Here is a 57,500-nt window from a genome sequence, read left to right as displayed (position 1 = left end):
ACATCTCTCCACAACATCTGAATGTCGCTGTTTAGTAAAGTTAGGCTTTACGGATTGAATAGCCATTACAGAACCTCAATATTGCTACATAAGCTACAATCAGCTTGATTTCCATCATATCCGTCTTCCAATGTCTGATTTATATTATTTGATCAATGTTTGGGCTATTTATCCAATACAACATTAAAAATATAAAGCCCATTCACCTTGCTGAACAAATTGCCTAATTTCATTTTGTGATAGCCTGCTAGAGCTTCAATTACAGATTTTAAACTAAAGAACGTCTACAATCATACATTTGTGTATTATTAAATTAGTATTAACTTGTTCTTAACTTATATCATGTACTCCCACCTTCCATTATGTGGCAGGTTCACAGCTGCTTCCAGAACACCACCAGACAGACCCACCCCTCCACACACCCTCAGCCCATCATGACGTCCACAGAGGAGCCGTCCGGCACGGTCCTCCACCGGCTGATCCAGGAGCAGCTCCGCTACGGCAACCCCACAGACACACGCACCTTACTGGCCATCCAGCAGCAGGCTCTGCGCGGAGGCAGCGGCGGCGGCGGCGGCGGAAGCGCGCCCGGCAGCCGGCCCAGCAGCGGGGGGGACGCGGCCCGGAGCCCGCGCTCCTCCCTGGAGAGCCTGACCCAGGAGGACGGCGGTGGCGGCGGCGGCGGCGGCGGGCAGTACCCCCAGCTCTCCGCCCGGCAGGAGCCCCAGGGCCAGGAGCACCAGGGGGACTACCCGCACTCGGAGAGCAGCTACACGCTGTACCAGCTGCACGGCGAGGAGCTGCCCACCTACGAGCAGGCCAAGGCCCAGTCGCAGTACCTGGCCGCGCACCACTGGGCCCCGGCCGCCCAGCTGGCGGTGGCGGGCCCCCTGAAGGAGCTCCACGAGGGGGCCTACCTGCGCGAGGGGGACTTCCGCGCCGAGGCGGACCCGGCGGAGCTGAAGAGGGGCCACGCGCGGTCGCTGAGCGAGCGCCGCATGCAGATGAACCTGGCGAGGAGCCACGCCGAGGCCAAGGCGGACGCCATGAAGAGCTCCTCCCACAGCTACCCGGAGCTGTTCTACTACCACCAGCCCCAGGCGGCCCCCCAGCCGGGCGCCGGGCACGGCCAGGACCAGCGCAGCCCGCCCCCCGAGTACTGTGCCCCCCCGCAACAGCCCCAAGGATTTGTACCCCTGGAGCAAGAGCCCATGCACAGGTACACGGAGGACGCAGTGTGGGTTGCGTGTTATTTTTTTTTCTTTCTTCTCCACCCACCGTGAATGGGGGGGGGGGGGGTGGATCGCGTCATCTCCGGCGTTTTCCGTTGAATTTCTTTTCAATTTGGGGCGTCTGCTGGTGATTGTCTCCTCGAGAGGGGTCATTGTGTCTGGTAGCGTGTAAACACGCCGTTGGTTACCGCTCCTCCTCTTGATTCACACCCGGGCCTCCCAATTCCCCCCCCCGGGCTCAAATATCTCCTCCGCGGGGGAACGGTTGTAGCATACCTGAGCTCCGCCGCAGGAACACGGTGTAGGAGGTGTAGTTTAGGCCCAACATGGACACTGTCGTCAGGACGCCCAGCATAGAGCATTTGTTGCCTACAGGGAGGGTTTACTGCTTGAGGAATATTGAGAATTGTATCTCCCCGGCAAGAAAACTCTTAATGGGGGGCAAGAGGTTTTTAGTGTGTGTGTGTGTGTGTGTGTGTGTGTGTGTGTGTGCGCGTGCGTGCGTGTGCGTGTGTGTGGGGGGGGGGTGTCCCTCCTCCTCAAGGTGTTGACATTCTTCGGCCAGAGGAGTCGGCTCGTCTGCTTGCGGACGGTCTAAAATAGGGGATGGCTGGGGGTTCATGTGATATTTCAGATGCCTCGCTCCAATGCATTCCTTTCTCACATCCATGCTACTCAGTATAGCAAGCCAGGGGAGGGAGGGGGGGCCGGTTGGTGTTTATGATTAATGTAGGCAGATATAACTGCTGTTGTTAATGCCTTTCTATTTCCTCCCTCTTGGGTGACGTGAGGAATCCGATAGGCTAGTCTTTGACCGCATGTCATTTCATACGTGAATTTATTTGAGATGCAAAACTAAATATATCGTACTTATGTCGCCACCTACTTATGCTAACTGCTCCCGCATCAATTTGTCTTAATGTAGGTATGGCCAGAACTGTCCGCAGCGCGATATGCTGTGCTACAACACACTGCCCCCTGCTGGCCTGGAGGAGCCCAGCCAGGTAGAGCTGCTGCTGATGGAGAACGATAGGCTGAGGCAGGAGCTGGAGAGCCACCGGGAGAAGTCCGGCCGCATCCACAAGGTAAGAGACAACATGGCCGCCAATGGGGACAAATCTCAAAGTCGAAATTATTTTGGAAATATTGTTTACGGTGTACGACCCAACCAAGGGATGTCATCTTTTCATTTTGTATCAACAAGAACATTCGTCACAACCCGCGTTGATATTTTCCTGTAAACGTTAACACGTTGGACTTTTTAATGACGGTAAAAGTCGCCCACAACAGGCTTAGGGGGGGTAAAAAAACAAACACTTTCCAGTTGAATCACACCGGTTGCAGTGTTGTCACACCAAACAACGTGACCTCACTCCCTGCATTTACACCTCGAACCCAAGGCATGCCGCAGCATACCGCTCGCTAGCCATTGTCACCTGTCTAGGAGGAAACTGGAGCCTAGCAAACAGTTGTCAGCCAGACATCTGACCCCAGGCACACTCCCTCATCTGCCCTAGAGAAATGCACTCAACAGCTGCTCACTTCCCCCCCTCAAGACACACAATCCCCTCTCTTGTACAACCGGGACCCAGAGAAAGTGTGTTTTCTGCATTCATGCCATTTTTGTTTTGGTATTTGTGAGAGCTTCTTGGGCGGGAGAGAAAGCAAAAGAGAGACGGCTTCATAAAAGATGGACGTTCCACTGAAGTCGTGTCTCGACGGCCCTTTCACACACTTCCCTCGTTTATATATTAATTGTTTTACATTACCTCATTCAAATTCCTGGGAGTCAGATTCTTCTTCTAACGTAACACACCCACACACACACCCACACACACACACTCTCACACACTCTCACTCCGATTGTTCTCATTGTTCGCTCAGCCAACAAACCGGCCAAGCCCTCTCAATCGTTCACGATCACAACAAAGCCCGGCGCGCTGGGCTCGTTTCAGCACACCACAACACTTGACATGGACTGCAACCCGAGTCCCAATACGCTTACGTCACCCAAAAAACCTGTGCCTTGACTCAGCCCTTAAGAATGATAATTGCCACAGTTGGAAAGTTTTTCTTCTCCCTCTCTCTCTGCCTCTGCCGGGGCCACAGCCCTGGGTAAACATGCCAGTGTGACTGCCGTCATGGTGGGCGTCGCTGGAGCTGTTTCCGCAAACCCAGGCACAGGCATGCACACCTTTTCCCGCACTGGCAGCCTTCCCGAAAGAGCAAGAGCAAGAGCGGCCTTTGTGTGTTTATGTGTGTGTGTGTGTTTGTGTGTGTGTGTGTGTGTGGGTGTGTGTGTGCACGCCCGCACCTGGAACTAGGCCTGTTGCCCCAAAGGAATGCAGATACAGATCAGAGCTGGCAAGGAGGGGTGCGGACTGAAATTCCGCACTCGTGATTATATAAAGAAAATATTACAATTCGGTGTAATTATGTGTGGGGGCCACCTTTACTTCTTAAATCTCTGGAAGTGATAATCCTATCCGATTATTGTTTAAAACTAAACCTTCGCAATATGCTTGTTTTCATGGGTGTTGGTCTAACATTCATGCTGAACATGCTAGTGTTAATCCTTTAGAAGGAAAGGGGAGAAAAAAATTACATAAAATCCGTTAATACATCCGTCAAACATTGCGTCAATCAACATTCACACTAAATTCTTTATTCATCAAATTAATTTTGTTTCATAAATGAGGCAATTCACGTGAAATGGGAAAAACGGCAGAGTACAATGATGTACGTTCTTCAGTTGAATTTGAAGTCTCTCAGCCACCAGATCCCTATATTATGTATCCTTAATTTCTCTCTTGTCCGCCTCCAGTTGGAGCAGGAGATCCAGCGTATATCGGAGGCCTACGAGACCCTGATCCAGGGCAGCGGCAAGCGGGAGACCCTGGAGCAGACCCTCAGGAAGAGGCTGGTGGCCGAGATCCGGAGGCTGCAGGACTTCAACCGGGACCTGCGAGGTGAGCGCCCCGACACAAGCGCCCTGACGCTAGGAAGGAGACGCTCAATCGCGAGTGGTATTTTAAGGATTATAAAAAAAAATGACTCACGGTATTCCGGTGGAATCTCTTTTTCAGAAAACTTGGAGAATGCTCGAACGCACGTCGCTAAGGAAGTGGAGGCCGCGGACCACAACCAGCACATCATGGCCAAACTCCTCGAGCAGAGTGAGTTGTCCCGTCCGGTTTGATTCCTCTCTCTCTCTCTCTCTCTCTCTCTCTCTCTCTCTCTCTCCGTCTCTTGCTGGATATTCTCTCCCTGCTCCTCCTTCATGATGTACATTCACGATATGGATTCAGTGGTTGGAAGGCAACATGGGTGGGGGAATGGGGGGTAGGGGCATGGGGGGTGGGCATTAGGCACATCCCGCATGAAGGAATTTTTCACTTGCGTCAACTCCTCGGCTTGCTTGGTAAGTAGCCTTAATGGAGAGAGAGAGAAATTATAAATCATAATGGAAAAAAGTGCAGTGGAACCAAAATACTGGAAAAAGTAGTTCTAAATCAGTGGTTGTTGGTGTGGCCATTTTGAACAATGTGCTCGTGCTGTTATGTGGGTCAAAGGGATGCCCCCGCCACGACCTCCCCTGAACACCCTTCCTCTTCCCCTTCCCTTCCCCGTCCTCTCTCCGTGATCCACTGGCGCTCGGGTCCATAGCTGCATCCGAGCGGCCCCAGGAGAAGCAGCTTGTTTGCGCAACCTCAATGGGAGGAAGTGGGAGTGATGCATGCGGCCCACTTTCTCTATAACAGGAAATGCCTCAGATGCTCAACAATTGGATCCCAGTGTTTCCCCGGTCCGAACCTCCCTTCGCCCTTCTCGGCTTTCCCTCTCCTCCGACTCGGGATCTCGACAGGGTTATCTAAACACTGCGTTCACGACGACGTAAACACGTGCTGAATAATCACCCCTAACCCCTTCCTCCTCTTCCTCTCCCCCTCCAGACGAAGAGCAGAACTTTGAGCGGGAGCGCGTGGAACGCGAGCTGCAGCGGCTCCGGGCGGCGGCCGAGGAGCAGAGCGTGCGCTCGGAGCGGGTGGAGCAGGCGCTGGAGGCGTCGCGCGGGCGTGGCCACCAGCTGGAGGAGGAGCTGAGGAAGAAGAGGGCGTACGTGGAGAAGGTGGAGCGCCTGCAGGGCGCCCTGGCCCAGCTGCAGGCCACCTGCGAGAAGCGGGAGAACCTGGAGATGAGGCTGAGGACGCGGCTGGAGCAGGAGCTCCGGAGCCTGAGGGCCCAGCAGGTAAACAGTTGGATCTCAACGGAGGACACGCACTGGATCACGGGTAGCCGTCGGATCATTTACACTTCGGCTCCTTGTCAGAAGAAAGAGAGACAATAGATCACCGTGGTTACAGTAAGGATGTTCATAGAACCAAGTGCCAAGCACTCCCCATTGCTAGGTTAACCCATTCCCCGAATGCAACAATGCTAGCTAGGATAAGACGCTACACATTGATAAGTGCTATTTGTGTAGAAAATGCTTTCTACAAGTGCAAGGACATGCAACATACAATAAGAGGAGTAATGCATAGGGATTAAATGCAGTGTAGAAATCTTTGTGGCATGATGCGGCCATGTTGAACCGTAACTTTATGAACTGACCCAGCGATTTCTCTCCGTGTTTGACCTAACCCCCGTCTTTCTCTCTCTCTCTCTCTCTCTCTCTCTCTCTCTCCCCTCCCTACAGAGGCAGTCCCAGCCCCCCGGTGTGACGGTGGGATCGCTGCACGAGCGGCTGCGGGAGCGCGAGGAGCGTGTGCTGGCCCTGGAGGCCGACACGGTCCGCTGGGAGCAGAAGTACCTGGAGGAGAGCACCATGAGGCAGTTCGCCATGGAGGTGGCCGCCACCGCCGCCGCCCAGAGGTACGTCGCCCCCCCTCCCGGCCTGAGAGAGAGTCGAACACACTGGAACACATTGGTTCTGTGTTCATGGGGAAGGGTCCTCGTCGTACTGGAGGAACTTTGCGTTGCAAACCGCGCCGTCTATGCGGATCAAAACCGTACCAAACCCTAACGGCTGTGTGCGCCACACTGTGGATCTTTATGTTCATCCAAAATGTATCCAAACGGTTTGACAAGCGGACCCGATTTTTTATGCAGTTCTTTTTCTTTTTTTTTCTATTTCACAGAGACACCACCATCATCAACCATTCTCCCTGCCACTCCTCCAACAACAGCTTCAACGAGGACCTCCCAGCCACCGACTTCCGGAACCAGGAGATGGAGAACAGGTGAATGATTCATTAGAAAACAACCGACGATTCCATATAGTGTAGTGAAGCATGACAGGGAATGCTCTCTGCTGTTAATGTTCACGCGGAAGCTGGTCAACGTTAACGTTCCTCGTCTCTCTGGATGTGCTCCCGCCAGGATCCGAGCTCTGTACGCTGAGATCCTGGAGAAAGACGCGGTGATCAAGATCTTCCGTCAACGGCTGCATCAGGACCAGGGCAGGAAGGACGGGCCGTGCCCGCGATACGGTCTCCCCAAGGGGGGCGGGTTGGGGGCACCTCTGAGACCCGCCTCCTCCACGCCTGCTATAAGCATCGCTACGTGTACGTCCAAGAGCAGAGGTAAGGGCCCTGTTTTTTTTCGTTTCTTTCTTTTTTCGGTTCCTTTAACCAAAGCCCCTGTTCATAATCTGACCTCCTGTAAATTATCAGACAGTTGGTTGTTGACACACACTCACTCACTCACTCCCTAACTCTCTCAAGTAAACACCCCACTCTCTCAAGAAAACACACACACACACGCACGCACGCACACACACACACACACACACACTACAGGTCACACACACAATTCAACTATGTAGACATTAGTATTCACTCTGAAAGCTTTAATCCTCCCTTAATCTCACTTTTGTTAAGCAAAGAAAGTCGTGTCTCAAAAAGAAAGAATTCAATTTATTGACGGATATTTACTGTTTGGCCCTCCAGGTAAAAGTCTATCGGACGACCAGACCTCGTCTCCCCGGCTGTTCTCTGCACAATCTGAACCTGGTTCGTTGTCTCTCCACGAGGAGGGGGTCAAACCCAGCCTTCCCCTGGCTGACAGTCGGCTCCACAGTGGTGAGTACCGTGTTCTCTCCCACACACAACCACAAAAGGCTAATAATGGTGTGATTGAAGATTTGCCCAAGAACATAATGCGATTTCAGATTTCCACATGCTTATTTATTTTTGTTTGTAAGCTCATTGCTGGATTGTAGTCCTCATTGATTAACCCACACTGGGCCTTGGCCAGCCAATCAAATACCAGCACTGTAGGTCAGGGTTCAGAATGTGGACCTCGAGGAATGTGCACGAAATGATACAGATCGACTGGGCATATAAACCACTGTAGATCACCTCAACCCCATTTGTCCTATTATTAATCATGCCATGGCTGTTAACACCGTTTGAGGAGTTACTGCTGTTTGTACAAACCTTTATCTCATTATCATTATTATTTTCTCCCCAACAGACAATGACGTGCCAAATAAGTTGCCATTAAACCCGTTCAGGGGATTGGAAGAATTGGATTCGGAGGCGGTGGAAATCTTTATTTAAAGACTGAATGTGGACGACAAAGACAAAGACAAAGAAAGAAGACGAAGCCTACGAAACACTTCAGACACTATGCGGAGCACAAGTTGATTTCATTGATTATTGTCGTTGTTGGGGCACAAACGGAGGTTGTTTAAGACAGTAATGGCATAATGAAAACAAGCCGAGGGGTCAATGAATGATAGAATGGATGGTTTCACATGCAGGGGACATAGCTGTGCTGTGTCTCTGACTCTCTCTCCCCCAGGCGGGCTGCTGCAGGCCGGCTGTCCGGCCACGGGGAGCTGAAATGTGAATTGTTTGAGGTACTCAAGACAGTATTGTGGATTGTAATAGGGGAAAATGTTCTCAAGAGAGTGTAGGCCAAAATATTTATATAATTGCTGCTTTTTCTAACCCCTCTCCCCCGTCCACGTTCCGCCCTCCTTTCTCAACCCAGGGAGTTTAGACGCTTCATTTTATTTAATCTGGTTTCCACATTCCCCAAATATTATCTAGAGCCACTGGCTTTCTCAGATGCGCCTTTTTTAAGACAAGGTTATCTTTGTGGATTCACGACCCGCATTCTGTTACTCCCTAAATGCATGTGACTTAAGTTCATTCCTGCCACTTTTGCGGTTCAGAAAAGAGAAACAAACAAAGATGTCATAAGCTATTTAAACTCGCCAAACTCAAAACAAAGATATCAGAAACTGCGCTGCCTCGCCCGGGTCTTACGGTCTAGGCCGGCCAAAATGCAGGCGTAGAATATTGGAATGGTTGCGTTAAACAAGGACACAGAGGAAACAACTGTTTTGTTACATACCTGGTGTCTTTTCAAACTCGGAGGCGCGAGGGAGGGAGGTGGTGGTCAGCGTGGGGCTGAACCATCATCTGTTCCCCTAACTTTATTTGACTTTGTGTGTGCGTGTGTGGTTGTACGTGGTGTGTTTGTGTGCGAGCGCGTGTGTCTGAGTGTTCGATCCCTGATTCGGTGTACCTGCTGGTTCAGGCACCTTTCAGGGATTAAATCTGAAAACCATACTGTTTGGGTTTTGTTTACTGTGAGCTTTGAACTAACAAACAGGACAATTAATATCATATATTTTATACAGATATTTGTATTATTTTAGATATTATAGTGCGATGCCAAAGAGTTTATGTTTGTTTTTTAAATTATGTGCAGACAATCACGGTGATGTCAAATTGTACACCAACCCAAGCAAGTGTTGACTTCAAAACATTCAAGACATTTCTGTGAACTTAACAATAATATGAAGGTTTTAAAATGGAATTCATGCATTTCATTTCAAAAGAAATAAAATATTCTAATATATGAAAAATTCATACTTGTGCTTTGCTTTCCTTTATTTCTATCTTCTTTCCAATGATCAGTTAAAATACACAGAGACTTGTGCGCGGTCTCATCCGCTTGGTTTCTTGTTGCGTCTCACTATAACCTGATACTGTTCCTCATGTCTCCAGGCTTCCAAGATGGCCCCCGCTGGGGAGAGGACTCATGGTTAATGAATGCCAGACCCACATTCTTCTGGGTTCAGATTTCTCGGGTGGCCCGCTCTCTTGTTCTCTCTCCTGGCTTTGGAGAGCATACTGGACATAGATCACATTCTCATGCTGACATGTTACCGTAGACGTGACAAAGGCAGGTTCCTCCCTGGGCTTAAAGGGCGATGCCATTTGAAATTCAAAACAACTTTACTAGCATGTGTGGCATTCTTTATTGTTTTTTTCCCATCGCCCCAGACAGTGAACCGTTGCAAAACACACGCACTTCCAAAGCATTTTCTATTGGAATTATATTTAACAAAAGTAAGGTGTGGGCTGATGGATTTCTGTTTTTGAGGTGATGTTTGATTCTGAACCTTCTCTGTATCATACACCGTCCCCCCCTCTCTGTCAAACAGATAAATGCTGACACACGACAGAGAGCCACGTTCTGTGACCATTGCCAGTTTGGGCCAGTTTCACACCACTGACAATGAGACTTCAAAGTGCAGTAGTGACACTGACAATGACATAGAATGTGCTGGAGTAATCAGCACCAGCAGCTGACAACATCAGTAGAATACTCCCATGCCCTGCCACTCATTCCAATGCAAATATGTACATAGGTGTGTGTGTGTGTGTGTGTGTGTGTGTGTGTGTGTGTGTGTGTGTGTGTGTGTGTGTGTGTGCATATGCCTGCATGGGTATATTTGTGTGCTTTAAATAGTAATGTAATGAGGAAATTAATACATATGATATATGTGTCCGGTGCCTTTCAAAGCTCTGCTTGAGCGGGAACATGATACACACAGGGGCACTTTCCAAAGAGATCAGTGACACAATCATTACTACTACTGCTACTACTAGCGTTTGAAAGAAGTGGTGAGGGTGTCAAGATAAAAATGTTTTCACGCAACAATAACATAAAATTAACATGCATAATATGTATATGTAAAATAACACATAACTCCAATTATAGTTCCAATTATAGTTCATTCATAGGAATGGTGTTGGTGGCACTGCGTGCACTGAAATAGCCAGATCTGAAAGTCATTGGTTATGGTAACCTCTCACTAACTAAATGATTTTCTTCTTCTTCTTCTTCTTCTTCTTCTTCTTCTTCTGTGTCAGCGCTCTTCTTCTTCTTCTTCTTCTTCTTCTTCTTCTTCTTCTGTGTCAGCGCTCTTCTTCTTCTTCTTTTTCTTCTGTGTCAGCGCTGCATTCATTCGCCTTACCATACTATTCCTAGTGTCGGCGTATAGCCTCTAACCTATATAATCCTAGAGGCTCAGGGGGAAACGTGTACAGCCTGGTGTTGCTGAATAATTACATCGGGGTATGTATGAAATCCATCCCGGCAGGCCTGGACTTGGGGGCAAATTCGGGCCTTATGGAGACAGGAAATTATGGTTGGCAAGATAGCAGGGATGCTTTTGACAGGAGAACTAGTCTGTGAAAACAAAGAACAGGAACTGGCGGTATGCGGTGCCATCAATCTTATTTATGAACTGAAAGAGCTAAATCTTGTGTAATGACTGACAACATTTTGACGAGCAGCCAACATTCCTCCGGGAATATGAAAGGCAGTCGACATGTTTAGACTTTGGCTCTCCTTGCCGGAATTAAAAAGGATGAAAAAGGAAGGAGCATAAATCAGGTGCAGAGGTAAAATTCCGTTGTACCCGCACATTTTACTGGGAGGGAAACATGTCCATGAGAATTTACCGTGTTTTAGTCTTAATCACAAATAAAATGTTTTCACCAGTCTTTTTTGTTTTCCTGAGAGCCGTGTTCCAATGCCAAGCGGAACTCTGTCATCATGAAGGGAGATGACGGGCTTGTGTGTATACTCAATAAATATTTGTGCTCTCTCAAGCATTTATTACCCCCTTTATAGCCTACAGTTTAGCGACACATTCCTATTTTGCTTCAGGCTTTGAAGTTTCGGCACATTCAGCAATCAGTGATCTCGAATACTGATATCACTGCCAAAGAAAGCCTGAATGCTAAGGCAAAATACCCCATCGTATGGTCATGCTTCTGTCCATTGAATTCAAAGTGAAAAGGAAATGCAAATCAAATAATCATCACATTTATTATTAATTGGGAGTGTATCTATTTCTTAAAACGAAAAAACATATAGTGTAAATTGGTATAGGCCCTGTCATGGGGAAAGCGACTTCTCACCACCTGTACACATCCCTGCTTTTGATGTATGAGGATATCATTATTTTCAGGCTTAATTGAACTATTCAATATCTTTGAATACTGACATGATATTATACTGGGACTTCACCATAGAGCATGCCTGGTCCTACCTCTAAATCATTTGTAAATATCCTATTGAAATGTCAATTCATTTTTTTTTTTTTAATATTTTACACTTATGTATCGATGACAGTTTTGGGCATATTGAAGCCATTCAGTTTTTTTAAATTGGATTTTCAGTAGATCATCTAAAAGGAGTAGATTGAAGATAGTTAGATGACATTAGGTCGACAGTGTGTTATTATCTCAATCTGAACACAGAGACACATGGCTCAGTCTATGCTCAGTCTGCAGCCCCAAAGGCTGCACCAGCGACTGCACCGGAAGACCACCAAAATGAAGAAGCGGAAGTGGTTGAATGAATGCATGCCGTGGCTGGCTTAATATTGCGTTAGAAGTTTTGGACAAATGGACGATCATAGGTATTATTTAGCAAGAGAAAAAATAAAGGAGCGTGAATACTCGTCGTCCAAGAAACGAAAACATGAAGAGGCTAAACGAAATCGGGACAAGCGACGGCAGGGAACCAGGATAAACATTGGTGTGGCCTTTCCCAAGTGGAAATTACTGATGAGGGAAAATGTTTTCAGACTGACGCCGAAGTGGCCTGTTTTCTGCTGGACAGGTAATGGAGGCTACAAATAGAAACGCTATTCGGGGGATCTCACCGCTAGATGGCGCTAAATCCCGCGCTGATAAAAACGCTGCACCGTCGCTGAGTGTCAAACCCCATCGGCCTATCGAATAATGGGTCACTTTATTCCTCCACTTCCTTTCCCTAATCTTTAATTTAATTTCATGTTTCATGCAATCTATTTTAATATTTATAATAGTCATATGCTTTGCTATATAGAGTATATCGCGATACTTTCAAGGTTGCCTCTCCAAACACCACTCCAAAGCCAAATGGCTCCATCTTGTGGACTTTATTTTGAAGATCATGATGGCTACCCAGTTAGTGGAGGCTCACACAATAGTCCACATCAACAAGGTCTACATAACATATATGTTACATCTGTCGAAATTATCCATTTGTATTAAAGGCATATTGTACGGGATCCAGTGATATGCACTTTTTAATATGTTGTTGAAATTGGTTTTTACATCCTGAAAGCAATAAATAACTTATGGGCAATGAAAAAGAAGCGAAAAAAAACCTAATTCTGTATCTGCTATAAACCTGTTAAAATGCTTACCAATCGGAGACACTGTGCCCGAATCTAAAGAACCAATCACAAGCCTGCGCGTTCTCTCCCCTCTGTGTACGAGCCTGAGCCGGCCTGAGCGCGTTCACGGAGGGCAAAGAAAGCGTTGTTGTCATAGTAGTTCATGGCAGTGGACTAGACGTCTGGCTGTTTCCCAATGTCAAGGAACCATGCTCAACGGCCGCCCTTTTAAGGACGCTACGTCATAGAACGCCGACAAGCACTGTTCCAATGTTGAGGACACTCGAAAGCCGCGCCATTTTTGCGTCCTTTGTTTTTGAGAATTCCGAGATTTTTCAAGGATGCATCGCTGCATCCTAGACGAGCCAAAACGACCCACAATCCTCTGCGTTCACTGGGCGGGTTCTTGCAAATGGCAGAGCAGTAGGCCTACACGTTCAAACGAAGTGAAGTTATATTAGTTTTCAGAAATATTTTGTGCCCTATTGCTTTTTATAGATTCATCATGTTAATGCAAATAATCAAGCCTAAAGACCTGTGCCACTTTTCAAACGTTTTTGCAACTTAATGATACGTTGCTATATTTTGCATGGACGTAGCTGGTGTTAAACACCACTGTCACCAATGTCAATTTACTCGCTCACAAGATTACATTATTTATGTATACCTATTTATGGTTGTGTTGAATCGTTTTTTTTAGGGTCAGCCCAGCAAACTGAGGCTTTTGTGCGCCTTAGGGTGGCGCACAAACATTTGTTTACCGGTGGAAGGGATAGTGCCACTATCCAATGTTGTACAATTAATGCACAACCGATCATTTGCAATGTTTGTAATTTTTAATGAACGTATATAATTGTATTTTATATGATATACGTATGTGTTCAAAGCACTGGTAGATTGTAGGCATATATGAATGAATGAATCAGATCAGTTAAATAATATATCCAAATAAATACACATTTATCATCTCTTTCTTTGTCTTTTTCCCCCTGCATAATAGTAATCAACCGTACTGTAAATGTGATGCATGAATTAAGTTCTCAGACAATTTCACTTAGTTTTATAAAAATTGAATGGATTTTCCTTTTAATAAAGACAATTCGATCAACCACAACAAAGCTTTTGTGACTTCCCTAAAGAGGCTCCATGCGAAGGAGACATGACCGCATTCATAACAGACAAAAGTCAAATAAATATCGATCAGCTTGATTGCTGCCATGTTTTATTCATAAGCGCACATGTGTTTACAAGCGGACACGCAGTATTAAAAAGCGGAAGCGGAAGCGCTTCTACACTACCAAGTCGTTCCCAAACTCCCAAAGTCCGACGTTACAAACGCTAGGAAGCACTTGAGCTAGCGCTCTAGTCTCATCTCCATAGGACGCGACTAGCAAGGACGCGTCCTAGCAAGGCTGCAGCCTTCACTTTGGGAAAAGTGAGCCTACAACGTTAACACGATGGAAGAAAAAAAACAGAAGTTACCACTGCCACCGTTACTTGCCCCGGTTCATCCTTTTAAAAAGGCAAGAAAAAGAAAGACAGAAAATGAAAAGGCAGCAACAAAAAAAAAGTTGGAGAATGCTCGAGGAAAAACGAGAATAAATATTGGATTCGCTTTTCAGCGATGGCGACAGCTGAGGGAGTTGAATGGCCTGAAAAGTGACGCAATGGTTGCCGTTTTTCTCTTGGACAGGTAAGCTTTCGTCTTGTTTCCTGTTTATTTTATGTTTGTGTTCAGAAGAAGTCCTGCCAACGAAGCTATTTATGTGGCGTTAGGGGACGTTGTATGGTTCAGTTTCTCAAATGCACAGGGTTATGGAGAATTTAAATTCACAATCCGGCCCAGTAGATGGCAGTATATGCACTTTTTATGTTGTTATGAAATAATGAAGAAGAGGTGTAAGAGGCATAAAAAGAAGACGCAACAAAAACAAAATATGCAACATGGCCGGGCTAAATACTACACCTGTCTCTACGGTTGTGATATGTCGCTATTTTAAAGATGGTGTAGATAAGATTCAAGTTTAGTGTAATCCGTTAGAAATGTCCGAGCCATCCGTTATCTATTAGTGAGAAAAATGCTCTGTGAGAATATCAGTTCTGTTTAATTGCGTCTGGCTCTGTATGACACCATTTAGATGTTGACAGCTCCCGGCTCAATTCTGACGTTAGGCTTCAGGGAAGAGTATCACTTATTGGTTTGGGGACTCTGTTTACCCTGTCAATCACAAGCGCGGCATTACCACAGAACTGCCATAGCTCCACCACAACTGCTTGAATGCAGAACATCCCAATGGCAGAGGAACGTGCAAATAAAATTCCAATTGCACCTTTACAAACTACAGCTTACACAGCAAAGCAACCGAAGAAAAGAAGGGCAAAAAACGAAAAACACATTGGGAAGAAAAGGGAATCTGATAGAGCCAGGAATAAAACGAGGGTCAACATTGGTATCGCTTTTCAGCCATGGCGAGAGCTTATGGAGTTGAAGGGGATGAAGAGTGATTCCCAAATGGCTCTTTTTCTTCTCGACAGGTACATTTATCTTTTTAAAATAATAAAAATTCAATAAATGTTTCAATAAACGAGACAGTTTTTGTGTTGCAACCTGTGTAAAATGCTGCAAGTGGTTATGCTTGGAACGGTGTGTAGAATCAGGCACCAACATCAAGGCACGTTGTATTGTTTATATTTCCAACAAACAAAAATACAAAAATGTAAAAAGCAATAGCAACGAAAGATAAACAGAGAATAGCCAAGAAAACATGTGATGGACAATATGTGGGGCTTTTGCGAAGGGCCGCCAAGATAACATAGTGACATCAGAATGATATCTGTGGTACTGTGGTTCCATCTTGGATGTGGTGGGCCCACTTATGCCCCTGCTGCAATTGACACCCTGGTTTATCACTCATGCTCACAAAGCAGTAGAACAGAACTGTAACAGACTGGCCTATAGAAATGCAAAACATTTTAGTTCATATTTTTGTCCCTGTCCAAGTAAGATGGCATGGAACAGATGACAAAGCAGTGTGGCTTCAGGAACGGCACATAGCAAATTGCAATCAAAGTTGTCTTAAAAATCCTTGCATACAACCTGTCTATACCCTTCCTGTAGAAACCTTTTTCTAAATGTAACAATGCTTGTTTTGCAGCTACGAGCAAAAGCAGACGTTCACATCTTACAAACGGGGACCGGGAAAACGAGGTCCCCCGGTTTCTCCCATCGGTGAAGAGTCTCTTTCAGACGGGTGAGAATAATTGACCAGCCGGCTGTTCTTTGCAGGACATGTTTGTTACTTCATCATTACTACATTTTACTACAGGATTTAACTGCGAATCAGACATAGTTCAGCCAAAGAGAAGGTAAGTTCCTCAGTTGAGCCGTCCCGATGAGACAAAATCTTCCTCTGTTTTGCCATTCTCAAATCTGAGATACAGCAGGTTTTGATTATGTCGTGCAGAATATCACACTTTACGATCACTGGAAACCAATGTAACTCACAAAGTTAGGAAAATACCATTTTGAAACGATCGGCAAGCAAATATTAATTGATAAACAGCAACCGGAGGCGTGCAACGAAAAACAAAAACAAATTACGTCCAAATGTAACTTCTGTCTTATTTCTTTCTTGGGTTAATCTATTTTCATTGGTCTCATATCAGCTTGTATCATATCTATCTGATCTGATTGACGGCATTACTAGACCAGCCTAGTCGTGGTCCGCAAATTACTTAACATTTGTATTCATCTACCTATTTTTAATCCCAATCTTAATTTGTGATGCCTCCTCATAGGTTACTGTGTTAGTGTTAAAAATGATAGGTCCTTGTAGCGTTTTCACAAGAACATAATTTTAAAAGCACAAATAGAAAAAACCTCATAGAAATAACAAAACTATTAGCCTGATCTACACACGAATGACCTTTATTGAATAATGTAGACTATCATCAGAGAATGGAGCACAATACAGAGAATCCTACGTATGTTAAATTTGCATTTCCAGCAATGGGAATTCGCCATTTGCTGAGGTCAAAAGTATGTTTTATATTTAAAATTTGTTTGTCTGTGAGTCTAATTTGTTGTAGCACCGTTTCGTTTAATGTATAATCAGAATGGTCTGGTCTTCTACTTGAGAGTCGGTACGTTCTTCCTCTTTGCTAGCCATCCAAAGATATTCTTATTCCATAGGACTATTCTTATTCCATGTGGTCCTACAAGTAGGTCCACAACGTACCACCATCTGCTGGCCAAACGACCACATTGCACCCAAAATCAACTGATTCTGAGATGTTTTCTCCATTAACTCCCTCTAGACGATTATGTTGTTACCTCTATACCTCATATTTAACTTGCAACATGCGTTTACATACAGTGTTCTGTTTTCTCGAAACCGCTTGTGTTTGCAGCTCTAAGTTGGGGAAGCTCTCTGATGGTTCGCGCTATACGGTGAAACGACGTGACCGTCTTTGTGACCAGGAGACCCAGGCTGAAGACCTGACCCTGACGACCACCAACATGGTAAGCACCAGGTGTATCAGCAAGCTAATGACCATTGACTATTCCAGAATGCGTACCTTATCAGCCTTTAATCAGAGTTCTGAAATAGGCAGCTGATACATTTGGTTTTCTTTCCTTTGAAATTCAAAATAGAGCAGTGATCAGTAAATTAAAACAGAAATGACCAATAGGCATGGGACAGAATACAGTAGGACAGTATCAAGCAGTGCTAAACCTTCGCAAAATGCACCATAACAAGAGAAAAGTGCCACGGTCTGTGGTCGATAATTATTATTTGTATGATAAAGTATCTTGCAATTTGATGTTCGTCTGTTCACTGCCTCAGGAACTGTCAAAAGTTACTTGCTAAAATATTTGTTTCATGGCTTATAAACAAAAAAAAAACGATTTTCACAGTCAATCATACTCTTGTCTTTTACTTTTTTATACTGTACCTTGGTTGTACTCTACCGTGAGAAAATGGTTCTGTCCAAACCCTATCGCTATCTGGTCTAGCTGACTGTGCCAGCCTGGACCATTTAAATCATTGACCGCTCTTGGCTCTTTAGCGACAAATAAGGGACCTCGTCTCGATTACATGTACACACATTATCATAGCTCTATTAACTCTTTGACTCCATTGCTTCCTTCTTTGATTGTCATTCTTATCTTTGTGATGGTTTCATACAATAAGAAAATTGCCGTACAGCCATTGGTCTCTGCAATTTTGTGTATCTGCAAGATACAGTGTTTTCATTTTGGTAGTGGCAGGTCATGTGGTGAAATCTACAAATTGAATAAACCTTTCCCTGTGTGTGTTCATTGTGTGTGAGAGAATTGCTAACATCCTTAATCTATATCTTGCAGACTGGCGAAGAGGGATGCACCGAAATAACCTTTGATGTATCAGAGATTAACTTCGCTACTGATGAAGATAGCAGTTGTACAAATGCAGATGAGCAGGAAGAGGGGGAGGAAGAAGAAGCAGAGGAAGAGGAAGAGGAGGAGGAGGAGGAGAGTGATGGCTCAGATCCGGAATGGTGTACAGAGATGTCTGAAACTAATCTGCTGGAGAAAAATGTCTCTGAGTTCAAGGAACTGAACTCAGATTCTAAAGTGCCCAGAAAGGTCCGTGAACTTTGTCCAGAATGTGGTGTGCACTTTAATGTGGCCAAGACTCACACATGCGAGTACAAAATCAAGAAGTTCCCCTGCAATATTTGTGGCAAGAGGTGCAAGGATGTGGGGGCCCTAAAAAGTCATAGCAGAGTCCATGAGGAAGGCTACGAGCACCTCTGCAAGTTCTGCATGGCACCCTTTAATACAAGGCTTGATAAATTAGCCCATCAGAGAGCCCACGTCCCCAGTTCAAGGCCCTATAAATGCCCTGATTGTGCGATGACGTTTGCCAAGCTCCGCGAGCGCAATTTCCATTTGAAAGAACACCGGGACCAGAATGTTTCATGCCCCCTTTGTCCTTTGGTCTTCCCGACTCCCCACTGTATAAAGAGACACATGGTGGTGCACACTGGTGTGAAGCCATTTGTGTGCGAGTTCTGCTTTCGTTCCTTTAACCAGCCGGGCCACCTCACATCCCACCTGCGCCTGCACACCGGGGTGAAGCCCTACCAGTGCAAGCATTGTGACAAGAGCTTCAATCACAACGTGAGCCTGAAGAGTCACGTTACGCGGTACCACAAAGGAGCCTCTGACTCGGAGCCTATGGGGGACACACCGGAGAAGATGGAACCACCAGGAACCGGTATAGAGGAGGTGAATGAGGAGCTTGTCATCGGAGACACAGAGGATACAGGTGGAGATGTTATTGAAGGAGACCCTAAGCTCAAAGAAGAACAAAAGCATTTTAAGAAGACGTATTATAGGTCCATGGGTAGACCCAAAGGAAGGCCCAAAAGAGACTCTGCTACGACGGAGAAAGACTTGATTTCGGCTCTGCGAGGGGAGGGCCCGGACCCAACCACGGCAGCTGATACCTCAGAGGAGGGGCATTTGAGGAGAGCCACATCCAAAAACATTGAAAGTGATGGCAGTGACAGGGATCGAACCTCTGAATTTACCGAAGAGGATGAGAAGGAGGAAGCCAAGGTACTGAGGAAGGGCAAGTCGAAAGCCAGCCAGAGACCAAAGTCCTTTGAACATGCAGAGGATGTTTTTGAGAGTGACGCGGACAATGACCCCACAGAGGAGGCTAAAGCGACACAGACGAGGCCTCAAACGGCAGGGAAAGCAGGACGACGAAGAGGAAGGCCAAGGAAAAACCCAGTTGTCTGAGAGTCATGATTCTGAAGTATTACATTTTTTAATGTCTACGGAAAAACTAGATTCGCCAGAACTGATTGGGTATAATTAAGTTGGTAATTGTCTTTACTCTAAGATAACTGGATTGAAAAGAATATTGCAATTTTATATAGAATATAAATATTTGATGGGAGCCGAGATTGTATTGTTGAAGCCAAAGAAGAAAATATTATTTGACGATGACTGTGTCTTTGATTCGAGATAATCAAGTTTATCAAACAATTTGCCTTTTAGAATTTTTGTTGAGCTGTGTTCCTGGGACTACCCTAGCAAATATAAAAAAATATTATTTAATTAGAAATTGTTTTCATTTGGTTCGATGCTCTCGACATTTGTGTTTGTCTTACATTCTGTAACATCACATCCAAGTGCATTTTTGATCTGCACTAACTTAACATCAACTTTACTCATAAACAAGTCTAGCAGTAATTGAAAAGTCTAAAAATATATAATTATTTGAACTATTCGCTATACTATTCCCTCAGATGGATTTGCTTGGGGATCCTACCTGCACATTGCTCTTTAACAATACAATGCTATGATATAGAATAACATTATTTTACACACTTATTCCCATGCTTACAGTATAATATTGTGAACTGTTACTTGTTACCGAAAGTATAAACCGTAAAATCTGTAACATTGGTTACTGTCTTCCTTCTGTAAATTCTGTATTTTTTACTTGTAGTGATATGTGATGTTAAATTGAGATACCCTCGTTGCTGCTAAGGACTGGGAATTAATTGTCCAGTATGAATTAACCCTAACCCTTCATTGTTAAAAATTGTAATTGTCATACAACTTTTCCTACAGTGTTTATTTTCCAAAGACTAAAACCATGAATAAGGTACATCAGTAATCCTAAATAGTCCTATGCGTGCTTTCTCCCGTACTATACTTCTATCCGAACATTGCTACTAATCAGTGCAATTTAGAGAGTTTCTAATCAAATCTGATCTAAAGATTTGTGCTACTAATGTACTCGAACAGGATAAAGCCATCTGATGTGTAATGCTGTTCAGTCCAAGGATGCAAAGTGGGGAAAGCGGGTCTACACAGACTGCTGGTGAAAGACTCCCAGAGGGGCCAAACGTGGCTGACCGCGAAACCCAAACTACGACGAGAGCACCGAGGTGGAGCAGTGGAAGAACATCTACGTGTGTTAAAAACACTTCAAGTCCGAAGACTTCAAGGCGGCCTTCAGGTATAAAATCATGGGTATCAGATCCCGGACCGAACTCACAGAAGAAGTGAGGACCTTAAATGGTCAGAGTTTACCCACGGACACGTCCCCCCCTGACCGTAAACTGATCGAGCTAATCCTAGTAAATAGACAACCACCAACTAAGAAGTATATAAGGAAATGGTCTGATGAGGCAAGCATGGCTCTCAAGGACTGTTTTGACAGTACGGATTGGGAAGTACTGTACAGTGCTCACGGGGAAGATGTAGCTACTATGACTACTTGTGTCACAGATCACATTAATTTCTGTGTGAATAACACTACCTGTAAAGAGGGTACGATGTTTTCCGAATAATAAACCCTGGTCAGGGTGACCCCTGACCTGAAAAACTTGCTGAATCTGAAAAAAAGGGCTATTGCATCTGGGGATAAAGAGGAGTTGAGGAGAGTGCAAAATGATGTGAAGAGGGAAATAAGAAGGGGAAAGGACACCTACAGGAGGAAATTGGAGGTGCGCCTTCAGAGTAACAATGTCAGGGAGGTCTGGAGGGGTTTGACAAATATCTCGGGCCATAGCAAAGTAGTAGGTAGTGGACCTGAAGATGGGGACAGGGAGTGGGCTAATAAGTTAAATCTATTTTTTAACCGATTTGATACGGAGGCCTCCGGTACCACTCAAGACCCCGTCCACCGGAGCCCAGTCCAATCGGCACCACCAGCCTGTTCCTCTCTGGGGTAACCCCCCACTTCCCTCCCCCCACTTGTCCATCTCCTCCTCCAGTAGTGCTCTTCACTTCACGTAACCCCTCCCCCACTCACTCAGGGCGTGTCTCCCCAGCCTGCGGGGGTCTCACCTCTCCCCCCGGCCTACCCAGAACTACAGATCAGGTGAGAGATGTGTTTAGGAGGATGAAGGTGAGGAAGGCTACGGGTCCTGACGGGATTAGCCCCAGACTGCTTAGGGACTGTGCTGATGAACTCTGTGGGGTCTTTCAGTACATTTTGAACATCAACCTGGGTCTGGGGAGAGTCCCAATCCTGTGGAAGGCTTCCTGTGTTGTCCCTGTCCCCAAGACGGCGCACTCCAGGGAGCCAAACCACTTCAGGCCAGTGGCTCTGACATCACATCTAATGAAGGCCTTGGAGAGGATTGTGCTGAAGCACCTTCGCTGCCTGGCGGGCAGTGAGCGGGACCCCCTCCAGTTCGCGTACCGACCAGGAGTCGGTGTGGAGGATGCAATAATCCTCCTCCTCCACCGTTTGCTCTCTCACCTGGAGAAAAATGGGGGCTCTGTTAGAGTCATGTTTTTTGATTTTTTCCAGCGCCTTCAATACAATCCAGCCAGCACTTCTGAGGGTGAAGTTGGAAGGAGCGGGGGTCGACCCATCATCTTGCCGCCTGGATCATTGACTACCTCACCAACAGACCACAGTACGTGAGGCTGCGTGGCTGTGAGTCGGATGTGGTACTCTGCAGCACGGGGACCCCACAAGGAACGGTGCTCTTCCCCTTTCTCTTCACGCTGTACACTTCGGAACTTCAGATACATTACGGACAGTTGTCATCTCCAGAAGTTCTCCGATGACGCAGCAATTGTTGGCTGTGTTACAAAGGGGAATGAGCTGGAGTACAGGGGGGGTCATCATCACCAGCTTTGTTGAATGGTGTGAAAAAAAACGTCTTCAGATGAACACCAGTAAGACAAAGGAGATGGTGATTGACTTCAGCCGTAAGGCACCACCAATTGCACCAGTGAACATCCAGGGAGGCGACGTTGAGGTGGTATCAGTCTACAAATACCCGGGTGTTCACCTCAACAATAAACTGGACTGGTCACATAACAGATGCGTTGTACAAGAAGGGCCAAAGTCGTCTACACTTGCTGAGAAGATGGAGGTCTCTTGGGGTGTGCAGGCCGCTGTTAAGGACTTTTTATGACACTTGTTGCATCTGTCATTTTTTATGCAGTGGTCTGTTGGGGTTGTGGGTTCACTGAGAGGGACAGGAGAAGACTTCATAAGCTGGTGAAGAGGGCTGGCTCTGTCCAGGGCTGTTCACTGGAGCCTGTTGAGGTGGTAGGGGAGAGGAGGATGTTGGACAAATTGGAATCCATTAGGTCCAATTCCTCTCATCCTCTCCATGAGACAGTGGCAGTGCAAAACAGTTCCTTTGGTAAAAGATTATTACACCCAGCATGTAAGAAGGAACGTTTCCCGAAGGTCTTTTATTCCATCTGTCATAAGACTCTATAACACATTGGTTATGAAACGTTGTGCTACCAAATCACTTCAACAAAATTAATAATGCAATACTTGAATTTAATAATGTGCATTTTCCACTGTACATTTGTGACAAAGTGTTTTATTCTGTAGTGAGGCACCTCTTGGCATCATTGATTGTGTAGCTCATGGGTGTTTGCAGTTTTGGCCCTTATGGCATGACATTGTCATCATTGTGTGATTTATTTATATTTATTGTATTTTGTATTATCTTATGGATGTAGGATTGTTGGACTTTATACTTTTTATTTTATTATTGTTTATTATTCCATGAACGGAGTTGCATATCTGTTATGTATTTTGGGGTTACTATGATTCCGTAGTAAGGAAGCACCGGGGGATTCTTGGTAATATTCTGGCGGGAGTCTCTCGCAACCACTGCAATGCACCATGGTGGAATAAGAAATGGAATACACAGTTAAAGTAACGTCGTTGTCGGAGTCTATGTTGGTTATACCGGAAACCTGCGAAGAGGTAAAAATATAACAAAGACAAAATATTATTTTGCGGAAATTAGGCCACAATTCCGCGTGACGTCACGTTGTTGCCGGAAAACGCTCTGCAGCACATTTGAATGAAGCATGGAGTGAAGGGACGTACAGCTCACAGCTTGAAGTCAAGAGAGACAGGATGGTTCGTGTTTGTGCCTTTCCCGGCTGCGAAACAAAAATGAAAAGGTACAACCCAGAAACGTTTCATAGGCTGCCATTGCGGTACGATGACCGGTCTCTCGTGAACTCGTGGCTAATCGTCTTGAATATGGATATCGAGACGCCATACGAGACGCTGATTCGGAAGGATTACCGTGTCTGCAGTGCTCATTTCGATGAGGACGACTTCGTCGTTCCTAAGAGAGCTGCAGACCCTAATAACCCAAAGAAAGTTTCCTTGAAGAAGTGTGCTGTTCCACGAGTGAAGGCAATGGCTACGGATAGACTGGAGGTAAAGTGGTTTGCTTATTTGTCGTGTGATATACGATGGTTTACTATGTGTAGGGGGAGGATGCATCACGAAACAAAGTATGGTAGACATAATTCCTGAAGCCCCAACTTTTTTTGCAGTGAGACAATCATGTAAAAAGTGAACGTTTTCATCGTTTTATTTTACTTTTTCTTCCATTACTCTGTTGTATCAATTCGAAAGTGATCGATGATCTTGTGAGTTGTCCGACCGATTCGGAGTTCGCGGTTTAATAGATCTTCAGTGAAACATCGTTGCGGCACAATTGAAACCTCTAGCCCATTGGTTCTCAAAGTGCGGCCCGCGGGCCAATGGCGGCCCGTGGAATCATTCCTGGCGGCCCGCAATGACATACATAATTATGTAAGTTATAAAAAAAAAAATCAATATTTTTAATCAATATTAATTTAAATAAATATAAAGAGAAAATTCGACTCTCTCTAGCTTTCAATTAAATCCTTTTACATTTTTTAGTTTTAATCCGGCTGTACATTACTTTGAAAGGGTGAACCATCAGTTTCATGATTTAGACCTCACTTGACCTCACTCCCAGAGGTCCACGGTGCGGGTGCAATGTTTTTTTTCACCACTGGGATGCTGACGGCGTTTCCCACCAACATTTTTTTTCCTTTGGCGGCCCTCAGTCAAATTTTGGGTTCCTAAATTGGCCCTCAGTTGTCAAAACTTTGAGAACCCCTGCCAGATGTAATAACGTAGAGAACCAGCTTCAACCTGGTTTTCATCCAAACGAGACGTATTTATTGAACGGTGAATTGCATTTCTCTATGAGCTGTCGGCTATTCAGCCGCGAGCTTTTGCAAAACGAATAAAGACCACAATATAAAAAAAATCAAAATCGTCGCCATTATTGACTCATTATTTGCTCCAAAACTTGTTCCATGGGGGGGGGCATGGGCTCAGGGCTCAGGCTCATGGGCATGGGCTCATGGGCATGGGCTCAGAACGCAAATAATCTATTCAGCTGAACACGCAAGCATATTTCCCTAAAAGCACAACGATGGCCTGATCAAAAAGCAAAGGTAGCCAATGGACAAAATGGTTACAGCGGCTATTTAACCACAACCTGATAAGCCGATCAGTTGCAATAATAAAAGAAACCTGGAGACACCCATTCAGAAGTTAGCCCTGTGTGCCTTCTGCTCAGCAAACTTTTTTTTTACAATTAGGTGTTTCATTTCAAATTCAGTCTTAAAACAGGCTCTGAAGGCATGGAGTTGGCTCGGAGATCATGGGGGCCATGTCCCTGTTGTAGTGGTCATGGTCAGCATGGAGCTGTGCATGCTCATACAGGGCATCATCAGTGGCACTATTCTGTTCTTCTGAGTGTTGGATAGCCTGGAAAAGTTCACTTGTTTCACGCAGAGCAACGACCCCTGCAGTAGCTGATTGATAATGTCCAGCATGGCATTAAAAAACAGCAAATGAACTGTTAGGCTTTTGGGCTGATAGCGCTGCGCCGGGCAAGCTTCTCTGGTTGATCAACGAAAAGTTATTTCTGGACGGATTATTTTACACGTTTTCATACCAAAGAAGACCCTGGGTTTAAGTGCTCTAAATCATGCAGTGAACTTATTCATTGAGACAGAGTGTTTGAATGTAACTAAGGAGCTGGCTTTTCTTGCTTTTTATCTGTTAGTCAGACCATTGCGCAAAAGTCTTTGGGCCAGACTCTAAATTTCAGAAAAACAAATTTTGACAAATGTTTTATTAAGAGTAATATTGTTATTAAGAATTTAACTTTATTGACAGATTGTTTAAGGTCTCAGGTCTTCTTAAGGTCATTGCACATTTGGTGTCAAATATCATCTGCTCTGTGATTGAGGAAGCTTAGTCTTTTGGTTTTTCAAAGTTACTTATATATCTCATTAATTTATGTGAATGCTTGGCATTGATCAATCACTTCCATCTCTCTTGCAGACTGCGCCGTGTGAGGAGAGCTGCCCCGAGATAACCTTTGACGTATCAGAGTTTAACTTTGATGAGGAAAGCAATTGTTCAAATGAAGACGGAGGGGAAGAAGAAAACATTTGTTCTAATGAAGAAGGGGAAGAAGAAGAAGAAGAAGAAAAAAAGATTGACAACCCTGATTCAGACTGGGAATTGGAACTATCCGACATATTGGAGAGCGATGACTCTGACCAAATGGAGAGCGATGACTTTGATTCAGAATTGCTTAGAAGTGTACGTCAACTTTGTCCAGAATGCGGTGCCTTTTTCTTTACGTCTAAGACTCACACATGCGAGTATAAAATCAAGCCAGTTTCCTGCAACGTTTGTGGTAAGAAATGCGTGGACAAAAGTGCCCTGAAAACTCATAGCCGTATCCACAAGGAAAGCTATGAGCACCCCTGCAAGTTCTGCATGGTTCCCTTTAAAACAAGACTTGATAAACAGGCCCATGAGAGAGCTCACACCCACAAAGCAAAACCATATGAATGCCCTGACTGTTCCATGGCATTTTCCAAGCTCCCTGCACGCAATTTACACTTGAAAGGCCACAGGGGTCCCAAAATGTTTCCCTGCTCCTATTGTTCTTTAGAATTCCGGACTCGCCACTCTTTCGACCGACACATGGTGGTGCACAATGGTGTGAAGCAATTTCTTTGCAAGTTCTGCTTTCGTTCCTTCAACCAGCCGGGCCACCTCACATCCCACCTGCGCCTGCACACCGGGGAGAAGCCCTACCAGTGCAAGCATTGTGACAAGAGCTTCAATCACAACGTGAGCCTGAAGAGTCACGTTACGCGGTACCACAAAGGAGCCTCTGACTCGGAGCCTATGGGGGACACACCGGAGAGGATGGAACCACCAGGAACCGGTATAGAGGAGGTGAATGAGGAGCTGGTCATTGGAGACACCGAGGATACAGTTAGGGATGTTATCGACGGAGACCCTAAGCTGAAAGAAGTAGCAAAGCAGTTCAAGAAGTCTGATTATAGGTCCATGGGTAGACCCAAAGGAAGGCCCAAAATACACTCTTCAACGAGGGAGAAAGACTTGATTTCGGTTCTGCCAGGGGAGGCCCCGGACCCAACCACAGCAGCTGATACGTCAGAGGAGGTTCATTTGAGGAGAGCCACATCCAAAAACATTGAAAGTGATGGCAGTGACAGGGATCGAACCTCTGAATTTACAGTAGAGGATGGCATGCAGGAAACCAAGGTACTGAGGAAGGGCAAGTCGAAAGCCAGCCAGAGACCAAAGTCCTTGAGCATGCAGAGGATGTTTTTGAGAGTGACTCGGACAATGACCCTAAAGAAGAGGAGGCTAAAGTGATAGACAAGGCCTCAAACGTCAGGAAAAGTAGGACGACGTAGAGGAAGGCCAAGGAAAAATCTTGTTGTCTAAAAGTCATAATTTGGAAGTATTTAATTTTTATAATGTGTACAGGAAAAACTTGACAAAACAAGATTTGCCAGAACAGATTGGGTCTACGCAACTGTCTTTACTCTAGGATAATTGCATTGACAAGAATATTGCAATTACATATGGAATATAAATATTTGATGTGATGTGTGATTGTGTCGTTAAAAATATTATTTGACAATGAATGTGTCTTTGATGCCAGATATTCAAGTTTATCAAACAATTTGCCTTTGCGTTTGTTGTTGAGCAGTCCTCCTTAGACTGCCCTAGCAACTATAAAAATGTAATATTTAATTAAAAATTGATAACGATTTTAATTTGGTTCGATGCGCTTGATATTTGTGATTGTCTTACATTCTCTAACGTCACAACCAAGTGTATTTTGTCTGCACATCAAATAAACAAGACTAGATGTAATTCAAAAGGCTCAAATAAATTTGAACTATTTGCTACATACTTTTCCCTCAGATGGATTTACTTGGGGTTCCAACCTGCACATTTCTCTTGTCTTTAACCATAACATGATATGATATAGAATAACCTTATTTTTATGCACTTATTCCCTTACTTGCATCTTATCCATATGACATTTTCAAACGAAACCGTCAACTAAATACTTAAATCCTAAATTGGATCTTGTGATTTCAGTTTGATATTGTAAACTGTTACTAGTTACCAAGAGTAAAAACTAAAAATCTATAACATTGGTTTTTGGCCCTCTTTTGTGGTAGTGTCATCTGCAAGTGAAAATTCTGCATTCTGACTTTTAGTGAACTGTGATATGTTAAATTGAGTTACCCTCGTTGATGCTAGTAGTTACTGGACGGGGAATTCCATGTTTGAATTTTTTTCATTTGTTGATACATCTTTTTAATTGTCATGCAACTTTTCCTACAACGTTTCTTTTCCTAAATCCAGGACTAAATCCAAGACTAGGTCAATGTATGAGTTGTCCTTAATATTCCTAACCGTGCCTTCTCCTGTATACTTCTATGCGACCATTATTACTAATAGGTGCCTTTTAGAGAGTAACTCATCTAATCTAAATAGCTCTGCTACTAATGTATTCGTGCCTCAGCTCCATGTATAACTGACAGCTTTACCATCGACTTTCAAACAGGGAATTGTAAAACAGGGTAAACAATGTTAATTCGGTTCAGTTATAAATATCTAACTGTATGGAGAATGCTAGTGTCAGGTACAACCTTGGTGACACCGTTTCATAGGCTGCCGTTGCGGTAGCCTACCATGATCGGTCTGGTGAACCCGTGGCTTATCGTCTTGAATATGGATATCAAGACCCTGATTCAGAAAGATTACCGTGTTTGCAGTGCTGATTTCGATGAGGACGAGTTCGCCTATCCTAAAAGAGCTGCAGACCCAAATAACCCAAAGGGAGTTAAAGAAGAAATCCGGTGTCAAATTGATATGTTTAATATGATAACGAGTTGGATTGATCGTTTGGGTGCAAAATAGCGCATGTAGACGCATTCTTTATTTGGCTGTTTTTAGCCGATTCTAACAAAACGCTATAAACTTGGAACGATTAGGGCATGTCTCTTTGGAAAATCTAAATCGCTATTTTAAAACACTTAAAAGGCTAGAAATAGCCAGACACTTCTCTGGTAGTATAATAAGGGTATTACAATATAAAACGAGGCATTGACAACTTGGTAAGTGTACGGATTGTTTATTAAAAATTACATTTTATACACAATACTATCAGTAGTTCATTCGTCGACGCCATCCTGTCTTCTTTAAGACTCGATAAGTCGATCGGCGAACGCAGAGCTTGTTGACGGATGTAGGGCTGTACACGTGAACAACTTGGGTTGTGTGCAGTGCACGAAGTGTAGCCTCAGCTTGGAGAACAGCTGTGCCTGTGGAAGAAAGAGGAAAAGACAAAATGGTTCGTGTCTGTGCCTTTCCTGGTTGCGGCACCAAAATGAGACGTTACAATCCAGAGACTTTTCACAGGCTACCTCTGCAGGAGTCTAATTTGAGGCAGTGGCTTGCTGTGTTGCAAGTCGACGTCGAGACGCCAGTCCAAACGCTGAAAACTAAGGATTACCGTATCTGTAGTCGACATTTTGATCCGAACGACTTTTCCATTCCTAACAAAAGGAGATCTTGCCCTGCAAAACGCATGCGGCTGAAGAGAAATGCCATTCCGATAGCGGCGCGTCTTGCACAGGAGGTAGATTGTTTGGTTATTTAATGCAATTTTACCCTACTCGGCAATTTGAGAAATCCTGTGGGGGAAGTGAATCACTAAACTTTGCGTTTGATAACAAGTTGTTCAGCTTTGTAAATCGCGAAGCTATACATTAAGTCGATTATTGTCTAGCCTACCATCAGAAATGGGTAGAAGTGAACGAGAGAAGAGAGGGGGAGGTTGTTCGGGTGTTCCTCATACCTTGAACGTGCTGATCGGGTATGGATGCTATGCTGCGGTAAAGTTAAAGGCAGGCATTTAAATACAAGGAAACTTGCATCAATTATATTAAATTTTCATTGACTTATTTCATAAATGGGAATAAGAGGACGTGAGGGGGATCTTGTGAAAATTGTCCAGGTAAGCTACCTGGTCGTTCTGTGAATGGCCCGAGATGGTTGGGGCGGTTGGTTTGTGATCAATGCTGGCCCCACCAACTCGGGTCTGTTGGTCAATATTCCTTCTACATGATTAACAATGGTCGATGACAATAGGATACATTACCAAATGTTCAGCATGTTACTTTGAAATTAGTTTAGTGTTTCAACATCCTTAGCCCTCTATGTCATATCTTGGTAAAAGTTGTAGCACTGAGTGTTTCATAAGTCCTGAAGCCCTTACTTTATTTGCAGTGAGACAATCATGTAAAAAGGGAAAGTTTTCATTGAGCAATTAGACTTTTTCTTCAATTACTCTGTTGTATCAATTCGAGAAAGTGAAAGATCATCTTGTGAGTTGTCCGGGTAGGCTAACCTCTATTTATTGTGTATAAGGAGTCTTGCTGAGATGGATGGGGGTGAATGGTTGTGAGAGTTGTTTGAAGTAGCCTACGATCCCATTGGTCACAGAAGACCAGTATCCGTTTATGTTGCCAAAAGACAGTATAAAGTACAAATGCTGCATGCCTTCAGCATTTTACAGTGTACTGTTCAGATTTTTCCCATCATCAGATACAAAATCGAACCTGTATGGCACAGAAGTAGCAGTGATTCATAACTAACACGTTATTGATGTTGATTATTTCAGTTCAGTTCATCTTTAAGTCCATTTCACCTTTGGTGTCAAATATCCGCTTTGTGATTGAGGAAGCTTCTGTCCTTTTGGTTTTTTAATTTTTTTTGTGATGGTTTCATACAATTCTGTTACTTATATATCTCATTAATTTATGTGAATGCTTGGCATTGATCAATCACTACCATCTCTCTTGCAGACTGCGCCGTGTGAGGAGAGCTGTCCCGGGATGACCTTTGAAGTATCAGAGTTAAACTTTGATGAGGAAAGCAATTGTTCAAATGAAGAAGGAGGGGAAGCAGCAGAAGAAGAAGAAAACATTTGTTCTAATGAAGAAGGGGAAGAAGAAGTAGAAAGGATTGACGACGCTGATTCAGACTGGGAATTGGAACTATCTGACAAATTAGAGAGCGATGACTCTGACCAATTGGAGAGTGATGACCATGACCAATTGGAGAGCAATGATTCTGAATTGCATAGAAGGGTACGTCAACTTTGTCCGGATTGCGGTGCCTTTTACTTTACGTCTAAGACTCACACATGCGAGTATAAAATCAAGCCAGTTTCCTGCAACGTTTGTGGTAAGAGATGTGTGGACAAAAGTGCCCTGAAAGCTCATAGCAGTATCCACAAGGAAAGCTATGAGCACCCCTGCAAGTTCTGCATGGTTCCCTTTAAAACAAGACTTTATAAACTGGCCCATGAGAAAGCTCACACCCACAAAGCAAAACCATATGAATGCCCTGACTGTTCCATGTCGTTTTCCAAGCTCCCAGCACGCAATTTACACTTGAAAGGCCACAGGGGTCCCAAAATACTTTCCTGCCCCCATTGTGCTTTGGAATTCCGGTATCATGGCCCTTTGGAACGACACATGTTGGTGCACACAGGCATGAAGGAGTATGTGTGTGAGTTCTGCCATCGCTCTTTCAAACAGCCGGGCCACCTTAAATCCCACCTGCGTGTGCACACCGGGGAGAAGCCCTTCCAGTGCCAGCACTGTGACAAGAGTTTCAATCACAACGTGAGCCTGAAGAGTCACGTTATGAGGTACCATAAAGAGGGAGTGTCAAATTTTGGGCCTATCGGACCTGTGAAACAGACCAAAAGGGCGGAATTTCAGTCCATGGGTAGACCCAGAGGAAGACCTAAAAGAAATGCAGCAACTAGAGAGCAAAACTCTGTTCCTGCGGTGCGAACCACAGCTGCTGAGATGTCAGTGAAGGGACGTTTGAGGAGAGACTCTTCCAAAGACATTGATGGTGATTGGAGTGACTGGGACCGATCCTCTGAACTGACAGAAGAGGACAAGATGGAGGAAGTGAGGAAGAGCAAAAGGAAATCCAGCCATAGTTCCAAGACTTTTTCTATTGCAGAGAATGATTCGGAGAGCGACTCGGACAGTCACCCTGAGGAGGAGGCTAAGAAGAGTAAAGTGGTGAAAAGTGAGAAAACAGGACGTTGTAGAGGAAGGCCGAGGACTAAACCTCTCAATCAACATTAAAATCCATTTAATTGTTTAAATGTGACATATCTAACATACAAACACTTCTTTCGGGAACTGAGTGGGTATAACAAAGTAGGTATTGGTTTGGGATTAGGGAAACTTGGATTAAAGAATTTTCCTATTTTGTATAGTGTAAATATTGTATGGACAGGCAGTGGGCAGTTTTGTTTCATCTTTGTATTAATATTTGAAATACTTTTTTGAAATTCTATCTAATTACATATTCCCAGGAGGTGGAATAACTGGGACTAATGGTGAGTGTTCTTCATGTGTAATATAAAACGGTATCATAAGGTTGCCATTATTATATTTTTGGGATTTCATTAGTTAGTCTGGTGACTTTGTAAGTCTCCGCCGGACAGAATCTTTGTCTTTGATCTGTGTTGAATGCAAGTTTAAATTCTGCATCCTTTTAAGTAATTATTATTGATTGCTCCATTAAAATTGAGTGCTTTCCCTGAATTGCTCTAGCCCATTTAACGGTCCTCGTTCCCAAAATATCCACGTTCTTTGCATGTCAGTCGTGAAGAGGACACACTTTTCTTAAAAGGGTGCCTGTTGATATCATTCCTTTGAAATAGCTTTCTCCGGTAATTTCCTTTTGTGTGCTGCAATTTGAAATGTTTCCTAGCTCTAGCGCTTTACCCCAATGACAGCGACGGTCGCTGGTTGTGCCAGGTTGAAGGCGGGGGAGGCAGCGCAGCAAGCTACAAGACTAGTCGCCTGCAGCGAATGGATCCCCTGGATCCAGCGTGGATCAAGCTGGCCTCAGCCATACATTTGCCAGCCAGCACCACAGCCCAAGGCCCCCTGCTCAGAGAGGGAGCTGGGGAATACCGAGGGCTGTTCAGGGCCGCTTGTAGAGCTACCACTGCGGCCCAGCTGTTAGGTCTCTCTCCTCCCCGCCGGGCCAGGCACCCTATTCCAGTTATACCAGTTTCCGACATTGATAAGATATTTTGTACTTTCATTTATAACGTTATTACTCGTAAAACAACTCAATGAGCTGAAATCTAAATAATAGGCGATGGTGATTTGTGCATATTGTTTCTGGGTTAATAAAAATAATGCTCCTTCTTGGAACTTGAGACTCATCAGGCTATGTATTCAATAATTAGTTAGCTCTTAAATCTTTTATTACATTTTTTGATTATTTTACATTTTGAAAGTAATTTAAAGTTTAAAGTAATTACAAGGTAAATGTTACAAGAAGTACTTCGACATTGCTGTTTGAACATTTAATTTAATGTTGCCCATGGAAATCATTTCATTTTCGGTTTCATCAACTCTGGACACAGTGAGGTGGTTGGATAGACATTCAACCAATCAAAGCCACGGACCTCGTGACGCTCCGCTGAGCGACGGAAGAATGTAAACAGGAGCAGGTTATGGTGCATCACAGATATGTCTGTGGACGAGTGGTGCCGTTTTTGCCACAAGTATTTGAAAACACTAGGTATCATTGGCCACTCGACCTTGATTTTCGGAGTAACAGGAAAGGCCAAAACCGTCTTTCATCGCCTTGTCGATCTGGGATTGACTTTGAGAAAAAGTCCTGAAAGATCCATGCGATCGTGTCGGAACTGTATCACCCTACTCTCTAGAATCGAGAGGGATTTAGCAGTCTTCAGAAAATGGGAAGTCCAGGAAAAACAAGCCGATTCAAACGAAGGAGCGTCGGCCTCCACAACAACAGATAAAGGGGATCTGGAGACTGCTCCTTCAAAGACGTACAGGGCTCCAAAAAAGGTATGGTTTAATCCTCCAAATCTGACAGGAATATCAGTGTCCGAACAGCTATATATAATAGCGGTTAAGTGGCGTTAAACTTTGACTCCACACATATTCAGACATTTGGAAACTTGGATTGTTGTGAAACCAAAGGCATACAAAGATTAATGAAGCTTTCCCCAGAGGTGCAACATTGGAGAGATAATTACCATTAAATAGCCTACAAACTATATTGTATATCAATTTAAACAATAAAACATTCGACCTTGTTTTGATTGTCATCTCAGGGATCTCTTGCAAGTCTATTGGCCATGTGAATTATTTTTCCAAGTTTGTAGCCAGGTAGTTCAAAAAATTATTATTTTTTTGGACAGCGAGATGTCTTTCTTTCTATGATTTCAAAACAAATTTGTTGGTCACATTTTTGCATTACCAGGGTATGCAAAGGGTTTGTCTCCTGGACACATCAATAGTAAATTGCTGCAATAGTGAATTGATTCACTATTTAATTAATTTCAATACACTTAAGAACCCATTATCTAGCGACATCACTGGTTGGATGTAAACACTGCGGATCGCAACTCATGGTTTTTGTGATGGTTTCATGCAATTGTTAGTCGTATCTCATTAATTTAAATGTATGCTTGGCATTGTTTAATCACTACCATCTCTCTCACAGACTGCACCATGTGAGGAGTGCTGCCCCGAGATAACATTTGACATATCAGAGTTTATCTTTGATGAGGAAAGCAATTTTTCAACTGAAGGAGGGGAAGCAGAAGAAGAAAACATTTGTTCGAATGAAGAAGGGGAAGATGAAGATGAGTTTGCCGTCTTTGAAACAGGCTGGGAAAAAGAAGATTTTGACCAATTGGAAAGCGATAACTATGACCAGTTGGAAAGCGATGGCTCAGATTCTGTATTGCATGAAGGTTTACAACACCTTTGTCCAGAATGTGGTGTCTTTGTCTCCACGTGCAGGATTCACATTCACACATGCATGGATAGTAACAAGCCGTTTTCCTGCAATGTTTGTGGCAAGAGCTGTCTGGACGCAAGCGCCCTGAAAGCTCACAGCAGTATCCATGGGGAAAGCTTGCCCTTAAAAACAAGACTTGATCAACCTCCCCGTGAGGGAGCCCACATACCCTGTGCAACACCACATAAATGCCCTGACTGTTCCTTGTCGTTTTCCAACCTCCCTGCACTTAATTTACACGTCGAAGGTCACAGCGGCCCTAAAGTATTTTCATGCCCCTATTGTACATTGGATCCCCTCACGGTCTCCGACACGAACAGACACGTTATGGTGCACACTGGCATGAAGCAGTATGCGTGTGATTTCTGCAGTCGCTCCTTCGACCTTCAGAGCCACCTTAAATCCCACCTGCGTGTGCACACCGGGGAGAAGCCCTTCCAGTGCCAGCACTGTGACAAGAGCTTCAATCACACCGTGAGCCTGAAGAGTCACCTCGTGCGGTTCCATAAAATAGTTTCCCTTATGGCTAGACGCTCAGAGTCAAGCCAACCAGGGCCCTCAGGGGCCCCGGCAACAGGGGGGACAAACTCTATTCCTGCTGTGCAAGGGAAGGCCCTGGACCCAATTACAACAGCCGACACGTTCGATGTGGGCTATTTGAGGAAACCCTCTTCCAAAGACATTGATGGTGATTGGAATGACGGGGATCGAACCTCAGAGCTTACAGAAGAAGACGAGACGGAGGCGAGCAAGGCAGTGAGGAAGAGGAAGCGGAAAGCCAGCCTTGGACCAAAGACCTATTATATTGCAGAGAAGGATTCTGAGAGTGACTCGGATAGCAGCCCTGAGGAGGAGGAGGGTGAGAAGAGACAAGCTGTCAAAAGTGAGGAAATAGGACGATATAGAGGAAGGCCTAGGTAGAAATGTTGAATGTTCAAACAAAATTTAACCAGAACTGGGTGTATGTATTTGTTTGGGGTTGGGATTAAGAATAAAGGCATTCAAATGTATTCCCATTATGTAACTAAATTACACATTGGATGCTCAGTGATTTCTACCACCATGTCTAATGGACGCAAGCAGCAAACAAGACCATTGGTCTTGTTTTTACAATTTTATAACTGGGCAAAATAATTGTTTGCTGTCCAATTATCACCACAATCAGATGAAATGAATGGCTTAAAAGGCTTTAAGCCATTTATTTCATCTGATTGTTGCTGAGCAGAGCTTTTGCTGTCATTGACTCCATGTTTCTGAGAACCCACATAAAGTTAATACTAAATACCCCAAATGGGCTGCAAAGCCTTGTTTGGTCTTATATTGACAAAAGCGACCATAAGACACACATTTACATTACATGTTTAACACTAACATTTGTTTGGTAACACCTGACACACAGGGTTTGATCAACCATTAATTCAGCAATTCCATATCAATCATTGTTATATCGGTTAGTGTTAACTATTAAATAATGTTTTGATTAATACCGTCCTTAGTTGACCTACATTAACATTAACTTACTTAAGATGACAACCAATTGTAAACATTACTACTAAATTTAAAGAAATAATTTAGTAACTAAATTATTTTCAGATACATTTTTTTAACTGTTAACTGTTAATTATCTGTTTGTTAATGATCATTACTGGCTTTAACTAATGTTAATTAATGGTAACATAATGCACCCTTATTGTGCACTGTCCATTTTATATAAACTAAAATGTCAGTCTTAACGTTGTAGTTGCTGTTTATTATTAATGAAATGTCAATTTGTACGTAATCATGCCAAGCTTTGGCTGCCTTTTTCTGATACGTTAAGTTGGGTGAATTGAGAAAAACATTGTTGTTGGTGGCTATAACGAATTAGTGCTAGGTTACACATTATTAAACCTTTCTTCATACTTTTATACAATATCTTTTAAATGAAAATTTGGTGCCAATTTATCGCCGTGGATTTGCAAGGAATTTATGGAAGTAATCATTTAAAATCGAAATACATGACTACAGTCAGTCATTATATACATGATGTCATAGTGCATAATTCCTCTAGGTGTCCTCCTTGTGCCACCAATACTGAAATAATTGTCACGGCTTTTTTTTATTTATTTTTTTTACCTCTAATGGCTCTTCTTCTAAAATAACTCATCGTGCCCATTTTATACAATTTGGAAGGAGCAGCTGTTGTGCCCCATTTTCCTTCATTCCTTTTCTTATTATCTAACCAAATAACACTCTGTTGTACTGCTGCTTGAGGATGAGTGCTCAGGTAAAAGTGCTCTTTCTACCATCTGCTTTGTCTCTAATATTGGGGCCACATCAGACTTAAAAATGTCAGTGAATAACTGCTGATTTGTTCTTTTTAATATTTCAGTTAGCACACTTTGCTATCCCTGGTAATTTCCCCGTATTGCACAAATGAAACCTTTTTAAAAAGGAGAATATCATTTTAGTTACTAACTCACAAAGCAGATTTCATTAATTAAGTCAGTCTACCCTGACTTGTTTGTTTTGCCAGGACAAGCAGGTCTTGTGATTTGTTTTTAATTGTTCATTATTATTCATAGACACGAGGGAGTTTGATCACTACACCGCTTATGTTTATTCGATATGCATGTATGTATTATGATTAAAACGGTCTGTCCAGATTACCAAGCCTTCTTTGCATGTCTGCTTAAGAGGACATGGGTCTCTTCAAAGGCTATCCATTGTCCTCCTTCTCTTTCATTTAGCTTTCTCCTGTCATTTCCTACTGCAATTACACTTGAGCTGCAATATTCCATGTCCCCCTTTTTTCTGTCTTATAATGACTTCAAATGGTGCACTGTTCCATTGACTTTAATCTTGGCTGTTATTTTTAAACAATCACAGAGCCTTTGTATACTTTGTTGGTGATTCTTTTCTCTGATCAATAACGGCTGCACTTCTCTCTGAATCCTCATTCATTTCTGTTCTTTTTCTCCTTCTGTCTGTCACACGGTGAGAAGCCATCCAACAAATACATCTCACACAAATACAAGGTTAGCTTCAAAGAAGATTGCCCTGCGAGCCACAATGGTTCATGTTTATGTGTGCTATGTGTGGTCATCGATAGATGAATGACTAGATTGAATATTGATGAAAGATGAACCAAATTATAGTTTTCTGGTGAATACGTAAGTTTTAAATGGTAAATGGACTGCATTTATGTAGCACTTTTCTAACCAGTGGCCACTCATACCGCTTCACAATATTGCCTCACATTCACCCATTCATGCACACATTCACACACCGACGGCGGAGTCAACCATGCAGGGCGACAGCCAGCTCGTGAGGAGCAGTAAGGGTTAGGTGCTCGCTCAGGGACACCTCGACACTATAGGAGGAGCCCGGGATCGAACTAGCAACCTTCCGGTGACCAGCCAACCCGCTCTATTTCCTTAGCCACATGCCGGCAATTTGATAAACTCATATGAGCAGTATTAAAACGTGTTTATGCTACCTACTTACGGCAAGAACAACCAGTAGCAGGGCTTACAGGGTGTACAGGGCCGCTAATGCTGGGGTTCGTTGGGCTGACTTTACTTGAGCTATAATGTTCAAACTGCCCCTGATGTTGCAGACCATGTTTCTTGTCTGTACTCTGTACAATGGAGAGTGGTACATTGTTGTCATAATGCTGCGAGGATTGGTAATATCACTGTGCAGGAATCTAGCAAATTCTATTCTATATTTTACTACGAATTCTACAGTCACTTTCCTCTCTGCTAAATTTTGTAATTATGATTATATATATATATATATATATATATATATATATATATATACTTATGAATCATTTGAGCAGTATTATATTCCTGTGTGAATGTGTGACCTCAATCGACCCGAAGAAGTGTTAATGATGTGATCTCTCTCTCTCTCTCTCTCTCTCTCTCTCTCTCTCTCTCTCTCTCTCTCTCTCTCTCTCTCTCTCTCTCTCTCTCTCTCTCTCTCTCTCTCTCTCTCTCTCTCTCTCTCTCTTAATATATATACATTTTGACATGAATATATAGATTGTTTTATTGTTTTTGTATCACCTTTTAAAAATCATTGGATGTATGAAGTGAGTCATCATGAATCCTAATTTAATAAAAAATATGCCACACAAAAACAGCTAAATTCATTATCACGTTTGCGCTCAAATAGTTCTCTAATACAGAACACACTTTCACAGTTTAGCCCCTTCTTATTCCTCACGTACAATACAAATCCAATTAAAATTGTGCTAATGCAACCTGGCGCTAAATGCCATTAATTCAGCAGAGCAAAATTGCATTGAACTACTGTATCATTTCATAATCCTAATATGCCACAGCAAACATCGACAGCCATAGCTCAAGCAACATATGCATATGCTTCAGGCTTGTACATTTATATTCCCCTGTATTCATACTAGCACTAGCAGCATATACAGGTTATCTTCTAAGCCCTGAAATGAGAACCAGAGCCAGCCAACATGTCCCCAACTCTGCAGGGCTCTCTCTGCCCTTCCCTCTCTGACACCGTGACTCTTCCGCCACCCCCCAAAAAAACAAAAAAAACACTTGCCCTTTAGCACATCTGCATTTTAATGACTGCTCTTCTCCCCCAAAGGCCTCGCCCGGTAGCCAGGATGCGTCTCTGAGACGAAGGTCACCCCCGATGTGAATCGAACCGCCAGTATACACGCCGGTGTCGCTAACTCTACCCCAAGGAGCTCCATGAGACCTCAGCCACCCTACACACCCACCCCCCGGCCCCAGCCCACCCACCTGGTCTGACTCGCTTCATGCCTTCTGCTTTCTCCCTTCACACCGCCTACCCTTGTATTATTTTCTTTCCCAGCGCCAGCACCCATCCATCTCTCCCTCATTTCCCTTTTTTCGGGCATCTCGCCTCACCCTCCTCTCCCTCAGCGGTCTGCAGTCCACAAGGGCAGCGGGATCTGACTGGAAACAGACAAAGTTGGCTCCAGTACTCCAGTGGCGACGTGTGTTCTGCTGATCAGAACACACACACACACACACACACACACACACACACACACACACACACACACACACACACACACACACACACACACACACACACACACACACGATCAAATCGGCCATTCCTGCCATAATGCTATTCCTTTCACAGTGTTTTTATAACACGCTATGCAATGCATACCAAACCTGTAAGCCAATAGCATATATATTTGTTTAAAATGTGTGTGTGTGCGTGTTATGTGTACACGGCAGGCCCAAGGTTTACAGAGCTTACATGAGAGTAAATGCAGAGTAATGCGGTCAACTTATTGATGGGGAAACTAAACGTTTTTCCAAGGTCCACCCCCACCTCCCCCCCCATCCCCACCCTTTCCCAAATCGAACCCCACTGATGGGGGAGCAGTGACGACCTCAGGGGATACTCTGTAATAACCCAATGTGCAATACGGAGCATGCATCACATCAAGCCACTCGCCGCCCCCCCGTGCCCATTAAGGAGTCTGTCATGGCGACAAGGCGAGCCGTTAGAGAGTCGTCTGAACAAGGTCAATGGAGGCCATCAACCTTAAAGTCCATCCGTCACATCATACAGTAGGGAGCGATGGGATTGGCCGTCTGGCACCGTGGTGATGATGATGATGATGATGATGATGATGATGATAATGGGTCATGGCTGACCTGCTGCTTCATGACACAAGACTTCAGTCAGCTGACATAAGATGACACTTTCCCGCGAGAGAAATCCAGTCAACGCTTATTTACTTAGATTCTACCTTACTGAGTGGGTCTTTTGGATGCATTGTGTCTTGGACGATGCACAAAACTGAAATGAATTAAAGCACAGCCTGATGTACGATGAGTAGGGGCGACAGGTTGAATTGTGAGTGCGAGGAAAGCAAAAACGTAATTAAGATTGTTTTGCAGTCTTTCAGTTTGAGTAGTGGGGACGTCCTGTCATTTGCACAAAATACCCAGTCCTCAAGAAAAACTTGCAGAATGGCGTCACTCCTTGATTGAACCCCATGTTCAATCAAGCCTACGGGTCGGTACAGAGGCAGAGCAGCCCAACTTAGCATCTGAATAGAGTTCTAGGCCTGCTTGAACTTGGACCGCAGGACCCAGGACTGCTTCCCCTGATCCGCGGCGTTCACCCGACTGTTGGCTGTGTTTGACAGGTCAACAAAGTGTAATGTGTCCATCTCAAACACGACAACAGGGGTAATCGGTTGTCGTGTGGAACATTTATCCATTGCTGCACTTCAGAATCTGCTGTGGTTCACTGAGTTATGGGAGGTGTGGGGTGATCTCTCAGGGCTACAGCACGCTGTCTGCTGCCAGCGTCGACCTCAATTTACCGAGGCACCGTTTCTTAAGTTGGCTTCATAGACGGTTCCATGTTAGACAGTTCCAAGGTACAATAGAGAGAATCTTTGAACTCCCTTTCACATAGATATGCAGACACTGACAAAATACCTGAGGTGGGGGGAGTCAGACTCGAGTAGAAAATGTGAGGAGATTCTAGACTATCGTTTATAAAAGACTTGACTTTGACCTTACTTGGTATTCATGACATGAGACTTTCAACTTGCGACGGAAAGTTGATAGGGTGATCTCGGGTGAACAGATTATTTGCAAAAGTGTTCGGGTTTGACTGCAAAACACTGGATATTCTTAATGTCTTGCTTTGCAATATATGCGCACGACAGAACGAGAGTCAACAGTGAAATGATTCGCTGGAAATAGGCATTATTTTATAAACTAACAAAAAGTACATTTGATCAATGGCAGGATGTATTGAAGTCCTTCAATTCAACAGGGTGAATGTTTTTTTCTTGAAAGTTAGATAAAGAAACCTATGGGAATCATAAAAAATAGAATAGCCATCAAAATGGCGGTCCATCCATCAGAGTCTAACGTCCTGACTTTCTCCCTGATGCTTTTGCCTGCTGGGAAATCATGTCACCGTGGGGGACACAATCCTTCGCCTTGCAAAAAATGCCCGGACGGACGATTTATAGCGTTTTGGAGCACAGGGCAACGCTCGAGCTACCAACGCTTGTCCGGATAGGGGTTGAGGCCTGATATTGACCGGGGTGTTTCAGCATTGGGGACTGTCGAGCATAATGATGCCTTGTGGTATGCTGTACCTGTATGACAGCAACTCACTGAGGCACTGACATGGCTGAGTGGCGCTGTCAAGGACCTTGCACTTAACGTCTGTGGGACATTATACACCGCCGTCGGAAAATCGCTGAGCAAAACAGTGTCCGGCGGCGCGGAAGTCAATGAAAAAAACTTTACGAAACATTCTGCCTAAACAGCACTAACGCTCACACGGCAGACTGGAAGTCCAGGTCTTTGACCACGCAGCTGTCCCTTTCTTAGTTCCCCTGGAATCTGCACAGCCTCCTCCCTTACCTCTAACGTCCCTTCGCCCCTTCCCCTCCCTTACTCTCCTAAAAACACCCCTATGACACACTCGTTGTATGCTGTACGTCCTTGCAGATAATGTATGTACCGGTAGTCATTGTTTGTTGTACGTCCTTGCACTTAAAACAGTTTCTCAGCATTGCGTAGCGTTTCATCCTAGCTATCTTCGTTGAATACTGGGAACGGGTTAACTGAGCGATGGCACTTAGCATTTGAGCGATCGTTTTCCGAAAAGCCCGGAGGCGTCCAGGACCAATTTTGCCATCTCGCCGCGACCCCCGTCCCCTGACCCCGGTCTGGATGAGATGCACGCCGTCTCGGCGCCCTGGAAAAAAAACTGCCAGTCGAGTCCCCATCAACGTGCGCAAGCGAGCTCTCGTGTTGCTTGTAAGCAGCACAATTAGCCCTCATTAGCATTCCTGAGGTTGTGCTTCTGCTGCGCGTTGGGTGATTACAGGGGGGGGTGGTGGTGGGGGTTTGGGGCCTGATGGGGTTAAGAGAACAAGGGACAGGAGGGGGATAATGGGTGGACTCAGAGAGAAAAAAAATGGAAATGGGGGGGTCAGGTGAAACCGGGTATTAATATGAGTGAGATGAGGTTCTGAAGGGTGTGGTGTGGCACGTCCCCTCGCTTAATAAATTGTCCTGTGCGAGCAGGATTCTTAAACGTCTATCCGACCCATGATTATGCCCATAGGCCTCTCTGTATTCACTTTAAGTCACTTAGTTGGGACCAACAAGCACCCATTAATAATGTTCCCTTGCCAATTCATCATGGTCACACGTGGACAAGTGAGTTGTGCGTGTGTGTGTGTATTATTTTCATCCTTTTCTCACCTTAATGTGCCGTCGTATCGAGATGGTTTCATGGTTAAACCAACAAGCCCCCCACTCCTCAACTGAGCCACACCCCCTCTGGAAGAATGCTGAGTTGAAATGAGAGCACTACATTTGCACGAGAAAGTATTAAATTCAAATAATTAAAGTTGAGACGAATCTCTAGTGTGAAGGATGTGATCTCTCTCTCTCTCTCTCTCTCTCTCTCTCTCTCTCTCTCTCTCTCTCTCTCTCTCTCTCTCTCTCTATGTCACACTCTCTCCCTCACTCGTTCTCCCCGTCTTTTCCCCAATGGGAATCCTACGACGAGACGTTTTAATGGCTATTTCATATGCTGTATTCTGCATGGAGGCACTAAAACCGCTCAACCGGAAACCACAACTCCCAGGTTCATCTGAGAACGAAGCGGACTTCGTTTTGCATCTACAGGGAGCATAAAAAAACCAACAGTGTAGTCGACTACGCTGTGAGGCCAGATTGGGAATAAGTAGGCCTGCAGGAGAGCTTTAGCTGGAAGGAGGAGCGTCCGTGGGGACCTTGTCTCTGGAAACCACAGTGTTATGTGAGGCCGGGGCTGGAATTTCTGTCTCTCATTATTCCTCTGGAAGGTGTGTTTTCTATGCATCCTAAGCCATCTATTAGTCTCATCAGTTTTTCTTCCCCCGGAGACCTCAGTGTGAGGTGTGCAAGTAGCCCGGATATCACTGCAGGTTGGCAGTGCATCACCGCCGTGATATAGACGGGGATTTCTCCTCTTTTCACCATTGCCCAAGGGTGCACGTTGATTGAACTTGAATATACATGCATTTTAAATCGTTGGCGGTGGGAAGAATGTAAGAAACTGACATGTTGAACAGGCTTCACGTGGCTTTTGGCAGGAGAAAAAAAAAAAAGGTGTGGTTTATTCTCATAGAGTGGATTAAGAGCTTGAAACAGATGGAGAGAGAGGGGGGGAGACACCTCTATTTCATATTCAGTTTCAGATTCTCTTCTTAATAAGCTTTGCCTGGGCTAGGTTTGAAGATGAAAGTGTATCCTGTATCCTTACTTTATTAAATCTTTCTATAGCCGTGGATGACCCTTGAGGGATGAGTGAGGTTTAAGTTCAGTTTCTGCCCATAGCAAGGCATTAATTCTGCAGCACGCTTGTCTGTCAGTAAGTGAAACTCTCCCAACTTCACTTCAGGGAGGAAAGAAAGTTGGAGAGAGAGAGAGAGAGAGAGAGAGAGAGAGAGAGAGAGAGAGGAGAAGAGAGAGAGAGAGAGAGAGAGAGAGAGAGAGAGAGAGAGAGAGAGAGAGAGAGAGAGAGAGAGAGAGAGAGAGAGAGAGAGAGAGAGAGAGAGAGAGAGAGAGAGAGAGACATCACATCATTCACACTTCTTCAAACAGGCCCACTGAGGACACACACACACACACCACACACACACACACACACACACACACACACACACACACGGCAGGAATGCACAATGCATTTTCCTATCAATGTTCCATATATCTGTGACTGTCAATTTAATGGACAACTGTAACTCTCGGATTGATGGGGTACTTTTTTTCTTTTGGCATAAGTCAGAGGCGTTGAAGGCCGTTTGATGTGTGTGTGTGTGTGTGTGTGTGTGTGTGTATGTGTTTGTGTATTTGTATCTCTGTATTCACAAAATGTGTGTGCATATTTGTGTGTGTTTTTATTTGTGTGTTTCTCTGTGTGTTTATGCCTTTGTATCTGTCCTCTATTTGTTCCTGTGTGTGTTTGCTCTATTACTCACTAACACTGACGAGAGAGAGAGAGAGAGAGAGAGAGAGAGAGAGAGAGAGAGAGAGAGAGAGAGAGAGAGAGAGAGAGAGAGAGAGAGAGAGAGAGAGAGAGAGAGAGAGAGAGAGAGAGAGAGAGAGAGAGAGAGAGAGAGAGAGATGGTTGAGTTTAAAAGGAGAGTCAAGGCTGTCTCTCAGAAACTCTCTCCCAGATCCCATCTCTCTGTCTTCTTCTTCTGCAATGAGCCTTATCAAGAGTTAAGAGTCACACTCTTAAGTGGCAGACAAGTGGTGCGGCCAACTTAGTGGAGTACACTCAAAATATAGAACTTCATCATCGGTGGCTGGGAACACACTCAGTGACCACCCCACTCAGGTAGCACAGAGCTGCAGTTCTTCATCTCCAGAGAGCTCAAGGTGTGCTTAATCTGTCTCTTTTTGGCGTTGGTCACGGCGCACACATGCAGCAGACTACTTGGAAACAAGTTGGGGAAAGAAATGGCTTCAGAGTGTTTGATGGCTGACATTGGACTTGTTTCGACAGACTATACAAGCTTGGTGGCCATCTCTAGATCCATGAGAATGGATCCATGTGAATTAGTTTTCTCAGGGTCATTTTCTTAGTTTTTCCAAGGACCAACATTGCTGTCTTTAGTTGTGGTTTAAGAAAGAATCCACCAATTACTTTTACAATTGAAGTTCAACAGATTAATAAGCACTGTGCTTTTATTGTGAAATATGTCACCTCTGTATTTATGTCAATGCTAAATGGATTTTTCCCACTCCACTATATGGTATTATGAACATTAATAAGTAATGTTGGAGCTAGATCTAATGTGCTGGTAACAAGTATGGCTGCATAAATTGTGTTTCATGCTGGGTCCATCAGTGGCTGGGCAGATCAATAGGTGTCTGGAATGACTGTCTGGCATTCTCTTCAAAAATATGACTGGGACAGGCGTGTGTGTGTGTGTGTGTGTGTGTGTGTGTGTGTGTGTGTGTGTGTGTGTGTGTGTGTGTGTGTGTGTGTGTGTGTGTGTGTGTGTGTGTGTGTGTGTGAGAGGAAGTGAGAGACAGACAGACAGACGTGATTGTGTGCATACATGTGTATGACAGTTAGTGTGTGCATGTGCGACAGTGAACAGAGGCATTGGGGATGTATGTCTCACACAACGTGAGTTTGCACGTGCATGTGGGTGCACGAGAGTGGGAGAAAGTGTGGGTGCACGAGAGGAAGAGAGGGAGAGATGGAATCAGTGTGGACTCGAGTGTACGTCTCAGTTTGAACGACGCAGAACGTCATCTAACTGTCACAACGCTCCCTACTGTCCTTCATCGCTGTCACACAGAGCGACGCGAAGAGGACGCCTGTTAGGATGAGGGGATGGATGGATGGATGGAAGGACAGATGGATGGACGGACGGACGGATGAAGGATTAATTAGGGGGATGCTTTTGTTATCCCGGCTGTAGCATCTTTACATGTAATTAAAAAAGGCGTGCGTGTGTGAGTGTGTGTGTGTGTGTGTGTTTCCTCTGTCTCTGCCTCCAGGCCTCGTGTGGAGTCTGTCGATGTTTTGTCCTTCATCACAACAGGGCCAAGGTTGGTTAATGAGGGTGGTAGAGCATTAATCCCCACACACCCCCACCATCCATCCTCCTCCATCCTCCTCCCCCTCAACTCTCCACTGCTAACAACCTCTCCATCACCCCTCGTACACTTGCATATTCAACCGCACGCACGCACACACACACACATGCACGCACGCACGCACGCAAGCACAGACGCACACACACACACCAGTGTGACTTTCCTGCTATTTTTCCCCCTCAAACTCGCATTCCCTTCACTTCCTCCACCTTTCATTGTGAGCAGCAGTTTAACCACAGACAGCTAGCATGTCTTCTCATCTTGTTGAGAAGCGGTGCTGCTGGATGACTTTGACTTTTGTTTTAGGCTCAGCAGGGGGCAGCCTTGGCAGCTATGAAACACCAAAAAACAAAACAATTCATCCCTGTTCATCTCTGGCCGGTGTTGACAAGGGACCCAGGTGCAGAGACGCGCAGGAAGAAATGGTGTAAAACACACACAGCGGTCTTCGCTTGAAGGTTAAGCCAAGGTACACAAAACGTCACAGAGTGAAACTGAAACAAACACATGCGCATACATGCATGCATACACAAACAAACGCACACACTTACACATGCAGTCAGAAATACATTGACACAGACACACAGCGTACACAAACACAAACACACACAAGCACGCACGCAGGACACACACACACACACACACACACACACACACACACACACACACACACAGTATAATTTCTGTGAAAAGAGCGTTAACACACAAAGGAGGTAGACACATTGTTTGCCTATTCTATAGAGATTTGAACAGCAAGCCTTTGTTTAGCCTAAATGTTACAGCTAGCTACCCAAACCTCAAGACCAATATAAAATAATAAAATATCCTGCTAAGTATTTGTTTTCTTATTATTATTCTATCCCCACATGCCTAACCACTCAAATCTGCAACTATGGACGATTTATTATTGTACCTCTTCAGTTGTCTGGGTGGGAGATAAAACTATGATTTAAATGACCACTTAGGCAAATATTTACTCTCTGACAGCACAGCAGTGATAAAGACGCCTTGGGGGATGTTTATGCCTCAATCATTTTATCAGATAAAATATTGTAGCCGGATGTGAGCAAGGACTGCAGCTCAGCTACAGAGATTCCTGTTGTGCGAGTACAAAGGGTGAGTGGAAAGCTATCCTCCTGACCCCTGGAACAAGCCCTCGGATACGGGTTTTGTATCCCTTCGAGCTGGCCAATGAGCATCCCATCGGTGGAGTCATCCCGCCCACACGGTGGACCCTCACCTCTCCCCTCAGAGGGAGAACACTGTGGAAGAACCCGTGTTGGAGGCAGTTCTTCAGTCCCACATTATGTGTTCGTACTTATGTTTGAACACATACGTTTATGCTTTTGATCGAGCAAAAAGTGTATTGCAATTATATTGATGATTCAGCCACAATTCCGTGTCTTTGTTTCAGGCCTCATGAACCTAGAGTCCATGGAGACTGGGTTCATCGGCCCCAAACCCTCACTTCAGGTTGAAGACTTGTTATGGTGATGCTGGAAGACCAAGTGTGATCCCGCTGCCTCTGGCTGGGTCTCCACTTCAACCTAGGTTGTCTTGCCATACACTGTTCTAAAGGAGGTATGTTAACTCAAATATCTTGCTGCTATGCTCAACAAAGCTAATGGTATAAATGTAGGCCTAAATAAGCAGACACATCCAATACTACTATCTTTCCCCTATCCTGGGCATTGGCTTGTGTATCTAGTTAAGCTGATTAGGAAAGAGAACATATTCCGCTATCAGCTAAGAAATCGCAGCAGCTAGCCAAGGCCTTAATGTTATTCATGTTCCCTGCGCACCAAAGTGGATTTGTGTCCAGATAAGAGCAGCCCCCTGAAATAGCCGTGCCCACAGCACTGCTCTGCACTCTGCGTCACCTTGTCAAGTAACCTTTGGTGTCTTCTGCTAATGGGATCACTCCCGTTTATATGCTACCACGAGGCTAGATTAGCCTGATAGATGAGGGAGGGAGATGGGACACTTGAGAGCAAAAAACCCCATGGGGGCATTAGGCCTGAGCGTATAGGCCAGTCATTGAAGACTTTCCTGCTACCTTTTAGAGCAGATGGCATAATCCCCAGCCCGTCCTAGCCCACCTTATCGCCAGGGGCCACAGTGAGTGGCTGGGGTCGGAGGGCACCCCCCGCGTGTGGAATACACAATGACAGCCGACAGCAAGAGCAGACACTTGTGGTGCGCATGGGTGTCTGGTCCACTCTGAGGGCTCCAGTCCACCACACCTCTAATACGCCTGCCTGGCCAATGCTTTTCCAAACCGTGGGGTCTTTATCTGTCCTCATTAGGGTCGGTGCACTAATAGGGGGCTCACCCCAGCTAGCTTTCCTCTTTCTCTTTTTTTCGGCCCTCATCGTCGTGTTTGTAGGCTACTCTATCGGTGCGTTCCGTATTGATTCATGCCTTGCTTCCCTGAGTTGCTATTTATTCAGCCGATACTCTTATTTAACTGATGCTAGTTACAACAAATGTTATTGACAATCAACACCATTTGGTAAAAGTAAATAGTAGTATTTACTTTTTTTATTTTATGTGAACATTTCTATAATTGTTGGCTCCATTTTATTTATTTTCAGTTGATATAGATTCCTTGAGGTTCCTTGCTTTCATTTGAACCATTTTCAGAAGTGAGGAGGCAATCTCAACGATAATATAATTTTCCATCCGTTGGTTTCATAGAAAACAGTCCTACTGATTAACAGGGTACTTCCTTTGAGGTTTCTCTGTCCTCATGGGAATCTGCGTTAATTACATGTACAGATAAATGACTGCAATGTCAGGGGAGAAGAGCGTGTTTAAACATTATTGCATGTGTGATATCCCATTCCCCAGAACAGAACTATGCATGCTATCCTGCTGGCTGTGTGCATATTAGTTTGATTCATGGGGAAGGTGTGGATTTGGGGCATATGGGTATGTACGTTATAAGGATTCAAGGGGCTATTGTTGTATTTCAATTGAAGAGTCCTCCTTGATTGATGTGTGATATTTGTAAATTGATGCATCACCATTCATTTTTTTTACTAGGCCGACCACCGCAGGAGGATGCATGATAAGAATGATGAATGAATGGTTTAAATTAGTCTCCCTGACCCACATTTAAATGACACAAGTGGATGGAAAGATGGATCAGTGTCTTTACATGTAGGCCTACTTCATAAAAGTTAAAAATGAACATGACTTGAATCAATGCATCTTGGATCAGTTTGTGCAATCAGCGGTTCCAGACGCTGCCAAGGTAGCGTGAAGGTATTCATCAGGAGATGGGTTGTTTTAGTGTAAATCAATACATCTTCCCAAACCCGTCCACCATCCAATGTATGAACCAACCTAGTTCCGGGAAACCATTAGCTAATCCTTTTATCTCGTGTTTGTTTGCGTGTTTGTTCACACACACACACACACACACACACACACACACACACACACACACACACACACACACACACACACACACACACACACACACACACACACACACACACACACACACACACACACACACCCCTGTGTGCATGCATAGCCATTATGTTTGTTAAGTAGGGCAGAGGTGACATGGGTAAGTTGAATTCTGTATTCATGTTTGTTGCTGAATTTGCTGTTGTTACATTGCATCTAACTTCAGGGCTGTACCCTTAAGTTGTTATAGTCTAATCTTCATTCTGAATTGACTCAACTTCTAACAATCCAAAAAATCTGGGGTTTAAAAAATAAATAAAGGGTTAAGGTTAAAAAATCGTGCATTATAATGTCTATATCAATAGAGGCTGTTGTAGTCAAGATAGACTAAGAGAGTTGGGTAGAGAGAAGATGTCATAACACTCCTTAAGTTTCTCAGACAATGCAAAGTGTTGCAATCAAGCACCTGTTGTGTAGCTTATGTGATTGACAGGCAATTTATGTCCCCAGAACAAGTCAGAGTGGCGCTTCCCTGATTGGTCAGCAATTTAGTGGTAGTGCAGGGTCAACAAGGAACATAACTTGTTTACTGAAACTATTAACTCCGGTACAATGGCGTTAAAGTGTGGTAAAGAGATGGGATTGCAGACTTTGTGTGCTTTATGGACGAGATCGTACACATAGAAACACAAATGATGACATGAATGGATTACGCGCACACACACACACACACACACACACACACACACACACACACACACACACACACACACACACACACACACACACACACACACACACACACACACACACACACACACACACACACACACACACACACACACACGCGCGCGCACACTTGTACTGTTGAAATTATTTTCCCCATTGGCCTTGTGCATTTTCACCTCTCTGATCAATTGGATGGTGGCACATTATATGGTTACATTTCTATACTGTGAAGTGCATCATGCATTGTCCCCATCGTGCACCCTTGAGCTCTCCACCTCCGCAGAGACCAGCCACTGCTTGATTTCATCGATGTTAATAAGCCTTCGGTTCATTATATTCGACTAGATTATAGTATATGAGGCTGATGGTAACCCATATTTCAGGTCAAATTGAATGCAGAAGCTAATGTTGACGGTTGAACTAGTTAGAATGGAGGGCCCTTGATGTGTTGTATATTTCCGTGCGTGGATAGGTGTGCAGACATCTGGCGGCTACAGACATGCAATGAGTGTTTATACGCTGATCAAAAGTAAGCGTATTCGAAAATGGGTTTTGATGGACAGGCTTTAGCACAAAGCACAGCAGAAGATGAGCTCCAGCTTATCTCCTCGCGCTGCAAAGTTTGTTTTGCTGTCAGCGTGCGAACACCGGGTGCATCACACTGCTATTCGCTACCCTGGGCTGTGTTTGCAGTTCGGAAAAAAACACGGTATGCATCTGTGAGTAAAATACATCTGCATACGCTTAAAGTACGAGCATCCACAAGGTATCTCCCCGACATGTTCTCCTCTGGAAGGGAAGGCTTCCTTAAGGAGGCCCGGCTATCATATCGTAATGTTTGGAGTAGTCTGACATGAGTGATGACTGAAGACACTGTCCCAATATAGCAAGGACGGTAATTCCACAAAATATATATATATATATCTATGTGCTTTTGATGCCTTTATAGACCGGAGGGTGTGGAGATACAGGTTGAAAGGCTGATCGAATGAAATGTCGCGTAGCACCTCAGGTCCGAATCACCCCTCTGTCGCTACAGGGTCTAAATCGCCCTCTGCGGTTATGGTATCACCAGGTCCATGCTGCCGCTCTCCTGCCTCACATCAAGGCCCTCCCCGCAGTCTGATGATTTGGTATCCCCCAGCGGTGGACGATGGCGGGTGCCTCGGCGATGATTGATGGCCTGGCGGCCGGCCGGCGTGCGTGCGTGCTCCTCGGGCACGTCGCTCCCGATGTGGAGCCGCGCTCAGACAGCTCGACGCCCGCCGCGGGCCCCTCTGCGTCGGCGAGCCTAACCCCCCCCCCCCCCCCCCCCCCCCCCCCGCACCCGATGCGCCTCGTTAAAAACACAGGCGCTCTCCCTTCCTCGAGCTACGGGTGAAGAAACGGCGGTGGATGGAGAACGTCCATCCGTTCAGCTGCCTGGTCAACCCTGAAGGCAGGTTCATCGATTCCGATGAAGCGGTCAACCCCCCCCCCCCCCCCCCCCCCCCCCCCTTCGTCGATCTCTTCCTTCAGGAAGCAGCCCCTCCTCGAGGTTAGTCTCTGTTGGCGGGGACGCACTGATCAAAAAACAATGACTTGCTTGGTTTCCCGGGGCGATGTTTGATGACGGGTGCGAGACCGCTGACACACAGAAGCTTTGACCCGGGACCCGGGTCAAAGCTTCTGTGTGTCAGCGGTCTCGCACCCGTCGTCAAACACAGCGCTCCCCGGGGACTTATTAGTCACGGTTCGACACGCATCCCGCATCAGAAAGTGTGCGATTTCCTCCCGCCATTTAGCCGCCCCGCAAAAGCACTCGTCTTGTTTAAAGCGTGGCCATTTTGACAAAGCCCCTGAGTGAGCGATGTTGGGGGGGTGTAATTGTAGCCAGATGTCGCTGGGAGGAAAGTTGGAGAAAGACTGAACGGGCAGGTGATGGCCTTCTCCCCTGAAGACTGAGCGTATCATATGTTTCGGGGCGAGGGAAATGACAGCTGCTCCAGCAAACCTGATCAGATGACACCCGAGGTGTTAAAGGACAGCGTTAACTGTCCTGTGTGACAACTTGTGTTTGTTTCACTGCCTCAATGGTAGATGAGGCAAACACAGGGAAAGTGTCACGCTTTCAGTGTTGCTTTACCTAGTTCAGTTAACCTAACATTTTTTTAGTGCTTAGCACTTGTTTCTATGAACATCCTTACTGTGCCTAGAGAAATACATTGTGTGACAAATGTACTTATTGTAAGTTGCTTTGGATAAAAGCGCCTGCTAAATGCCCTAAATGTAAATGTAGAATTAATTTTTCACTATTCTATGAGCTTCCTTTGTGCCTTTATGTACAGGACATTTAAGAGAGACAGGGGAGCGGTTTGAGAAGAGAGGGAACGTGTAGCATCGTAACATACAGGTGGGAATTGAACCTGGGATGCTACCAGGTGTGCTACCCACATGGTAAGCGTTAGCGGGCTGAACCACGGAGCCGCCCCGATAGCTCTGACGCTCCGACGCTCCTGACACTAAACAGCTGCAATTGGTCATCTGTCGAGCCTTACACAAGTAGCCCGGCTAAAAGACGTACTAAGCTCCCTGGGGGGCGCCCCGGAAGAGTTTAATTATTCAAAGATTAATGGACTGTACAAACTTGTGTCCCTGGACGGCAACTTCCTATAACTCTTAACACGCTGTTTTCTTTCGAAAAGCAGAGGGATGGGGTCTGTCGAAAGGAAGTGTGTTTAATGTATATATGTATCCCCCTCAATGGTGTGTTACCCTAGATACAATGGTCACTAAGAAGCCACTGTTCAATGTGAAATCTAAATATATTATAAAGTGCAGCAATTAAAGAGTAAATAATGACGTGACCCAATAAAAAAAGAAAACATGCCAGAATGACAAATGATGGTTTTACACGGGGGGGGGGGGGTGCAAAAAGCGTTAATCTCAAAGAGACAGGTCTACTTTTATTAGAACGACTCTAGGGCAATGGCGTTACAACATCAGCCGTCTGTACCTGGCACCAGGGTGTATAATTGTTTGTGCTGAACCGATACACTCCCCCCCCCCCCCCCTCTCTTGAGGAGAAAGATTATTTTCCGGGGGAAGATTATTCTCCATGTTTTATCTCGCCGAGTGTCTCTCTTGCTGCCTGCCCCGTTCCGGACTCTCTGCTGTGAAAACATAGATATGAGTTCTTTGAGGCGACTAAGGCATCGCTTGGCCTTTATGATACCTGAGGCAGCTGGAGGAGGAGATGGGGCCACGTTCTCTCTTTTTCTTTACACTCTGTGAGAGTAAAATGAAATCCAATTACTTGCTGTGAGCTCTCCTCTGCTGGCACCGCGCTAAGCTTCTCCTGAAGTCATTCATGTGGCTCTTTGGTCTTTTACCCTCCGCCTTCTCCTGATACACATGCACAAACACACACAGACACACACATGCGTGCACGCACACACATCATGAATGTTACCCGCCGACTAGACTTAATTTGGTCTTTCCAGACGGATAATTGTCGGTTAATTGATTAGATCTGATGGAATCAAACTCAAGACTGATCACTTTCAACCATGATAAAAACAAAACGATTAACATATAGTTTGTGTCATCAAACAATAATATGGAGATATGAACACAATTTATGAATGCGTTTGTTTACCGTGGGTGGTATATGCCATAAATTACATGTACTGTACGTTTAGACAAGCAACTATATTTAATAATGTCAGCCATGAATCACGGTGAATCGGGGGGGCCAGGGGATGCGTTCACTGGCTCTGAATCAGAAAGAGCGAAAGGCTTGACATTTATCCTGAGATATTCTGCTGAGAATGCAGTGTTTAATGGCTTTATAATGACATTCACAGTGTCTCTTCAAACAGGCCCCCCTCCACGCTGCTCAAATGATCAGAGAACGTTGCAGGAGGTAAGCCTGCTGTTTGGGGGGGGGGGGGGGGGGGGGTGATCTGAATTGAAGGGGCAGACTCAGCTGCTAGAAACAGAACCAGCGCTAGATAAACACTATAGAAAAAAATACACATTTAGAAGGTACACATTTCTGGCACAGATATAGCATGGGTTGATTGATTCAAACCAAAGTTGAAAGAGGAATATTAATGATAGTACATTTGTCTTTTACGATTGCAAAAGAAAATGCCAACCAATTAAAAAGGCAACGACTGCTGACAAACTTGCATATGCTGACAAGTTGTGTGTGTGTGTGTGTGTGTGTGTGTGCGTGTGCGTGTGCGTGTGCGCATGCTGCAGAAGGTCACAGAATCTTGAGATACTTCTCATAATGAAACAGTTTTGGAATTAATTTCAAACTTAATGCATGTGTTTGGTCAGCAGTGTTTCAAAAATAAGTATTGGTGAGTGTGTGTGTGTGTGTGTGTGTGTGCGTGTGTGCGTGTGCGTGTGCGCGTGCGTGCGTGTGTGTGTGTTTGTGTGTGTCTGTACGTCTGTGTGCATGTACATGTTTGTTACATTAGTAAATATGTTCGGTTGAAGACTAAGGGCTTCTATATATGATGTGATGCATGCATAAAAGATTTTGGGGTGCCCGCCAGTGTGTGAATTATTGTATTGTCTGGTGTTGCTAGCTGTGTAAGATGCAATGCTAAAAAGTTGTCGACTCCACAAGAAGAGAAACCTCAAAAGCGTCCTCCAGTGGAGTCAACAACCTGCGAGCTATTGTGTGGAAACAACATCCAGCTTCTTGTGCTGTCCATCCGAGGGAAGGGTAGATAAACTCTGCAGGAGCTCCGAGGCAGAGAGAGTGGACACTTCAATTGGGGCTGTGGACGATTTTTTACCACTTGGAGGATGTGTGCTAGTGTTCATTAAATATTTACAAGAACTAAAAAAACGTATTTTTTGCATTGAAAATTATAAAAATAGTACGAATTTCTAGAATATATATATATTGTTATGTATATTATATATATTATATGATATATCATAAATATATATATGGATATATGGATGCATGTGTATGTACGTGTGTGTGGGTGTGTGTCTGCGTGCGTGCGTGTGTTTGTGTGTGTGTGAGTGTGAGAGTGTGTGGGTGTGCGTGTGTTTCCACTCCTCACCAGCAGGATGAAAGTTGATTATGTGGGCCACAAGGACAAGCAGGGAGAAACCCCCAGGTACATAATCCTGTACGTTCAGCCTTCACTGAGCAGGGCAGAAGCTGCTGTCTCACCGCTAATAATCCTGCAACTCAGCGGATGGGGCGATTTCTTTTACCAAAGATGGCACAATTTCAGCCACATCGGATTCTGTTTTCTACACAATTGCACATACTTTTTTTGTTTTAATGGTTCTACTCTGACTCATAGTACTCCACAATAATCATTTTATTTGTGAATTAAAGTATGTGTTAAAAGATAACTGTTGAAGATAACTGAGTTTGAGTGTCAATGTTGGGAGGAGTTCACAAATCACACATTCACACTGGTACAATGCTAAATGTTGAAAACTATTTGTCTTACTTTATGCTCCTATTCTGAATTTTACTTTGTACATTTTACAGAAATCAAAATGCACCTAAAAATACAAATCCTACAAAAATATGGACCATATTGCCGAGGAAAAGCTTTCATTCCCTCCAACATGATTTCCACACTTAGTGATGGTTTGATAACTAAAGTGATAGTTTCAAGGAAAATCTAGAGAAACAATTTGCCCTTCCTCTTTTCCTCAGAAAATGGCTTTACATCTTTAGATTGGTCAGATAAGAGAAGTAATTGAGTGACATTTTCCGTAGCTGAATATACAGCTGGTCAAACCAAAATCAACTTCATACTAAACTATACGATTGAGGACAACAACGGAGCCCTTTTGCTCTGCATTCTAAGTGCCGCAGGAATGAATGTATTATGTCGGATTAGCCGGCTGGATAGAAGGAGATGCTAACTACTAATCTTTCAATTAAAAAACGTGTGAACTGAGAATGACACTTCCTGAGTACGTGCCCATAATCCAGCCTTTGTTAAACACTGTGCTCCATTGATGTTTGCTAAAAAACTTGATTGCTCAAATTAAAAGAGAATTAACGGAGATATTTAGGAGACACTATCCGTGAGTCTTCCTCTCCCCCTAATACCCACCTACTGGTCTGCCAGCACCCCCCCTCCCCCTTCCCACACCCATTATCACATCAACCGCTCTCTTCCACTTAAGGCTTTATATTATTAATATGATTATGACAATGATGATCACTATTATTATTATTTTTTATTTCTATTACTGCTGGACATTTGAAAACTGCCACATGGTTTCTGTAACTCTCCTGTATTATCACAGCTCTACACGGCAATGTACAGTGGTCGCTGTTTATCATGTACCGACATAGGTCTTGTTTGGGTGTGCTTTTAGAGCTACATGTTGTGAGTGATGGGTCGAAGGTCACGGTGAAGTTCTTAGCTACACCCTACTTGTGGCCCTCCACCCGACTCCAACCCTCAATCCCCTCCATTCTGTCCATTGTGTCACTTGGTCCGTGCAAGACGGACATTATTCGGTTAATGTCACACTGAGGTTCACGGGTGAGACCAGCCCTATTGATTAGGGCGCGGGAAGCCTATCGCCGCGGCTACCACCAATACTCTGGTAAACACCCCATGCAAACACCTCCTAACACAAACACACACACACACACACACACACACACACACACACACACACACACACACACACACACACACACACACACACACACACACACACACACACACACACACACACACACATATACACAGACACACACACACACACACACACACACATATACACAGACACACACACACACACACACACACACACACACACACACACACATATACACAGACACACACACACACACACACACACACACACACACACACACACACACACACACACACACACACACACACACACACACACACACACACACACA

At 44.6% G+C, this 57,500-nt stretch overlaps 3 protein-coding genes and 1 long non-coding RNA gene across 13 annotated transcripts in view; 3 read left to right on the top strand and 1 right to left on the bottom strand.

Annotated features, from left to right (window-relative positions):
- LOC132462639 (angiomotin-like 2a) overlaps window positions 1–9,115 on the top strand; it is a 9,529-nt gene extending 414 nt beyond the window's left edge. The window contains exons 2-11 of the mRNA XM_060058276.1: window positions 372–1,219; window positions 2,158–2,317; window positions 4,057–4,201; window positions 4,319–4,408; window positions 5,186–5,481; window positions 5,929–6,104; window positions 6,371–6,472; window positions 6,612–6,814; window positions 7,181–7,312; window positions 7,707–9,115. Of these exons, the coding sequence (XP_059914259.1) occupies window positions 435–1,219; window positions 2,158–2,317; window positions 4,057–4,201; window positions 4,319–4,408; window positions 5,186–5,481; window positions 5,929–6,104; window positions 6,371–6,472; window positions 6,612–6,814; window positions 7,181–7,312; window positions 7,707–7,792 (2,175 nt within the window). The 5' untranslated portion in view covers window positions 372–434 and the 3' untranslated portion in view covers window positions 7,793–9,115. The remainder of the gene's footprint in view (window positions 1–371; window positions 1,220–2,157; window positions 2,318–4,056; window positions 4,202–4,318; window positions 4,409–5,185; window positions 5,482–5,928; window positions 6,105–6,370; window positions 6,473–6,611; window positions 6,815–7,180; window positions 7,313–7,706) is intronic.
- On the bottom strand, window positions 2,477–3,475 carry LOC132462640 (uncharacterized). Its single transcript, XR_009526882.1, has 2 exons — window positions 2,964–3,475; window positions 2,477–2,911 (listed from the first exon to the last, which is right to left on the bottom strand). It is a non-coding gene; the product is annotated as an uncharacterized LOC132462640 (long non-coding RNA).
- Window positions 9,116–11,852: 2,737 nt separating the features above from the next.
- Window positions 11,853–28,040, top strand: LOC132462638 (zinc finger protein 160-like). 9 transcript variants are annotated; one of them, XM_060058273.1, is made up of 7 exons: window positions 11,918–11,932; window positions 14,173–14,231; window positions 14,331–14,401; window positions 15,173–15,243; window positions 15,864–15,959; window positions 17,119–17,230; window positions 18,077–20,168. In XM_060058273.1, the coding sequence occupies exons 4-7, from the start codon at window positions 15,188–15,190 to the stop codon at window positions 19,499–19,501; spliced, it is 1,689 nt and encodes a 562-aa protein (XP_059914256.1). In that variant the 5' UTR covers window positions 11,918–11,932; window positions 14,173–14,231; window positions 14,331–14,401; window positions 15,173–15,187; the 3' UTR covers window positions 19,502–20,168. The 9 variants fall into 9 exon arrangements, with proteins under 9 accessions (XP_059914252.1, XP_059914250.1, XP_059914256.1 ...); XM_060058274.1 differs by lacking the exon at window positions 11,918–11,932 and adding exons at window positions 20,280–23,933; window positions 25,890–28,040 and having other exon boundaries at window positions 14,128–14,401; window positions 15,054–15,243; window positions 18,077–20,215; XM_060058269.1 differs by lacking the exon at window positions 15,173–15,243 and having other exon boundaries at window positions 11,853–11,932.
- Window positions 28,041–29,108: 1,068 nt separating this feature from the next.
- LOC132462637 (zinc finger protein 28-like) lies at window positions 29,109–37,429 on the top strand. Of its 2 annotated transcripts, none has more exons than XM_060058264.1 (3): window positions 29,109–29,247; window positions 30,764–33,820; window positions 34,482–37,429. In XM_060058264.1, exons 1-2 carry the CDS (start codon window positions 29,245–29,247, stop codon window positions 32,066–32,068), a joined length of 1,308 nt encoding a protein of 435 aa, XP_059914247.1. In that variant the 5' UTR covers window positions 29,109–29,244; the 3' UTR covers window positions 32,069–33,820; window positions 34,482–37,429. The 2 variants fall into 2 exon arrangements, with proteins under 2 accessions (XP_059914247.1, XP_059914246.1); XM_060058263.1 differs by having other exon boundaries at window positions 29,125–29,535.
- The last annotated feature ends 20,071 nt before the right edge of the window (window positions 37,430–57,500 follow it).

This window comes from Gadus macrocephalus, chromosome 8 (assembly GCF_031168955.1).
Source record: "Gadus macrocephalus chromosome 8, ASM3116895v1".
NCBI classification, from domain to species: domain Eukaryota; kingdom Metazoa; phylum Chordata; class Actinopteri; order Gadiformes; family Gadidae; genus Gadus; species Gadus macrocephalus.
This window is presented reverse-complemented; position numbering and strand designations above follow the sequence as displayed.

Coding starts and splice junctions, on each gene's coding strand:
- LOC132462638 (XM_060058267.1), top strand. CDS start 11,905: ATGCATGCCGTGGCTGGCTTAATATTGC. Junction 15,960..17,118: donor GAAGAGTCTCTTTCAGACGG/GTGAGAATAATT, acceptor TTGTGTTTGCAG/CTCTAAGTTGGGGAAGCTCT. Junction 17,231..18,076: donor CCCTGACGACCACCAACATG/GTAAGCACCAGG, acceptor TATATCTTGCAG/ACTGGCGAAGAGGGATGCAC.
- LOC132462637 (XM_060058263.1), top strand. CDS start 29,245: ATGGTTCGTGTCTGTGCCTTTCCTGGTTGCGGCACCAAAATGAGACGT. Junction 29,536..30,763: donor CGGCGCGTCTTGCACAGGAG/GTAGATTGTTTG, acceptor TCTCTCTTGCAG/ACTGCGCCGTGTGAGGAGAG.